Source organism: Phyllostomus hastatus, unplaced genomic scaffold (genome assembly GCF_019186645.2).
Source record: "Phyllostomus hastatus isolate PE091 unplaced genomic scaffold, TTU_PhHast_1.1 phas_scaffold_193, whole genome shotgun sequence".
Taxonomy (NCBI): domain Eukaryota; kingdom Metazoa; phylum Chordata; class Mammalia; order Chiroptera; family Phyllostomidae; genus Phyllostomus; species Phyllostomus hastatus.
The window spans coordinates 4,571,509-4,643,597 of record NW_025334015.1 but is presented as its reverse complement, the minus strand read 5'-3'; the positions used below and the strand labels follow the sequence as shown (position 1 = coordinate 4,643,597).

Sequence of the window (72,089 nt, the reverse complement as noted above, 5' to 3'; positions counted from 1 at the left end):
CATTGTATACGTCTCCATCCAGTGACTCTCTCATTTCTCCTCCCCACAGTTCTCCAGAATTCATCCTGTAAGAGCTTCTGAGATGCAAAGGAGACTTTAAACTGACTTCATGATACTCCTAAGCCCTTTGAATTTAGTCTTGGCCCATATTCTTGGCAGAAAACCAAGTCTGTGTTTGCCATGCACAGAGAGGGAAAGGGGCATTGGGCAGCTGGCTGCTCTGAGTACCGTTGGAGGCTTTCTCCAGTCACATGCACGAGGAGGGTAGGAAGTATCTTATTTCACAGTTTGTATTGATTTCCTGGTGGTACCTGATACCAGCCTGTGGATAGACTTAATGGCTACAAAGAAGTGAGGCTTGTTCAGTGAGCAGAAGTTGAAAAAAATATTTTAAAAATACCTGCTTTGTGCGGGTACAAACAAACAAACATGAGCTTTTAGGCTGCAGTTTGCTCCAGCCCAGCCAGCCTGGGCCCTGGGGAGAATTTAAATCATGATCACGTGTCGTGAGGCCCAGAAATGAAATTCAATTACTGCTGCTCCTTGATGTGGGCCAAAGGTGAAGGGACCCTCCCCACAGCTGCGTCGACACCCTGCCCTCCTGGGGGAGCCCCTCTTGACCTCCCTTTAATGCTGGGATTCTGGGCTTGGCACGAGCGATGATGAGCAGGAACTGTTTGAACTTTGTCCAGATTGCGTTCTTCTCTCTGACCCTAATGCTCAGCCTTCGCAGCCTCGTGCCCGTGGGTCATCACTTGTCTGCATTGCCTTGTGTTTCTTTTTCTGTAATCTATCTGCCAATGAGATTGCAAGGTCTTTGCGCTCGAGAACCAGGTCTCTTGTTCTCTGTGCCTCTGGGAATGTCCCCATTGTGTCCTATGCAAGAGCAGCACGAGGTATGATCTGCATAAGACAGCAGTAAAGGACAGAGGAGGCGGTCACTGACATGGCTCTAGAAGGCTCCTAGGAAGGGGGAAGGGACTGAGAGGGATACTGAGGTGAAGTTGCAAGGAGCAAGTACTATCTGATGTGAAGACCATGGCACATGGTTAGCAGGAGAGCACACATGGTGGGGAGATATTCAGTAAAGCACTTCCTATCAGGAAGGTCCAATGGGAATAATGGGTGTGTTTTCCTGGACAGAGAGAACACAGTGATGGAGAAGCTAGGAGAAAGACACATTTGAGGGCTGAAGCAGACCAAGGCAGAATCAGGGCATTTCTCATTAGGTAGCAGAAGCCTAGCCACTGCATAGGTGTCAAGGACAGGGTGCCAGCCCCAGAGGCCTGATGATGGGTTGACAAGAGCACAGCAGAGCCTAGATTCAGAGGGCTGAGCTGTAGAGAGTGTGTGTGTCAGGTGGATGTGTGAGCTCAGAATTCAGTTCTGTAGGTTATTACACCATCACTGGCTGTATTAACTTTGAACATTTACTAATCTTCTGGGGTCTCAGTTTCTTTGTTTGACAAGTGGGAATCATAACGGCACAGATCTCATAGTTCACAGGAATCAAACTGCATGATCCATGAGAACCAAGAAGGAGGGCCCCTGGTGTATGGAGACATTAAGTAAATATTGGGTGCTATTGGTTTTATTATTACTGCTACTATTATAAGATTGCACCATGTGAAATGGCTGATACTAAACTATTTTTGAACTGTAAAAATGGATTATTTCTGTTAGTGAACCTAAAGCTAGTCAGGTTACAGACAGATAACCAGGCCTAAGGGTTAGAATACTATCTACCATTTATTATATGATGCAATTTGGTTAATCCTTTTAGTAGTACCAGTCCTATGGGATTGCCTCCATCTGGCAGAGGAGGAGTGTAAGGCACAGAGTTAACCACGTCTGGTTCCTCCCCATTTGGGAGCTTCTCCCTATGTCACAGTGGCCAGTAGACAAAAGAGAGCTCAGCAGGAAGAGGTTTACATTAGGCAGGGCACTCAAGTACACTCAGCCATGGACAGAATTATGGGGAGTGGACAGAGTCCCACGATCAGTTCCTCTTCAAAACAGGAGAGGTCAGTCTTCCTAGTAGCAGCAGCAAGACAACATTCACGGAGGGTTTACTTTGCTCCAGACATTTATGCAAGTGCTTTACCTGTACTGACTCACAGTTTCACAGTAACCCCATCTCACAGGTGAGGAAACCAAGGCATGGGGGGTGACACTGCTAGTTAGGAGCAACTGAAGATAAGCACCCTGGTTCAGAATGAGTCCTGTATCCAAAGGGCTCAGCTGAAGAGATGGTATTTTATAAAATGTTTGAAGGAGAAGGACCAGAGGTGAAAAGGCTAGAGAGGCAACCACATGTGTGTGGTCTTTGACCTCAGGGAGTGGCTGTCCTGCCACTGTCTTTACTTGATGAAAACTGACAATGTGGCATCACTAACAGTTTAAGTAAGGGCTTCAGGGGACAGGGAAGAAATCGGAAGCCCTGCAAAGGCCTGGCTGTGGGTGCCTCAGTGGCCACACAGGTGCAGAGTCCTCAGGCTGACCTTGCAGGTGGCTCATGTGTCACCTCCAGGAAGTGCTCTCCTCAACAGGCAATGGCCATCTGGCTGAAGTGGTCTGCTGGGAGGCAGCAGGGAGCAGGAAGTTTGGGGGTTGCAGGCCGTAATGGGTACAAGGAGGAAAATTCAAGAATGGGCCAGGGGACAGACATCTGATTTTATGGATAAGGGAACAGAGTTCTAATGGGTGACTTTCCCAAGAATATCCAGCTAGCAGCAAACACTGGGAATTGAAACTGAAGCTCACCTCTGAACTTTTGCTTTGTTTGTTAACAAGTTAAATTGAGTTCCTATTTGATGTGGGATTTCTCCCGGGGGGGGGGGGGCGGGTGGTGCTGGTGGAGCAGTGTCTGAGGTGGAGAGAAGGCCTGTTCTGGGAGCAGTGTTGGGGGTGCCCCACAGGGCCCCCAGCTGGGTTCTGGGCAGCAAGCACAGCATGGCTGTGCTCTTTCAATGCTGCCCAAGGTGGGCATCGGGTGAAGCTCTTTTTGCTAAGAACTTACAGAGAATCCCAATATGTAATGTTTATTTAAAACAAATAAACAAACAGACACACATATATCACCCTGGCTGGTGTGCTCAGTGGAGTGAGCAACGTCCTAACAGCTGAAAGGCCACTGGGTTAGGGTAATTCCTGGTCAGGGCACATGCCTGGGTTGTTGTGGGCCAGGTCCCCAGTAGGGGGCATGCAAGAGGCAGCCAGTTGATGGTTCTGTCCTCTTTCTCCCTTCCTTCTCTCTCTCAAAAAATAAGTAAATAAAGTTAATAAATAAATAAACAAACAAATAAATAAAATAGCATTTTCGTGCCACAGCCCTTTCTGTGAGACAGAAACAGTCTGTCACTTGCTTGACTCTCCGAGGTCGGCTCTGCCACGGGGTCAGCTCTGCCTCAGCCTGGGGAGGCTGGTTGGAGCTAGCATCCTGCTCGGGCAGGTGAGCACAGTCTCCTGGGAGGGAGCACAGCTGCGATTAGTAGAGTTTGTGGTCAGGAGAGTGGAAGGAGGTCCCCTGTAAGAGTTTATCTTCTGTACCGCAGCCGCCCCCCCCCCCGCCCCGCCCCTTCACCAGTCTTTAAATCACTCTCCTATTCTTTCGGAAAAGACATAGCACACTCCTGTTCTGTCAGGCGTTGGCCATCTGGCGATGAGCACCATCAGGCACACCACACTCCCTGCGCTCAGAAAGCCCGTGTTTCACTGCAGAGACGGAAAGTAGTCAAGTAGACCAGTGAGTACATAGTACAGTGCCAGGAAGTGGCACGTGTCCTTAAAACGTAAAGTGTGATGAGGGGCTGGAGAGTGACAGGATGCTATTATGTAGGGTGTCCAGAGCGTTCTCCCCGAGGCAGTAACAACTGGACAGAGACAGGAAGGCACTAAGGGATTAGTGGGCATTCAGGGTGGTCTAAGAGAGGCTGCAGAGAGCGCGGCCTGGGGACAGGAATGGGAATGGCACAGCTGAAGAACAGAGGAAGCCCATGTGCTTGGTGTGCAGAATCAGGGCAGAAACAACAAGAAATGACATTGGAGAGGCATCACAGACCATGGTAAAAACTTTGGATTTTGTTTTAAATATGATGGGAAGCTAGCGGAACGTTCTGAGAAGGGACCTATGTGGTGAGATCTGTGTTTAAATGATCTTCATGGTTCTGTAGATTGTAAGAAGCAACACGGGATGGCAGCTTAGAACAGGTGATAGTGGTCAAGGTGGACGGAAGTAGATTCCCAATTTTTTTATAAGAAAGAATTAATAACATTTGCTGACTGGCTGTAGGATATGTGAGAAAGAGAAGTCATATTGACCCCTAACTTTTGGGATGTGGGGAACACTGGGGAAGGAGCAGGTTTGCAGAGGGGAGTGCAATAAAGAGTTCTTTGCACCTGTGAGGATTGAGACCCAGTTCAGCATGCAGATGGACATGTGAAGTAGGTTGTTCCATGACAAAGGTTTAGAGGAGAGGCTGGGATGGAGATGTGAGTCTGGGAATTATCAGTGTGTTGGTGGTTCTAAAACCACCGCGGGAGCTGGATCACATTACTTAGGGAATAAGAATAGATAAAGAAGGAAAGGTGCCAAAGGACTGAGCCACGGGCTCTCTGGTACACAGAGGTTGTAGGAGGATGATGACCCAGGAAGGAAGGCTGAGAGGAAGTAGCTGGCAGAGTAGGAGGAAACGCAGGAGGGGGTGACTTCCAGGAGGAAGTGCCGGCCTGTGTCAGATGCTGCCAGGGTAGGGTAAGAACTGAGAAATGATGCAGGGTTTGGCAGCCTAGACAAGGGTATTTTCAGGAGAAGCATGAGAAAAGAACTCAGACTGAAGAAGATCTAAGAGAGGGTTTCTCCTTGATAATGGTGGTGTTTCTAGTGGATTGTTAGAGAGGTTTTCTATTTTTTAAAATCTGTCTTTCTGTAGTTTCAGGGCTTGAAAACTAGTAGGCTGAATAATGGTCACTCAAGGAGATCAAGTCTTAATCCCTGGAAGTTGTAAATATTACCTCATTTGGAGAAAGAGTGAATACTGTCTTATAAGGTAGCAAAGGTTGATTAAATCAGATTATCAGGGGTCAGTGGGTGGGTCTTTGTATGGGTGGCCTAGGGAGGCAATGCACACACAGGCCTTAACAGACAGAGACAGAGGTTGTGGAGATGCAGCCACAAACTGGGAATGTCCTGTAGCAGCTACAGAAAGCCGGGAGAGACGAGGAACAGACTCTGTCCTGGATACCCCAAAGGAAGTGCAGGTGCTGTGACAAGTTGGTTTTGGCCCAGTGGTACTGGGTTTGGACTTCTGGTCTTCAGAACTCTAAGGGAATAAATTGCTGCTGTTTTAAGCCACCATGTTTGTGGTCATTCGTTACAGCTGTGATTGCAAACTCATGCAATCCAGGAAAGAGCCAATAAGGCCAACTGTACTCCATCAAAGACCAGCAGCACATTAAATCATCAGTACAGAAAATGAAATTAGGGACATGGGCAAGGATTGCAGAGGTCACAGAAAAAAACAGGAAGAACTTCTGTTGGGGAAGGGGTAGGAAGATGGAAAGAGCAGAGGGAGAGAGGGAGGCAGGGGTAAGCTGTTGACTCTAGGCTGTGGCAACTTGCCAGAGTAACACCTTACTCTAGAGAGAAGACAGGCCTACCAATTTGATCCAAATTTTAAAACAATTCTCACTGAGGCTATGCTGTTGATTTTAGAGAAAGAGGAAGAGAGAGGCAGACACAGAGAGAGAGAGACAGAGAGACATCAATCAGTTGCCTCTTGTACGCACCCTGACCAGGGATTGAACCTGCAATCTATGGGTATGTGTCCTGAACAGGAATTGAACCCACAACCTTTTGGTGTAGGGGACAATGGCCCAGCAGACTGAGCCACCTGACCAGGGCTAAATTGAATTATTTTAATGCTTTAATTATATTTTGCTGAAACTGGGCTTATCTTTGTCCGGGTCTAAATTCAGGTCTTGAAACCCTTGGTTTAAACTAGGTGGTTTCCTAATGCTGCTGTTCTTCTGCTCAAAGTTGACTTTGGTTGGCCAGCAGTTCCCAAATATCTGACCTTTTTTTTTCTTTTTTTTGCATTTGGGTTTGGCCTGATTTGACATGGCAAAAATGCCAGTCTCCCTGTCTGCCTCCCCAGCTCCAGTTGGCTGTGAGCACTGCAACCTTTCCTCATGTATTGACTTTTTTGTGTATTTTAGGGAGGCAGGCTAGGGCAGTGGACAGAGCACAGGGTGTGGGTTTAGGATCCTGTGTAGCACAGTGGTTAAGAGAACAGAACAGATTCCGTAGTCACACTGACTGGATTCAGATATTGGCTCCATCACTTCACTTCTGGGTGGCCATGGGCAGTTATTCAACCTCTCTGGTGAAGCTCATCTACTTTCCAGTTGACCTGTTTGATATCAGGTCTATGTGTTATTCATTTATGAATTCTTAATGCCTGGCATAAGCCTTCCACTATATATTGGGTTGGCCAAAAAATTGTTTGTTTTTTTCTGTATGATGGCTCTGGTAGTGGTGAGTTGTCTTTAACTTCATTTGAAACAATTTTGTTACATTGTATTGTGACAGCTGTCATGTCAGCATGCATTTAAAAATGTTATTAAAATTGGTGGATTTTTGTGTAGCTATTTTAATATTAAAGATAGAAGAAAATACTTAATATTTTTAGCATACAATACTTTATTATTTCAAGAAAGGTAAAAACGCAACTGAGATACAAAAAAGATTTGTGCAGTGTACAGAGAAGAGCATGTACTCTGAAATGTATTCAAAGAGACTTGAGTAGCCAGGCAAGTAAGGGGTAAACTTAAAAAATCAGAGTGAGGTATTGTGTTAAATTCATGAAAATAGTTTTTTGTTTGTTCATTCAGTCAACAAATACTTATTGAGCACATACTAGGTACCAATCACTGTTACAGATACTAACAACACAAAGCTGTCTGCTGTAAAACCTGACTGCTCTAAGAAACCTATACTGACTCTGCAAGTTCTAAGTTTTTGACCAGTGCCACACAGAAGACAATCTAATTGCTGCTGGCCCATTCAGTTCCTCAGTGGAAACCCATGAGATTCTGATGCCTAGGTCTATAAGAAGGTGTAAGAAAGCTATATTTTAAACATGTACCTCAAAAGTTGCTGTAATTATTAATTTCCTGCTAATCATGTTGGAGAAATAAAACTGCAACAAATTTGAGCTTCATTTACCTAGACCCCTGGTCATCTCAGAGGCTGTGTCTACTTAAGAATCCCTGATCACAACCCTGAGACTTCTGTTGAGTAGCATCAGACCCAACACTGGTACCACATTTGAATCTGCATAACCTAATGTGAACCACTCCTTTTTCCTTGTGACTGACTTCGATCCTGCTTCAGGAAACTCATGTACTACCTGAAACTCTTTCAGTAGCTGAGACTAACAAGCAGCTGGCAGATGGCAGTGAATCTCGAGGTACCTTGGGCATTTTTCTGACCTGTACCAGGACTGGCACTGGTGGCAGTCAGTCTTGGTACACATCTTGGCCCCTACCATGCACAACCAGGCCCAGCACAGGTAGCTAACAATTGTGGATCATCTTGTAGTGCCTAATAGCTAGACCCGGACTGGTCAGAGGCAGCACCTGACATCCCTCTCAGAAGGCCCCAGAACCAACACACCTGGTGGCTAGCCTGGAACCACATCAGAACAAGACCTGATTAGCTCCACAAGTGGCGCACCAAAGGGAGGTGTTGACAGGCACCAGACCCTGCTAGGTAAATTCCACTCTATGGGGTCAGCACCCACACAGCAGCTTGTACACCGTGGTCTGGTCAGTTCTTGCACTCAACCATGCCCATCAACAGTCCAGATTCAACCAAAACAGGAGGGCTCACATAATCCACACAAGAGACACTCCTGAAGTTCCCAACTCAGGTCATAAGAGTGACTGCACCACAGCCCCACAGGACACCCAGTACAGAAGGCCACCCTACCAGAGCTGAGAAACAAAGCAGATCAATCTAATACACAGAAATAAAAACAGAGGAGCAGCCACAATGAGCAAACAAAGAAACATGCCCTAAATGAAGAAACAGGAGAAACCTCCAGGAAAAGAACTAAATAAAATGGAGGGAACCAATCTACCAAATACAGAGTTCAAATCAATGGTTAGAAGAATGCTCAGAGAACTTAAAAGAATTGATGACCTTGATGAGAATTTCAACAAAGAGATAGTAAGCATAGAAAAAGACACAGGGAACATAAAAAAGAACGAATCAGAAATGAAAAATACAGTATCTAAAATAAAGAATACAGTAGAAGAAAATAAACAGCAGATTATATGACACATAGGACGAAATCAGCAATTTGGGAAGCAGGGTGGCAAAAAAAAAACAACACCCAATAAGAGCAGCAAAAAGGAAAAAACTTTGAAAAATGAAGATAGGCTAAGGGACCTCTGGGACAACCTGAAACATAACATCTGCATCATAGCAGTAGCAGAAGGAGAAGATAGAGAACAAGGAATTGAAGACCTATTTGAAGAAATAATGGCATAAAACATCCCTAACCTGGTGAAGTAAAAAGACACACATGTTCAGGAAGCTCAGAGAGTTCCAAACAAGATGAGCCCTAAAAGGCCAACACTGTAACATACTGTGATTAAAATGCCAAAGGTTAAAGACAAAGAAAGAATTTTAAAAGTAGTAAGAAAAAGATAGCTAGTTACCTACAAGAGAGCTCCCAGAAGACTGTCAACTGATTTCTCAACAAAAACATTTCAGGTCAGAAGGGATTGGCACAAAATATTCAAAATGATGAAAAGCAAGGATCTACAACCAAGACTACTTTGCACAGCAGGGCTATCATTTAATATTGAAGGAGAAATGAAGATTTTTCCAGACAAGAAAAAAGCTAAAGGAGTTTGTTACCACCAAATCATTATTACCACCAAATCATTATTACAAGAAATGTTGGTGGATTTTCTTAAAAAAAAAAAAAAACAGAAAAACAGAGGAACATAGTTAAAGAATAAAATGGCAATAATTATTTACCTATTAGTAATCACTTTAAATGTAGACCCATATATATGCTGTCTACAAGAAACCCACTTCAGAATGAAACTTATACAAATTGGACTTTAAAACAAAAAGTTTAGAAGTAGACAGAAAAGTACATAGCATAATAATTAAGGGCTCATTATGACATGGGGATGTAATTCTTGTAAATATTTATGCACCCAACATATGAGCTCCTAAACATATAAAGCGAATGTTGGTGGATGTGAAGGGAGAGAGTGACAGTAATGCAGTCATAATAGGGAATTTTAACATCCCATTGACATCAATGGATAGCTTTTCCAGACAGAAAATCAACAAGGAAACCACAGAATTCAATGATACATTAGGCCAGGTGGATTTAATTGATATTTTCAGAGCATTTCACCCCAAAGCAGCAGAATGCATATTTTTTCAAGTGCACATGGAATGTTTTCTATGATAGATCACATGTCAGAATACAAAACAAGTGTCATTAAATTTTAGATAGAAACCACATTAAGCATTTTTTCAGCAACAATGGCATGACGCTAGAAATCAATTACAAGAAAAACACACAAACATGGAGGTTAAATAACATGTTACTAAACAGTGAAAGGGTTATAATGAAATCAAGCAAAAAATCAAGTTACCTTGAGTCAAGCCGGGGTGGTGCTCTGCAGCATTCTGGACCTGTGCTCTCAGATTGAATATTTTTTTTTTTAGATAATAACAGAGCATAAAAAGGAATTATGGAGAGTGACATTGAAGGAATGTCAGCATGAGAGATCTGCTTGGTTTCTACCCTTGAAGTTTTAACAGTTTGAGCAGCTACAATTCAACAAAGGATTCTGTGCTCAATGCACAAACACATCTGAGAGATTTGAGCCTTTAAACATCTAAAGATGGGCAGGTGAGAAGGGGGAAATGCTGAGATGAGCCACAAATGCAGCCCCACAGCTGAGAGCTCCCAGTTGGGCTCAGCCTCGAGAGGGGAGGATTCAGGTGTTGTTGGGACTGTTCAGCCAAAAGGAGAAAAGAGATTTGGTTGGGCATTTTTCCAGGAGTGGGCAGTATGAGCTGCACCTGAGCCAAGTGATTTGGGTAGGAACACAGCACACAGGTGCTGTGTCAGCATCCCAGACAGAGAAACAAAGCCATGGAGCCTGCCAAGCCTCACCCTCCCAGAGTTGCCTCCCTGCACCATTGGTGTCTGGTCACAGAGCACATTATCTGCAAACCTGAGAACTGGTGCTAGAAAATCCCCTTTTTCCTGAGCAAAGGGCACACTCTGTGACTGGCCCTGGAATCTGGGGCACAGGTGGGACTCTACAGAGGTCCGAGGTTGCCATTACCTGGAGGGCAAAGCAACTTAAAAGGAAGCCAGGTCACCCCAGCCAACCCCACGCATCATGGCTACACTGACAGCAGCTTCTGGTTGTGGGGACAGTATTGGGAGTTCATGGATTTGGAGCCCCATTGCCCACAACTCCCACTACAGGATTGGGAACTGTGGTGACCAGATAATAGGAGAGTTGCCCACCTTCCAGTTTCCCATCACCCCACAAAGATCTGAAAAGCCAGAGATGTGCAAGAAAGCTAAAAACTTGTGATTCAGTGCCACCTACTGTAAAATAATAGAAATATTTGTATCAACCTATTGTATTAGAAAAGTGCCTCTCATACATATGAAGGGGACCAGAAAAAAAGGAATTTATTTATAAAAATTGCTTATTCTTACATGTTCAAACTTCAGTCACCTTCAGAGTACTCTCCATTTGGTGCAAATCACCTATCAGGACATTTTTTCCACCACTCAAGACAGTTTCTGAAGTCATCAATTTTGGTGCCTTTTAGTGCTTCCACCGTTTTTTGTTTCACCTCTTCCACATCAGGAGAAGTTTCCCTTTGAGGATTTTTTTCCATCCAGGGGAAAAAAAAAACAAATGTCACTTGGGGTGAGATGGGGAAAGCAGGGAGGGTGGGGCACAGGGGTCATGCCATTTTTGGTCAAAAACTGCTAAACACCCAGAACAGTGTGGGCAGGTGCACTTGTAAATTATCTATCATCAAATGTGCAAATGTGCAAATGTGTTGAAAGTTTAAAAAAACAATAACTGAAGTTGAATGCAGCCTCTCACAAAAACACCAGCTGGTCCACTGATACAGATGGGTTCTTAGAACACTCCCCTAACAGGGGAAGCCTGTACTACAAGAGGTCCACCTTCCAGAAGATAATTCTGTTTTGGGGTGGGGGTTACCACCTCATAGATGCCTAGACAGTAGGGATCCATCAAATATCATGAACAGCCAAAGTAGCACGGCAGCTCAGAAAGAAAATTTTTAAATCTCCAGATAACAAACTTAAAGACTTGAAAATACGTTACTTGAATGACAGAGGATTCAAAACTGCAGTTTTGAAAAATTTCAATGAGATGCAGGAAAATACAGATGGGCAGTTTAATGAACCTAGAAAATAAATTAACAAACAAAATGAGTACTTTAGGAAAGAAATTGAAATTTTTAAAAAAGAAACAAATTTTGGAGATGAAGTACTAAATAAAAGAGAACAAGAATGAACTAGTGAGCACAGGCAAAAGCAAACCAAGTGGAGGAATGGATCAGTGATATCAAAGATAAAAATCTAGAAATGATGCAGAGGGAAGAAGAGAGAGACTTGAGCATTTAAAATAATTAAAGAACTCTATGAGAACTATCTGACTTCATCAGAAAGAGCAATATAATCATAGATACATCTGAAGAAGAAGAAGAGAGGGAGAAGGGAATGGAGAGCCTATTCAAATAACTACTTGGTAACTTCCCAAACCTGTGGAAAGAGCTAGATCCTCAAATCGAAGAAGCAGACAGAACACGAAAAAGGCTTTTCCCAAGGCACATTGAATTAAAAGTGTCAAAAATTAATGACTAAGAACTCTCAAAGAAGCCAGGGAAAAGAAGATAGTAACTTATGAGGTCTGTCCAAGAAAATCCAGCCATGGGTAATATAACAAGAATGGTTTGCATTATATCGATGTAACCTGGCAGCCAGGGAGAGTGGACTGGAATGTGCATGTGTGAACAATGATGGCTTCACTGTACTTGTCAAGTAGGAGTGGTAGACACTGTTGAGTGAGCATGTGTACTGTGTGGCCATTGCATTCAAAATGACTGAGCAAGTAGAGCAACAAGTAGGCATCAAATTTTGTGTGAAGCTTGAACATTCCTCCATGGAAACTATTTGGGTGGTTCAGAAGGCCACAGCTGTGGGCAACTGGTGACTGGCAGTTTCATAAGGATATTGTGTCCACTCATGCATCACATCTCATGCAATTTTTTTGTGAAACATCAGATTACTCAGGTGACTTAGCTCCCTTACAGCCCAGATTTGGTGCCCTGCAACTTCTGGCTTTTCTCAAAACTGAAATCATTTTTGAAAGGGAAGAGATTTCAGACCATTGATGAGATTCAGGAAAATACTGTGGGGACAGCTGATGGTGATTAGGAGAACTGTGTGAGGTCCCAAAGTGCCTACTTTGAAGGGCCTGAGGCATCATTGTCCTACATACAATGTTTCTTTTATCTTGTGTTTTCTTCAGTAAATGTCTCTGCTTTTCATAGTACATGGCTGGACACTTTCTGGAGAGACCCAATTAAAAAATGGACAGAAGACACTTTTCCCAAGAAGACATACGAATGGCCAACAGATACATGAAAAGATGCTCAACTTCACTAGCTATTACAAAAATACAAATCAAAACTACAATGAGATTCCACCTCACACCTGTCAGAATGGCTGTTATCAACAAGATAGGTATGAAAATAATAAGCATTGAAGAGGCTGTGGAGAAAAATGAATCATCATTCACTACTGGTAGGAATGTAAACAGGCACAACCACTATGGAAAACAGCATGGCAGTCCCTCAAAAAATTAAGAATAGAGGTGCCACATGACACAGCAATCACTATCTTGGGTATCTATCTGAAAAACTTGAAAACATTTATTTGCAAAAGATATATGCACCCCTATGTTCATTGCAGCATTTTTCACGGTGGCCAAGACATGGAGACAACCAAAGTATCCTTCGATAGATGATGGATAAAGAACATGTAGTGTGTGCACACTATGAAATACTACTCAGCCATAAGAAAAGACAAAATATTGCCATTTTTTGACATTTTGGATGGACCTTGAGAATATTATGCTAAGCAAAACAAGGCAGTCAGAAAAAGTTAAGAACCATGTGATTTCACTTATGTGGGATATAAAACTGAAGTCATGGACACAGACGACAATATGATGGTTATCAGAGGGAAGGAGGGTGGGGGGATACTAAAGGGTAAAGGGAGACAAATATATGGTAAAGGAAGATGATTTGACTGTGGGTGGTGGGCACACAATGCAATGTACAGATCATGTATCATATAGAAATGTACACTTGAAACCTATAAAATCTTATTAACCAATGTCAGCCCAATAATTTTTTTATCTTCACCCAAGGAATTTTTCATTTTTAAAAAAAGATTTTATTTATTTATTTTTAGATAGAGGGGAAGGGAGGGAGAAAGAGAGGCAGAGAAACATCACTATGTGGTTGCCTCTCACATGCCCTACACCGGGGAACCTGGCCTGCAACCCAGGCATGTGCCCTGCCTGGGAATTGTACCAGTGGCCCTTTGTTTTGCAGGCGGGCGCTCAATCTACTGAGCCACACCAGTCAGGGCTCATTGTTTTTTTAGAGAGGGAAGAAAGAAAGTAGGGCGGGAAGGGGAGAGGTACAGAGAGAGAAAGAGAGAGAGAAAGAGGGAGTGAGAAATACCAATGTGAGAGAAAAATATCAATGGGTTGCCTTTTGTATGTGCCGAGACTGGGGATAGAACCCGCAACTCAAGCATGTGCCCTGACCAGGAATGAAACCAGCAACTTTTTGGTGTATGTGCTGGCTCTCCAATCAACTGAGCCACACCAGCCAGAGCCAAAATAAATTTAATAAATAGTTATTTTGAGACAAATGAAAATGAATGCACAACAATAGAAATTGTATGAGACACAGCGAAAGCAATACCTAAGAGGGACATTTATAGCAATACAAGCCTATCTCACAAAGTAAGAAAAATTTTAAGTAGATAATCTAAACTTACACCTAAAGAAACTAGAAGAACAATGTACAAAGCTTAAAGTGAGTACAAGAAAGAGTATAATGAAGATCAGAGCTGAAAGAAGATACATAAGGTCAATGAAATCGAAAGCTGGTTCTTTGAAAAAATAAACACAACTGATAAACATTTAATCAGCCTCACCAACAAACAAAAACAAAGGACCCAAATAAATAAAATCAGAAATGAAAGAGAAGAACTGACATCACAGAAATACAAAGGATTTTAAGAAAATACTACAATCAATTATATACCAACAAATTAGACCATCTGGAAGAAATGGATAAATTTCTAGAAACATACAGTCTTCTAAGACGAAATAAAAATGAAACAGAAAATCTGAATAGACTGTTTACAAGTAACAAAATTTAATCAGTAATTCAAAAAACTTCCAACAAACCAATGTCCCAGACCAGTGGCTTTACAGGTGAATTTTACCAAATATTCAAAGGCCAACACATACCTATCTTTCTAGAACTATTATAAAAATTTTAAGAGAAGACCCCCCAACTTCATTTTATGAGGAAAGCATTATTTTGATTTCAAAACCAGATAAAGACACTATAAAGAGAAAAATTATAGGCCAATATTCCTGATGGATATAGGTAGATACAAAAACCCTCAACAAAATATTACCAAACCAAATTCAATGAAACATGAAAACAGTCATACACCATGATTAAGTGGGATTTATTCCTGGGATGCAAGGATGGTATAATATTTGTAAATGAATTAACACAATAAACAAAATGAGAAGTAAAAAACTATATGATCATATTAATAGATGCAGAAAAAGTATTTACAAAATCCAGCACCCATTCATGATAAAACTCTCAGCAAAGTGGAAATAGAGGGAACCCACCTTAACATTAAAAAACGCCATGTTGGAAAAATCCACAGCTCACATCACACTCAGTGGGAAAATTCTAAAATTGTTACCTGTAAGGTCAGAAACAAGACAGGGATATCTACTTTCATTGCTCTTTAGAACATAGTGCTGGAATTCCTAGACACAGCAATCAGACAAGAAGAAGGACTACAAGTCATCCAAAGTGGAAAGGAAGTGTAAAATTGTCATTATTTGTAGATGATATGATACTATATAGAGAGCACCCTAAGAGTACACCAAAACAACAACAACAACAACAACAAACTAGAACTGATAAATGAAGTCAAAATAAATAAATCATTTGAATTTTTAAAAAAATATTTTTAAGATTTTATTTCATTTCATTTTTTAGAGAGGGAAGGAAGGAGAAAGAGAGAGAGAGAGAGAGAGACATCAATGTGGGGTTGCTGGGGGTCATGGCCTGCAACTCAGGCATGTACCTTGACTGGGAATTGAACCTACGACACTTTGGTTTGCAGCCCACGCTCAATCCACTGAGCTATGCCAGGCAGGGTGAAATCATTTGCATTTTATACACCTATAATGAACTACCTGAAAGAGGAAATAAAAACAATTTCATTTAAAATTATATGTAAATAATATCTAGAAATAAATTTAAGGAGGTAAAAGATCTGTACTAGGGAAAATATAAGACATTAAAGAAATTAAAGAAGAAACAAATAAATGGAAGCACATACCTTTTTCATGGATAGGGAAGAATTAACATCATTAAATGTGCATACCACCCAAAGCAATTTATAGATACAACACAGTTCCTGTCAAAATACCCATGATATTTTTCACAGAACTAGAACAAATAATATTAAAAGGTATATGGAATCACAAAAGACCTCAAAGAGCCACAGCAATATTGAGGAAGAAAAATAAAGTTAAAGGTATCATGATACCTGATAACAAACTAAACTACAAGGGTATAGTAATCAAAATGGCATTGTACTGGCATAAAACCAGACATATGTGTAGAAAAGAATAGTGATCCCAGGAATTAACCCTGGCCTATAAGGTGAATTAACATAAGACAAAGAAGGCAAGAACATACAATAGGGAAAAGTCAGTTTATTTAATAAATAGGCTTGGGAAAATTGGACAGATACATGCAAAAGATGAATCTGGACCACCTTCTCACACCATATACAAGAAGAAACTCAAAATGGATTCAAGAATTATATGTAAGACTTGAAACCATAAACTCTTAGGCCGTCAAATATAGCAAATGAAACTACATCAAACCAAAAAGCTTTTTGCACAGCAAAAGAAACCATCAAGAAAACGAAAAAACAACTCACTAAATGTAAGAACATGTTCACCAATGATACCTCTAATAAGGGTTTAATATCCAAAATTTATAAAGAACTTCTACAACTCAACACAAAATAACCAATCCAAGTAAAGAGTGGGCAGAGGACCTAAATAGACACTTCTCCAAAGAAGACATACATATGGCTAATAGACATAAGATGCTCAACCTCACTCATTTTCAGAGAAATGCAAATTAAAACCACAGTAAGATATTAACCTCACACCTGTCATAATTACCACCATTGATAAATCTACAAAAAGCAAGTGCTTGGGAGGATGTGTAGAAAAGGGGAGCTTTGTGTACTGTTGGTGGGAACGCAGGTTGGTGCAGCCACTGTGAAACATTGTATATAGTATCTGCCCCTCACCCCTAAATTTAAAAATGGAACTGCCTTATGACCCATTGATTCTTCTTTTCTGAATATAACAGAAGAAACCTGATACACTAATTTGAAAGTACATGTGTGCCCCTGTGTTCATTGCAACATTATTCACAATAGCCAAGACTTGGAAGCAACATAAGTGCACATCAAGACACGGGTAAATAAAAAAATTGTGAGATATTAGTCATAAAAGTGAATGAAACTTTATCACTTGAGACAGCATGGATGGACTTGAGAGTTTTATGTTAAGTAAAATAGGGCAGAAAAAGACATATACCATGTGATTTCATTTAAATGTAGGATCTAAAGAACAAAATTAATGAACAAGCAAAATAGAGGCAGATTCATAGCTACAGAGAACAGACTGATGGTCTCCAGAGGAAAGGGGGGCTTGAAGGATGGTTGAATCAGGTGAACAGATTAAAGAATACAAATTGGTTGTTACAAAATAACCCTGAGATGGAAAATACAGCTTAGGAAATATAATCAATATTATTGTAATAATGTATGTATAATTCCAGGTGGGTAGTTAAAATATCAGGCAAAGCACTTTGTAAAGTATGTGACTGTCTAACCACTATGCTGTATACCTTAAACTAATACAAAAAATATTCAGTGTAGACTGTGATTAAAAAATAAAAAGAAAACCTATAGTAAAATGCATACCATTTTTCAAGGAAGCTGGATTTGGGTGTGTATGTTTGACTATAAGTCTCTGCAAACAGTGAACCCTGTGAACCTCTAGCCTCTATTAGGGTTGCACATAGAACAAGATGGTACTAGGTAAATACTTTTTCATGAAGCAAACTGAAGTAGAAGTGTGGTGGCCAAGCTTACTGCTTTTCTCAATTCTTTTTTCCCTCTAACCACTACTCCTCAGTCAGTGTACTGCTAGGAAAAAATGTTGCAATGGTGGATAATGTTTAGAAACCTGGTAGGGCCCCTTCACCTGTGGATACAGTCTCTGTGCAGCTTAAGGCCTGAGAGCTGACAGGCTGTGTCCCCTCAGACTCTGCCACCGTGTCGGAGAGCATGGGCCTGGGAGGCAGTGCCCTTCTGGGCAAGGGCAGTGGGAGGTGCCTTAGACTCACCATGTTCTGAGCACTGGGACATACAGTCTCTCATACCTTTTCTCTTGTACTCCTTGTGAGACTGATTCTGGAATTTCTTCCTGTTGGAGTGATAGGATCTGAGACTCAGATTTGTGTTTGGGGGTGAAGGTAGGACATGAGGTTCAGCCAGTTTCACTAACGTTCTGTAGTAGAGTTTGGGGCTAAAGCCTCTGCTAATTACTTTCTTTTCTGCTGACATCTCCCTTAAGGAGCTTGTGGTATGCAGTAATTGCTCAAAGGAAGTGTTCTCTGGTCCTTTCCCCCAAATAACATCTTCTTAAATTGGTGAGTCAGGGACTCTATCTTTTTATCTTTCGTTATGAGTACATCAGTCAATTTTTACACATTCTCCAAACATTTTCAGGCACTAAATTATTCTTCAATAAACATTTATGTTCTCAGTAAATATTTCAATCCTAAAGCTAAATGTTGAAATAACGAAGTAGCGAATTGCTGAGATACAAAAAGTAAAGGAAAGAATTGATTTTCTACTGTGTACCAGGAATTGCGCTGCATGTTGGGCAAACAAAACCAAGAGGAAAGTTAACAGGTGATTACAACACAGTGTGTAAAGGGTCATGTGGAAAATGTATGGAGGGGAAAGGAGAGCACACTCTTGGAGGATATGAACTATAATTTGAGTTTTTGAAATAAGAAGAGCCCTGTTTAGTATGGCTGAGTTAGTTGGGCATTGTCCCACAAAGCAAAGGGCAACCATTTCGATTTCTGGTCAGGGCACACGCCGGGGTTATGGGTTCAGTCCCCAGAAGGGGAGCATATAAGAGGAGGCAATCAGTTGATGTGTCTCTCTCACATCAAGGTTTCTCTCCCTCTCTCTCTGTCTCCTTCTCCTCTCTCTAAAAATAAACAAATAAAATCTTAGAAAAATAAGAAGGAATTGCCTTGTCTGGGTGGCTCAGTTAGTTGGGTGTTGTGTTGCAAATCAAAAAGGTCACTGGTTCAGTTCCTGCTCGGGGCACACGACTAGGTTGCAGGTTTGGTCCCAGTCGGGATGTGTATGAGAGACAACAGACCAATGTTTCTCTCTCACATTGATATTCTGTCTCTGCCCCCTCCCCCCCCTAAAAATAAATACAGAAGACCTTTAAAAATAAGGAGTTAGCAGATAAGAGTCAGTAGGATTGGGGCATAGACAGAGTGAGGGATGGGCAGAAGCAGCTGCATGCCAAGATAAGGTGTTTGTATTCCATCTTGAACATGCTGGGGAGCTGTCAGGCATTTTATGATTACAAGTAATAGGATGTGATTTAACATTTAAGTTTTTGCTGGCAATCACGAGAGGATGAATTATGGGGGATCACACTGTTGGAAGGTCATTGCCCCAGCTCACCTGATGAGGTATGAACCTTTGCAGGGGGTGGGAGGAGGAAGAGGGGAAATGAGAGGGGAAATGTGGATCATTAAGGATAATTTAGAATGCGGAGAGAAAGGGACAGGAAACAATATAGGACAAATCACAGGACTTTGAATTGGCTCAGTGGTGGCCAGTCACTTTCAGGAAGAATAGTGTATTTGGGGGTATTGGCTTTAGTGAGGACACAGTGCCCTCCCCTGTCTTTACCTCATATTCTTTCCATTTTAGGAGGATGACTAATAGAGGTTTGATGCAATAAAAACAAAGGCTCATGGGCATTGTACTTTTTTTTTTTTTGTATTGCATTGCATTCAGTGCTCTGATCATTTGTCTGTTTAGATTACGCAGGTCAGAGTCCCAGTTTGACTGCACAGGAGGGTTTGAGGTCCAAAGTTCTAACTGGGCATGAGCAGCCCAGTTTTCCACACACATATCTCTTGAAGATTTGATGCAGCCATAGGGAGCTTTCAAAAAATTGGGATCCCAGATATTTCCCTATTTCTTCCCACTTAACACCTTGTTTTGCAGACCTCGAGTCTCTGTGGAGGGAACAAGCCTCCACCATTGGGAGTCGACCTCTAGTGGTAGTTCCTTAAACTTCAAGTGGAAACACAGGTCTGCAGAAGAGCTGAACCTGACTTTGGATTCATTTGCTAGGCCCAAGGTGGCTCAGAGGTGAGGCTTTGGTTTGGTGGTGTCAGGCACAGCACACACTACCCTCAGGTTCCCTTTTTTTGTTTTGCAGGTGGTCAATAAAAATTACTAGAACTTTGAAAAAAATAAATGTTTTAAGGAAGTTTGTGGTAATTATTAGGGCATCCCTAGAAAATGAACACAGAAGGGTTCTTATAAAGAGTAAATTAGTGAACACAGGTGAAGCACTTAGGAAATTGACACAGAGTGTTTTCTAAGTGTGTGCTTTCAGTGACCCCGAGTCACATGACTGGTAAATAATGGGGCCAGTTAAACTCAGACTGTCATGCAATACCAACTTTGCAAAATGGGAAATATCTGTATCTCAATAAAAGTGGGGAAAAAAAAACCCTTTGAAAATAGTAAGAGTAATGAATTTTGGAGTGATCCAAGATGGTGGAGGGGTGACTGGAAGTTACATTGACCTACTCCCAGGACCAATCTGGAATTGCAACTAAATTGCGCGGAAATCACTTGGAATAAACAACTGAACAGTAGTGAGAGAGAAGCCTTATAAACATGGACAGACAGAAGAAACAGCTTCACCACAACATGACTGTTACGGAGTGTGGAGGGGACTCAAGAAGGCTGGCTGGACTCCCACCGGCGACAGCTAAAGTGCTGGAGGGATATCTCAGTGGCTGGAAGGATCCCCCTGAGAAGTGTGAAGTCTACACCTCAATCTGGGCTCCCCAGCCTACAGCACCAGAACATGAAAAGTACAGATAACATCCAGCTGTGAAAAAGAGGCAGGGTTTCTCTCTGCCAGAGTGGCATCAGGCTGATGAGTGGCATCAGCTTGAGGGAAAGCAGTAGATGCTTCCCTCAGGAGATGCTTTGCCCCACCTGTGGTGCTTAAGCCTGACTGCTGAGTGCAGAGTAACTAGGTTAACAACTGGAGTCAGTCAGAGACAGTAGATCCCTGGTAGTCTTGAACAGGCTGCCTGAGGCCAGACTGGGACACCATCTGACCACCAGGGGCAGATCCAGAAAGAAAAAGCAGTGGTAAATACGAGCTGCTACCAAGATGAAATCCACTGTGGTCTTCTCCGTGATTTGTGATATTTTCTTTTCTGTATAGTTTTTTAACATTCATTTTTTGTCTGTCAAGTTTGTGCATATTAAGTCACTAGGTTTTATATTTATAGTTTATTTCAATTCTCATATTTTGCTCCTCCCTTCTCTTACCCCATTTGACCTTATTATTTTCATTTTAAATTTTGTTTTCTCTCTCGATACAACTTGTTTCCATTCCTCACTCTTACTATTTCTGCCCTGTACAGCCTCCCAAAACCAATTTTCTTGTCAATGGTCACCTCACATTCTTTTTCCCACTCTTAAAATACCCACTCCTCTCTGCCTTTAGCAGTGTTTGCTTGCTGGTTGTGGTTAGGATAGTTGTTGCATTTTTTCAGTATTTTCTCTAGATCTTCACTATTCTTGTATTTCAAATTTCGAGTTTTACCATACACATCTCCTACTCCATTCTGCCTTCATCCTGCCTCTTCTTTTTCATCTCAAATTTTAACTTTTCTGTGTCTGAGACTGTTTTTCTTTCATCCTGTCCTTTCTTTTTTTTATCTCAAATTTAAATTTTGCTCTTTCTTAGGTCTGGTTTTAATTCCTCACTTTTAGTATTTCCTCTCCTTCTATCATCTCAAAATCACATCCCTCTCCTATAGACATCTCTTAAGCTTTTCTTTTTTAACCCTTATTTCCATCACACCTATATTAATCTTAACTCATTTGTTGTTCATAGTGATGAGGTGAATCATTTTCTCCAGCTTCTTTCCTATCTTTTTATTATTTAGTTTTTTTCCTTTTTATTTCTCTCACTTTTTAATTTTTTCTTAATTTTAAAAAAATTTTACTTATTTATTTTTAGAGAGGGAAGGGAGGGAGATAGAGAGAGAAACATCAATGTGCGGTTGCTGGGGGTCATGGCCTGCAACCCAGGTATGTACCCTGACTGGGAATCGAACCTGTGACACTTTGGTTCACAGCCCACGCTCAATCCACTGAGCTACTCCAGCCAGGGCTTTTCTTAATTTTTTAAAACTTTGTTTAAACATAATAGTATACACTTCCCTTCTTACTCCATTCCACCTTCTTCATTCCCTTTTTTATGATGCAAATTTTATTCTCTTCACATTGCTCCGATTCCCTACTCTTATTAGTGTTCCTCCCTTTACCCTCTCCAAATCAATTCTTTCAGTTAGTCATGTCATATCTGATTCTCTTTTTTTTTATGTCTTAATCTCTTTACACCCTTATTAATACGGGTTCACTCACTGTTGATAGTGGGATTGTGAGTGGGAGTTATTTTTGCGGGTCTGGGTTTGTTTCCTGGGCTGTTTTTGTTCTGGCAGAACTTGCACAACAGCATACAAGATGTGGTGCGTGGAGAGACCCTCAGTCAGCCAGCTGGAGGGAAGGACCCACAAAGAATGACCCAACAACAGTCAAAACCCAATTATATCCAGGGAGCCAGCATAAATGGCATAAAGGGCATCCCAAGAGCATCAAGTTCAGGAGATCAAGGAGACTGCACTGCTGAATCCCACAGGTCTCCTACCACAGAAGGTCACACCACAAAGACAGGGAGTCAAAGCAGATCAATCTAACACATAGGAACAAACAAGAAGAATCTCCCCTAAAATGGAGAGGCAAAGAAACAACCCCCAATCCTTCCAAAAGGTAAGGAAGAGTCCCCAGAAAGACTGATAAATGAAATAGAGGCAAGTAAACTATCAGACATTGAATTCAAAACAATGGTTATAAGGAAGCTCAGTGGGCTCAGTGAGAATTACAAAAAACTACAGGGAAGCTGCAAGGAACTTACTGCAAACATCTGCATGAAAAAGGACATAGAAACTATCAATAAGAGCCAGGAGGAAATGAAAAATATAATTTCGCAATTGAATAATAGAGTAGAAGGTATTAAAACCAGGCTAGATGAAGCAGAGGATTGAATCAGCAAGCTGGAGGACAAGGTAGACAAAAATTCCCAGAAAGAGCAAGAAAAGGAAAAAAGACTTAAAAAGAACAAAGAGAGGTTAAGGGAACTGCAGGGCATCCTAAAAGGTAATAATATCCGTATAATAGGGATAACAGAAGGAGAAGACGAGCAGTGGACAGAAAACTTGTTTGAAAAAGTAATGATGGAAAACTTCCCTACTTTGATGAGAGAAAAAGACACAGAACTCCAGGAACCACCGAGAGTCCCAATCAAGATGAACCAAAAGAGGCCCATTCCAAGACACATAATTAAAATGGCAAAATTCAAAGACAGAGAGGGAATATTAAAGGCAGCAAGGGAGAAACAAGAAATGACACACAAGGGAGTCCTAATAAGGCTAGTAGCTGACTTCTCAACAGAAACACCACTACAAGCCAGGAGGGAATGGCAAGAAATATTCCAAGTAATGAAAAGCAAAGGCCAGCAACCAAGACTACTCTACCCAGCAAGGCTCTCAATTAAAATGGACGGCCAAATAAGGAGTTGCCCAGACAAAAGAAAGCTAAAAGAATATACCTCCACCGAACCAGCATTGCAAGATATGGCAAAGGAACTGGTTTAAGATGAAGAAAAAGAGAGAACACAGGTACAAAGGGGAAAATGGCAACTTGAAAGTATCTATCAGTAGTAACCTTAAATGTATATGGATCACATGCTCCAATCAAAAGATATAGAGTAGCTGAATGGATAAGGAGAAATGACCCACATATATGCTGCCTAGAAAAGACCTACCTGAGAACAAAAGACCTACACAGGCTAAAAGTGAAGGGTTGGAATGAAATATTGCAAGAAAATGGACAGGAAAAAAAAAAGCCAGGGTTGCAATACTTATATCAGATAAAGTAGATTTCAAAACAAAAGGCCATAAAAGGAGATACAGAAGAACACTTCAGAATACTCAAGGGAAGAATCCATAAAGAAAACATAACCCTTGTAAATATATATGCTCCCAACATAGGAACACCCAAATATATAAGGAAAATCTTTGAGGACTTCAAGAAATATATAGATAGCAACACACTTAACCGTAGGGGTATTTTAACACCCTATTGTCAACAATGGGTAGATCTTCCAAAGGAATCAACAAGGACATTGTGGCATTGAATGACACACTAGATAAAATGGACTTAACTGATTTATACAGAATGTTTCACCCCAAAGAAGCAGAATACACATTCATTTCAAATGCACATGGAACATTTTCAAAGATAGACCACATGATAGGACACAAAACAAGTCTCAATAAATTCAAGAAAATTGAAATCATATCAAGCATTTTCTTGGACCACCAGTACTTGAAAGTAGAAACTGACCTCAAGGAAAAAAACTCAAAAACAGTCAAATTCATAGAGATTGCATAACATGTTATTAAACAATGGATGGCTTAACAATGAGATCAAGGAAGAAATAAAAATGTTTCTGGAAATGAAATAAATGAAAATGAACACAGAACATCCCCAAACCAATGGGACACAGTGAGGGCAGCCCTGAGAGGGGAGTTCATAGCAATACAGGTCTAACTAAAAAGGATAGAAACATTTCAAATAAACAACCTAACCCTACATCTACAAGAACTGCAAGAATAACAACAAATAAAGCCCAGAGTGAGTAGAAGGAAGGAAATAATATATTCACAATATTCACAAATAAACATACTTCACATAAACAAAAGGAAAGACAAAAATCACATGATCGTATCAATAGATGCTGAAAAAGCATTTGATAAGGTACAGCATCCATTTATGATAAAAACACTCAGCAAAGTGAGAGTAGAGGGAGCATTCCTCAACATAATAAAGACCATATATGGGAATCCTACAGCCAACATCATACTGAACGGGCAGAAAAACTAAAAGCTTTCTCCCTAAGGTCAGAAACAAGACAAGGGTGTCCCCCTTCTTGGCTATATCCATTTTCCACCAACAATTCATTTTAAAGCATGCTTATGTTCAGCCTTTCTGTGTTCCATTTGGGCTGTCTGTTCGACCATTTGTTTCCTCATTCCACTTGCCAGGGAATTTCCCTAGTTTCTTACTAAACTGTCTCAGAGGTAACTGTTACACCAAACAATTTAAAATATTGATGTGGAAGCGTGCCAAATTATATGCACAGTGTATCATCATTTATAAGTTCTTAGCCCAGCTTTAGGTTTACAAAACCACCACAGGGCACAATTAATGCTTGGGAGTTGCCGTCCTTCCTGTGAATCTGGTGAATCAAAATGGCTTTTTTGGAGGGGGGGTGGGGGATAACTTCACTTTCCTTGTGGAAAGGGGTAATCTACAGGCTGCTGTCCTTGATGTCAGGTGGCACTGGGAAGGCCAATAAAGGCCTCAACCCAATTCTGGGGTCCAGGTTCTTGTCATGACCTGATAGGATTGGAGAATATGACAGATTTAGCAAAAGCACAGTAAGGACTCAGGGAGTAGGGTGATCTTGGTGAAGGAGATGCCCCAGTGGGCTCTAGGAAGAAAAAAATTTAAGATTAAGAAAAAATTTAATTTGAGAGAGGGAGAGATATTGATTTGCTGTTTCACTTGTACATGCATTTATTGGTTGCCTCCTGTATATGTCCTGACCAGGAACTGAACCCACAACCTTGGTATATCAGGATGATGCTCTAGTCTAAGTAATGGAGCTACCCTGCCATGGCTGGTTTTGATTAAACATGGGTGGCAGAGGTGAGGGGGTAGAGGAGGGTTAGGGTGGTCCTTGCCTTCTGGTGCTGGTGGGGTGACTGCCCACGTGGCTTGTCCTTGATCCTCCTCTCCAGATAGCAAGTTGGTTCTCTCAATTACAGGAAATTGGGGAGGGGAGAAGCAGGGAACAGATGGTTAGTGATGGTCATGTCTGCACTGTTCCAGCCAAAACTGAAAAGGTGGGTGGGGATGAGAGCTTGAGGCCCTATTTTCCTGCCTCATCCTGACCTGAGAGGACTGAAGCAAACCGTCTCTGCCAACTTTGCGGAACTCAGTAAGGCATATTCTTGTTCACTCTTCTGCTTCATGCAGAGAAGGCATCTTCTATTAGACTCCATTTGAATGGGGCTTTGTTTCTGGTATTTTGATAATACAATAAATGAAATCCCCATAGTTCATTAGAACTGACTAGATTCTGCTGTAGTTTGAAGCCCAAGTTCTGGATGAATAAAACAACACAACACATACTTTGCCTTTACCTTTTTCTATTTATTTCTCTCAGGACTTTGGGATGGAGAAAAGGCTAAATATTCTTTGGTTATTACTAAGCTAGTGCCCAAATATTTGAATGTTGTTGTGACTTTGTGACTTTATTTGCTTATCGTTCCATCATTTCCAGCAATCTAATAATTCTAGGTTTAGACCACTTTATAATTTCCTCCCAGTATCTTCAAAATCCTGTGTTTTTTCTTCCTCAGAAACTACTATAGTATTCAAGAACATCAGGATTCAATGCATAACACAATTCTACAGGGAACCCCTTACCAATGACAAGAACATGTGCTCCACAATCTCCTGTTCAGCTGTTTTGCTACTTGCTTACTCCAGGTTTTTTCAACTTGTGCTGGCCCTGCTGCTGCACACAGGGCCCACTTGCATTCAAATTTAGGAGAAATTGTGTCCCTCCAGCACCCTCAGAAAATGCAGTAATTCATAAATGATCAGAGATTTAGTGTTAGCACATATGAAATTTTGAAGGTCGTCAGCAATACAATATTCTGTCTCAACCAACTGGGTCAGTCTCTCCACTTTCCCTTATGTGGAATTCTCTTGACAGATGTTCATTTATTGCACTTAATGCAGATAAATAAGCGAAATTAAAAGGCAGCTTGTTCCTTTACTTGTGCCAATTTACTAAATTCTTGTGCCAGAATTTAGTCAACTTATTAGCTAGGAGAAATTACCTTTTGAGGGTGCGATATTCTACCTAGAAAGGATTGTGTAGACCTGTGGTTCAGCAGTGTCTGCATGCTAGGATTCTCCTCTGCAAACTCCAGGCCCAGGCCTTACCTGTGCACCAGTATTCCACCTGTGCCGTTGCTAACCATACCAAGCTTCTCTATCCTCGTGGAAAACTACTCTGCACTCCCTGATCTCTTTGAGAGTATAAATTATGTTTAGAAGAATCAGCAACCAGCAGCCCTGGAAAGTGAATAGGTAAAATGGAAAGTTTCAGAAACCAAAGAACTTGGCTGCCAGTGTTATTTTTACTTCATGTGTATATTTCTAAAGGACAATGGTTGACTGGTATTAAAACCAAACCAATTAAAATATCACCACTGACCAAAAAGAGAATTTCCTTGTTGGGCTGTTAAGATTGGGGTCTTATTACCCTGCCCGTATTCCTCTGGTGTACCCTGGTACACATGCATTGGAAAACAGCAAAAGAAACCAGACACAGACATCTCCCTTCTCATGCTTTAATCCCATACCCTGTGCTCCATTCATGGAGGACAGTCTCCCAGTCCTTGCCACTCCCAGTCCTTGCATCCCACAATCAAAGCAGTGATGGTCATACTTATTCAGCCTCATTTCCATGGTACCTTTATCAGGCAACAGATCCTTGGGCCATGATACTACTATTTAGTTCTTACTTACATGGAAATGAAATAACATAAGAAAAAGCAAACAAGGCAAACACATGAAAGCCATTTACTCCTGGTAAATTCTTCAGGGTCCCAGGTGCTGGGATGCACTTTCCCTGATATCAGGGACCAGGGTCAGGATGATGAGGGTTTGGTGTCAGATAGTCTTGATGGCCTTGGCCAGCAGCAGTAGCTTTTTCTTAGTTTTTCCATCTGATCTCAGATCTGCGTTTCATTTAAGTGAGGTGACCCAGTCAGTCATGATTCTGTAATTAATAGTGCCCTTATAAACTGACACTCTTCAAAATTCCCTCACACCCCTGTGAAGAAGGTGGTGTGAGTGGGTTGGTACATATGTGGGAATGTAAATGCTTTCATTATGACTTAATTATGCTTTACTAAATCCCTCAGCACCCAAATGCTACATCTCACTTGTGGTAGGAAAAGTGCTAGGGACAAAACTGAGACTGGTAGAATAGTAGGAAGGCTAACAGCATGAGTGTTCTAACAAAACCCCCCCCCCCCCCCCACACACAAGGAAAGAGGCTTCAGACTAGGTCCTCCTTTCTAGCAGTGTCTGGCACTTGGTGTGACTTTGACCATGGGGAAGGGAGCACCCTGACAAGGTCCACATGAAGCAGCTTTGAGGTTTTCACCCATCAAACACTTCTCCCAACTCTCCCCAGTATCAAGGAAAGTGCATGGTGAGGAAGTGAGTCAGTGAGATGTGTAGTTATCCTGTGATGTGTGGCAAAGCCATCAGGATGCAAATATCTGGCCTTGAGTTCAGGGCTGTGTGCTTTAAGATCTGAGCCCAGGAAGGACAGAGTCCTACAGGCTGGTCCCTTACAAAAATCTAAATGGTTGTTCTGGGCAACTTTAAACTTCAGGCTGTTGAGTAGTCTTTAGAATAGCTAACAGCCAATTGGGAAAAACAGAATAGCCATAACTCTTAAGTCTTCTAATTCCCCTACTTCATACCCATGACATAGAGGCAAGAGCACTCTAGTCAAGGAATGAGCCTCAACTCAAGTTATAATTTTGGGCAAAATAGCTTCTCAAGGAGAAGTTGAGAGGTTCTGCCTGGGGTGGGGATTGGAGGTTATGTCGATCTGGGCAAGTCAGGGAGAATCCCTGGAAAAGGCCTCCCCAGGATAGCCAGAGGGCTTCTCCAAGCCCGTGCCTGGGTCAGAGCTGAGCGCAGATATCCTAAGTTGGGCTTCTAGCTAAGAGGTCTTTTCTGAGTGGGTCCTCTGATGCCTGATTAAGTGATAGCCTCTGCTGAAGCTCTTCCCACACGTCGGGCAAGTGAATGGCTTCTCACCAGTGTGTGTTCTTTGGTGCCTGACAAGGTGGTCCCTCCGACTAAAGCTTTTCCCACACTCATCGCAGCGGCAAGACCTCACTGAGGCATGTCCTCTCAGGTGCTTGGCGAACGCAGCACTATGGGTGAAGCACCGCCCACACTCACTACAGAGATAGAGCTCGTCGGCAGTGTGCGTCTTCTGGTGTGCCAGGTATCGCCTGTGGTCACTGAAGTCCTCTCCACACTCTCCACACAAGTAGGGTTTGCCTCCAAGGTGGATTCTTTGGTGTGTTGTTAGCACAGATTTCTGGCTGAAGCTTTTGCCACAAATAGTACAGAAGAAGGGTTTTTCCCCTGTATGTGTTCTGTGATGCCTCACAAGGTCTGAAGTCCAACGGAAGTGTTTGCCACAATCATCACATCTATAGGGCTTCTCAACAGGTGGAGTTCTCGCAGCCGGGACCAGAGGGGATGTCTCATTCATATTCTTCCGGTTTAGGGGAAATTTATAAGGTGTGCCCAGTTTGTGAACCTTTTGGTGCCTGGCAAGATGAGAGCTCCGTGTGTAACTCTTTCCACACTCCATACATTTATAGGGTTTCTCTCCTGTGTGAGTTCTCAGGTGTCTAACAAGATGGGAGTTACATGTAAAAGTTTTTCCACATACAGAACAACCATGATGTCTCCCTAACAGTGGGTGGATAGGCGTGGTTTCCTGAAGATTTGTTAAACTATTAACTTGAGAAATATTTCCATCAAATCTTCTTTCATTAAGTCTATCTGGATCATCCTCAAAGACGATTTCCCAATCTGGAGTCTGGTGGATTTCTGGATCTCCTAAAACAGACATGTGTAGGTCCTCCAAACTCAGATCTTGCTCAAGAAACTCTTCCTCGTCTTCACTTCTATCTCCTGAAGATAGGACAGGAGGAGAAAAGGGAAAATTACATAGGTAATGACACCTTCTACACAATGAGGGAGATTCTAAAACAGTCCTGGAAGGGCCAGACCAAATAGCAAAACTTTATTTTGTAACTGTGGGGGTTGGGGAAGAAGGAAATAATCAGTCATCTGAATGCCTGTGATAGCCTAGGCACTTGTCTTATGTGACCTCAAGCTGTTAGAAAGCCTTAATGTGGACAAATACCCTCATTTCACAAATGTGGAGATTGAGGGTATAGAGTTTAAATGAACTGCTTAGTAAATGATACAGCCACAATTCCAGATGTCCTGTTTTTTTTTTTCTCCCTCCTTTCACATATACCTCAAACGAATGATGGGCAGGGTAAGAGGAGGAAAAGGATGAAGAATGTGGCATATGGAGGAAGACAGTAGTGATGCCGGACAGATTATAAGAACCGAGAGGGGTACCCCAGAGGGTGGGAGCAGCAGTGACTAAAGGCACTGCCAGCTCAGGGGAGGAAGGTTGCCTTTGTCTTTTCTTACCTGTGTAGGTAAAACTCAGGATTTCTGGCTCTTGAGGCTCTAGAGTATCTGGAACCAAAGGTTCTTCTCTAACATGGGAAATCTCATCTAGTCTGGGGATTGGAAATGCTGTTCAAGAGAGGGAAACAGGACATTAAGACTGGTTAGACAACTCCGTGTTAAAAGATCAGCCAGGTTGGTCAATCAAATGTTTGGTTTCTGTATCTTCAGCACCTCCAACCAAGCACTGCACGCCTTTTTTGCCTTTCACCTACAGCTCAATAATTATCTCCAACTTTTATTGTTTCAAAAACTCATGCTTACCTCAACTATCCTGAAGCTGTGATATTACAACTTTATTTTCTTATTAGAAGTTTCACTTTCTGAGCATTTCCTCTTCCCTTTAAATTAGAAGCGTATCACCTTTCTCAGCTAATCCTTCAGTATCTTTGGTAAAATAGGCATAAGTGTAGTACATGCAGTCTCAGCTCTAAGACTACCATAACTACCAAAAAGAGAAAGATCTCTGTGCTTAGAATATCCCAGAAACATCTGAAATTTCTTACACAAGGAGACTACAATTCCACAGTCTTCTTCCAAGACATATTCTCCATAGAACTCTTTCTGTGTTGGATCCAGATCATTCCACTGGTCCTCGGAGAAGCATACAGCCACGTCCTTGAAAGTTACCAAGCCCTGAAACGACAGTGGGACCCCATTACAATGTGATGCCTCAGAGAGCCTCCTACCTCGTTCCTGGAGTGAAGGTCTCTGGTATAGGCAGGAGACGACACAACTCAAAGGGGAGACCTGGCTCCCTTCCAGGAAATTTGTGTCTCACCCTCTGCCACTGCTTCCAGACTTTCTCCTTTCACAAATGCCCTGCTACTGCTCTCCAGCCTCACTTTCTCTAATAACTTTGATGTTCTTCGAGGGTACTGCTACAAAAACAGTCTTAAAAGCCATTGTTCAACTCCTTTTTTGATGCTTTAATGTTTTTCACATTTCTGTACAAAGTCATCTTTTCTAGGAAGCTTTCCCTAACTGACCTTCTCTAATTGCCCTTATCACTTATAAAGTCTATATGGTATAAACAGGACTTTTTCATTCAGGGAGACTGCAGTCTAAAAACTCGAAGTCTTACTCTTTCTTCCTCCAGTCACACAGCTTAGCTTCCGGCTCTGCCTATGGTCAGCCTTCATCCATGCCACAGCCTGACTGACTGCAATCCCCGGGAGAGCACAGCATACAGTTTCAGAAACTGTTTCTGCAGCAGTCAGTCCTCCTCACAAATAACTTACCAAGTTAATTCCTAAAAACCAAACAACTGCAAAGTTGTACTGGAGTGTGTACTACAATATAATCTCATTCAGCAAGTCCTTTCTGGTCAGTGGCAAATAAAGACTCTCTGGAGCCTGCAGATCTGAGACTATTACAGTTTATCTCATTAGATGCAACTGCCCCAACCCCTCAGACAAAGGGAGAACTGAGAATTTAAACAGACAAAAGGAGAGTGGGTCTGAACCACTGAGTGTCCAGCTAACAAACCCTCTGTGGACAGAGGAGATGAGGGCACACCTGTGACAGGGCAGTCAGAAGGGCCGCCATCTCTGGGTTTCCTGTGCTCCTCTCTTCAGGAAGGCTTGGCTCCTGGGGCACTGGAACCTCTACAAAGGAAAGAAGGCAGAGATCAGCAACATGCAGTGCACCCCCATGACTGGCCAAGAGCTGAGCATCCCCATCATCTTTGGTGGGAATGTGGGAATCAACAAAGTGGCCTAAGGGCAGCTGAAGTTATCCCAACACCACTATGTATAACACTATCAGATGCCAAGAGAATAACCAAGAATACTGCTCTCAAGCTCAGACTTAATCATGGGGGACTCGAGTGAGTACTGCCTTCTCTGGACACCCTGGATTCTATGAACTCCTCTTGCTACAACCTGCCCAGGCTTGCTGACACAAGAGAAGCACCCCCGCCCCCACTCTTCCTGCTGAGGCTTCACCGCTCTCCTGCAGAGGCTGGAGCTCCAGGTCACGGCACAGGCTCTGCTCTGCTGTGGCCCCCAGGGCTGGGCTCTGAGTGGTCTCCTCACAGGATTCCTCGGGGCTCAGGGTCTGCGCAGGATCCTGCAGCTCACTAGGTGACTCAGGCTCTGCTCCTGGATGCTCTGTTTCCTCTGACAGGACTTCCTGGCCATGAACATGGACAGTCACCTGGGAATAATTCCAACTTCCAGTCACCATGAAGTCAGGAGGAAAGTCTTGGTTGTCACCAGGGCTTATTTTAGGCGAAGCTGCCAACAGAAAAAACTCCCAGAGGGACCCGGATGAAGAGGGGAACTCCAGTTCCACTGGGGCATGCGAGTTGTTGTTGAAGGTTGTCCGCACAGAACAAAGCAGGGATGATCAGATACTGCACTGCTTCCTCATGTCCCTCCACCACGTCCCTGTCAGCCTTCCCATTTCCACCTATCCCACCTGCTCCACCTATCCCACCTGAGCAGCGATCCTCGTGGTTTGCTTCCCTGTCTTGTTGTCCTGAGCGGGGACTCAGTGACTGAGGGGTTATGAGACCCTTTGAGGAAGTGACAAAAATCTCCCTCACACAGAACTGGAGATTCAATATTCAAAGAGAATACCAACCCATGTGACCCTGGGGTGATGAAGGCACTTAAGATAGGCCCTAGGCAGGTGTTAACCAGAAAGTCACACTCACACACACACAGACACCACCTCTGCCCATGGGGCTTATGGATCTAAGTGCAACCCAATGGCAGAGCTAATCAGATTTAAAGGGTGGTTTATGGGGCCCTGTAAGCCCACCTACTCCCAAATCCATCCTTCCAGCAAGTAGTCCCCCTCCACATCACACAGATCAGGACTCCCCCTCCTCACCCACCGCCTTGGTCTCCTGGGCTGTTTCTGCAAACCCTCCACCAGCGTCACAGCCTCCTCGCCACTTTCTGGCCGCTGGCCCCGCACCCAGCTCTGCAGCTCTCCGGGCAGGACAGTGAGGAACTGCTCCAGCACGAGCAGCTCCAGGATCTGCTCCTTCGTCCGTCTCTCTGGCCTCAGCCACTGGTGACAAAGTTCTCGGAGTCGAATGAGAGCTTCGCGAGGGCTTGCTGCTTCCTGGTAGCGAAAGCGTCGAAAGTTCTGGTGTGAGGTCTCAAGCACAGGGTCATCCCTCTGTAAGACAGACTCTGGCCTACAGGTGAAATCATCTTCCAATTTCACCGTTAGAATCCCTTCTTCTTCCCAAAGATCCTGGTCCTCTGGTTCCAAGGCTGCAGCCATTGTCTGGCTTTGGGCTGGTCTCACACCATCTAGAGCTCACACTGCCATCACCCCCCAGTCTCAGCCTGGGCACCTCGAGGAGTTTCTCCCAAGGGACCTGGGTAGAGAAGTAGAGACAAACAGTGTAAGCATGAAATTCTACACAGGAACAGCAGTTCTGAACCTAATCGTAATCTTGTATATACAACACTTCTTCAAACTATTAAGCCCCCTTTCCCCTCATCTCCATAACCACATGTTGTAAACAGATCTGGTTGGAACAGGATGACCTATGCCTGGAGGGATGTTCCCCACCCCATTTCCTAGGCAAGGCTCACACCACCTAGACAAATAGGCATTTCCATTTTTCACTGAGACTTGTAATGATGAAAACAGCAAGTGGTAAGGACATTCATAACCACTTGCTGAAAACTGTGGCACTAAGGTCCGTTGTATACAAACACATATACATATATTCTCTGAAGAGCCTCACTCAGCAACGTGGCTGAAATAGGGAAGGCCTTATCAAAGTTCATTCCGAACTGAGTCATATCCAGCATAAATTTCTTCTGTGAAATGGGAGCACTGAAGAGATGCAAGGTGAGGATTTTATGGATTAATAGTGAGGAAAGCCACTTACAGTGGCTGGCACATAGGCACCCCAAAAAGCAACTTTCCTCTTGTTAAGACATCTTTAGTTGGAAGACCTACAGGCACTCCAACCCCAGTGTTCAAAACTGAACGCATTATTCTTACTCACAAACCCTCTCCTCTTTGTGGAATCCAGCCTTGTCCGGATCATCACTTGTTAAGACTCAACTTTGTAATCCTTGAGTTCAACTTGGATTCTTCCCCAGTGCTTACAGCTAGCTCATTAAACCAATTCTAACTCTTAGGCCTCCTCTTCTTTCCCACAGACTGCTTTAGTTTGGGTCCTCATTTCTCACCTGGACCACTGATGAACCTTCCTAATTGGATCCTGGCAGTACTCAACCGTGGGCCAAGTGCAAGAGTTTCACCTGGGGAGCTTTTGCAAAACACAGTATCAGACATCATTCTTCTGGATATTCTGATTCAGTCAGTCTAGGCAATGGTATCTTTAGAAATGCCATGTGTGTCCCTATGTGCACCTTGGTGGAGAAACACCTGGGTATGTAAGGTTAAGAGGGAGAGTCCTGGAGCCAGGATGCTAGGGTTTGAATCCTGGCTCTACTACTCTTCACTTGGCGGAAGGCCATAGGCAAGTTCATATTCTCACATCTGTTCCCCTATTTATAGGATGGAAGTAATAGGTATTTATCTAGTAGTTACTATGAGGATTAAATGTATTATTATCTGTGAAGTGCTCAGAAGAATGATGGCACCCCAATGTTAACTTTTTAAAAATTTCTAAATTATAGATCCAACTGCATCACTCAACATTTAACAGTAAGATCAGTTCCAATATCCTTAGCATGGCACATGAAACTGTTCACAACCAGCCCTCAAGTTATGTTTTATGCTTCATATCCCACCCTCTTCTATTACCTGGCTATAACAAACTCATTGCCAGTCTCCCTACAACAGTGTTTTTCCAGGCCTCCGTACCTGTATGAAGGCTGTTCCTTCTGCATGGAATACTCACACCCAACCCTCAATGCTGCATGGTTTGTCTCTATTTTTTCACAGGTGCCCTCTTCTTCATCCCCATGATTTGCAGGTTAGGTCCTTATCACTTCTCATCTGTATTATTGAAAGTACCTCCAAATGTCAGCTCTCTGCCTCCAAAGTTGTTACTCTCAAGTTACCAGTCACAAGAGTGAGCGCTTTTGGCAAATCTGGTCCCTATTTAAGACTTTCGCTCACTCCTCCCTGTCTTATGAGTGAAATGCAAACTTTTAGGTAGCATATATTAGGCTGAATTTCATCTTATTCCCTTTACCCTTCTCTCCAATCTTTTCAAACACATACACACCTGAGTGCATGCGAAGCACACAAAAGCCTGATACTGTTTAGCTTTTGAATGTGCTGTTCCTTCTGACTTTACTGTTCATTTGGTTAGACTTCACTTATCTTTCAAAATACATAGCTTAGGCATCAGGTCCTCTGAAAGGTTTTCTTTGGCCATTGCATTCAAAATGACTGAGTATAGCAATGAATCTGCAACAAATTTTGCACTAAGCCTGACTGTTCCTCCATGGAAACTATTCACATTCAGAAGGCTGCAGTTATGGGCAACTGGTGATTGGCAACTTCATCAGGACAATGAGCTTGCTCATGCATCACATCTCATGCAGTGTTTTTTTGTTTGTTTGTTTTTTTTTGGCAAAACACAATCACCCAGGGGATGCAGCCCTTAGATTTGGCACCCTGTGACTTCTGGCTTTTTGCAAAACTAAAATCACCTTTGAAAGGGAAGAGATTTCAGACAATTGAGATTTAGGAAAATACGACGGGGACAGTTGTTGGTGATAGGGAGAAATTTGTGAGGTCCCAAGGTGCCTACTTTGAAAGGAACTGAGGCATCATTGTTCTGTGTACATTGTTTCTTTTATCTTGTGTCTTCTTCAATAAATGTCTCTCTTTCATATTACATGGATAGATACTTTCTGGACAGCTGCAATGCATTTAAATAAATAAACCTCCAGTTTGAGGTTTTCTTCCTACTTTAACAGGAAGAATCAGTCTTTTCCCCCATTATGTTCTACTTGGTTAGTCCCCCAATCTTGTGAATTCTACTTTCTAAATGTCTTTCAAATTCATCCATCTCATCTCCACTGCCAGTCCCCTGGTCGAGCCATTGACCCACTAAAAGGCATTACTGTAATGGAATCCTTTAAAACAATGATATTCCCAGCTCCTACACTTCACTGACACAAAACAGGTGCTCAAGTGTTTAAGGAATGATTGGTTCAAGTTTTACCACTGGTATTCCCAGGTCCTGCCTCCTCCAGACCAAGATGTAGTCTTCACACTTAACTTGAGGAATTCTTCATTTTCCAATTTCTGCACTTCAATAGAACTGCTTCAGATTCACCTTCAAGATTATTAGTCCACTCTTAACAGCTGTGTATAATGTGCTGTTGCCCATCAAATGAGTCGAGTTTAATTTCAATGACCCTATTATTCACTTTTATTATCTATATCACATTGCTCATGCCCATTTTCCCATTATCCTAAAATATTTACTATACACTTTCATAGTATCTCTAGATATTCATATGCTAGTTTCCTGCTTATTGAGTCTGCTGTCTCTATCTCATGGAAATTTGTTTTCGCAGGTGGTTTGAAATTTTTAAAATTTCATGCCCATCTTCAATGAGATTGTTTTTACTTTGGGAGTTCTGAGAGCCCTAGGTTATAAAGAGAGCTTTTTAATATAATTTCATGTGCTTTTACCTAAAAACTAATGGTTCCAAAGCTCTTGGGTCAGTTTTTATGTTAACTTCTCAAGAGTATTCCTGAATTATGCTGGTGTATTTGTGCCTTTGCCTGTGTGTGATTTCTGTCCTACCCAAGGTTATACAGGCCTCCTTCCTTATCCTTTCCATTTATCACTAGACAGATTTCCACGGAGGGGGCAGCCGGTCAAGGCTCCAGGCTGTCAGATGGTTGAAGTCCACGTACCTCCCCTATCTCCACCAGCTGACCAGTTCACGTCTCCTGGCTGGTGCACATGCATTAGAACCCTGAACTCTGGGAGACTTTATTGTGATTTGAAATCTCCTTGGGCTGTGGTGGAGTTAGCTTGTACTTATTCCTCTAGTTTTTAAATTTCTGGAACCTATACATTTTAGGCTTTTTTTTTTTGTGGGGTGGGGCAAGTGGGTACAGAAATTTAATAATGGGCAGGAGCCCCCTCAACATTAGTTGCACCTAAAATATTGAGGGAAGGTCTGACGTGAACTTTCTAATACACAAAATCAGCCAAAGGCTTCACATTGTTTACAGAATAAATTTCAACTTACGATTTGATTTTCAAAGTCGTTCAAGGCCCTTCCCTACCTCTTTTCTCCTGTGATTGCCACTCCCACTGAATGTCACTGCTTAAAAGTACCATTCTGTCTCTTTTTTTCTACGCCCTCACTGGGACTTCAAGATGCCATTCACTCTGGCTGAAAAACCCTTTTCTATCCCCTTTACTTGGTTAACTACTCATCCTTCAGGTTTTAGCTTTCCCAGGATGCCTTCCCTGACCCTTCAAGATGGTTTCCGTGGGAGCTGCGCCACCCCACATCCCAGCACACACATACCTATTTTTTCTGTGGTAAAATTGTTCATCTTGCTATTTAACTCACCACACTGTAAAGCCAAGGCCAAGGGTCATAAAGCACCCGGCTCAATGCCTATCACAAAACAGGTGCTCACACATAACATGCTTCTTAAGTTTTTAAAAGTCTTTCTGTGGAAGAATAGATATCATGTCTTATTCTTACTCATTTGTTTATCCAACAAACCATGTGCTGCACAAAAGAATAAGTAAAAACCATTGATTACTTGGGTTGTAATACTCCTAGTGGTTCCTAATGTGATGAAACCACAGCATCACAAGGAATCTTCCAGTTGCCCTGGGATAACCCAAATCAAGTCACAAAGTTATACATTCGGGGGAAAAAAAAATTCTTTTCCTTTGAGGATTTAAATCAACTTTAATAAGCACAAAACCAGACATCCAGTAATTTAATGAGCTACAATAATGACGATTTATCCAGACAAAGCTTCCAATCCCGTCCCCCTGCAAATCTTACAAGGCAGGGAGAGAAGGTGGAATTCATACATAGGGTCTCTTGGCTTAAGGGACCTCTGCTATCTTAAAAGTCTGAGAACCCACATCCAGTGAGGTGGACTAGGAACCCCCACTGTTTTCATGCTGCACTAGCTACAAGAGATTCCCTACTGTAGATTCTACAGATCATGCATTGACTGAAGGGTTCTATTCTCACAGGGCTTTGTTTTCCAAACGGGGGAAAAATATAACAGCACCACATTAAAACCACCATTTTTAAATACCCTCCAGAATCATGAAGTGAGATTTCCAATGCTTTTGTGTATTTACTTTGGCAGTCCAGGAGAATGAGGTAAAAGCAAACAGATCAAGAGCAGCAGAACAAAGGAAGAGGAGTCCTTGGTGGGGCAAGACATGGGAAGGAATGGGAGGCAGGTGGTGCTGTGGAAAGGGCACTGGATTATGTATCAAAGATGAATGGTCCAGCCCCAGATCCTCCAGAAACTGGAGCTGCTCTAGGGCTTTATGAAATAGCACACATGAGCACTTATATAGGGTAAAGCCCTCTGCAGGTAACCAATCTCCTAACTCAAACAGTGAACTGAGATCTGTTCAGTTTATGAACTAAAGTGGTTACAAATGTCAGGTATCTATATTAGAGACAGAAAACGGACACTTTTACTCTGTAATTCATGGGGTGTACTTACACTGCAAGTCTGTCTTGCAGATTTGTTGTCCTGACTCTTCTAATACCTTTCCATTCAATGTCTGTCCTTGGAAGTGTTCCGCATTGACAGATAAAAACTGAACAGGATAATAGGGAATGTGAAGCCAGGCCAGGAAGAGTGAGACCTGATCCCAGAAGGCACTAAAATAATGTGTACAGAGGTGTTTCACAAGCCCGGGCCTCATTTCCTAGTCTTCTGAGTGTGTATTTCTAGTGAGTACAGGGCAGAACTGAGGGAAAGATGTGAAAAAGATGTGAATCGTTCTCCAATCTAAGGTCCAGTTGTCCCTGCCTCTTATCTGAATGTGTCAGAGGGCTGTGAAGATCCTAACTCAACTCCACTCCACTTATCTGCTTCTCCACCTTAAAATGTTACTACTTGTGGTGGTCTTTCTGGAGCCTAAATGACAAGGTTTGTAGTCACATATTATCTATCTAAAGGAGAGATGGTGACCTATTTAGTAGCAAAAAATCAATTTTCAGAAGAAAATGGTGATCAAAAAGGTTCCAAGATTACATTTAACAGACTTCTACATCCCTCCCACTCTCTGTTCTTGTCTTTTACACTAATGCAGGCCCAGAACCTACAAATTTGAATGACTTCAAATGGGTCATTTGAAGAGCTCTTGTCATTCTGGACTAGAAGTCAACTAATAAAAATTGTTAACTGCACTTTCCCAATGCTATATTGTTCTTTAAAACCAAAGATTATTCTGGTATGTTCCCTCCACTGGAAAGATTCTTTTGTTACGTTAATTGTCCTATACACAAATGGTCACCCATGCTTTCCACATAATGGTTAGGGGCTTTAGAGCCCTGGGTTGGATCCATCTCCTCCCTTATTAGCCATGTGACACTCTCTAAGTCTCAGTCTCATCCTCAGAATGTGGCTCATACTACTTCACATGGTCATTCTAATGAGGAAATGAAGTAACAGAGAATCTCTCAGCACAGAGCCTGGCATAGGGCAGATGATTAATATATTCAGTTCTTTTTCAACTTGCTTTAAATCCTTTTGGGAAGAAGGCAAGATTTAAATGTTAAACAAGCAAATAGACCGTCATTTCATTGTAACTATAAAAAAGATTAAAAATATGTACAGGAAAAATTGCAGTCTGTTTACTGTTATATCCAAAGTAAAGTGTGAAGCCAGAAGAAGAGTCCTTGCTCTAAAGGCCCCTATTAAGCTAGGATTGGATAAGACCCTTTTCCAAGGGTGGGAATTTAAAAACAGGATTTAAATAAACTTTAGTAAGCACGGTTACACTAAATCTTGCTAACCATATTAGCAATGTTTCTACTTACCAATATCATAGTCCCCACTCCTTCCTGTAACCGGGAGGAGGCAATTTGGGGTAAGCACAGTTAGTATACCCAAGAAGTCCCTTGAAAAATTAACTCAAAAGGCAAAAGCAATAAAGGGAATGAATTTACTGACTTTTGGCTTTCAAACATCATGATCAGTATACATCAAACTGTATTTAAAAAACTATTTTTAAAAAGCATCTTCAGACTTCCAGCCAAGATGGTGGTATAGGTAAACATGGCTTGCCTCCTCTCACAACCACATCAATATAACAATTAAAATACAGAACCACCATCACTCAGAACCATCAGAAATCGAGTTGAATGTAAGTCCAACAACTATGGAATTAAAGAAACCACATCCATCCAGACTGGTAGAAGGGCCGAGATGTGGGACAGGCTGGTCCCACATCCACAGGGGTGGATAAAAATTACAGAGGGATAAGTGAGGCATCACAGCCCTACACCAGGCCCCCCCCCCCACCCAGGGTTCCAGGAAGTTAAGTCCCATTAATTTCAGGCCACAAAAACCAGTAGGGATTGAGTCAGTGGAAGAAACTTGTGAAGTCCCAAGCAGTTCTTCTTAAAGAACTGACACACATGGACCTACTCAGACTAATTCCTTCTGAGCTCCAGCACTGGGGTAGCAGCTTGAAAGGTACTAGTTGGCATACAGGGAAGAACTGAAGTGTGTGAAATCAAGGCAAGAGCTGGAGGACTCCTTTTACCCTGACAGAAAGGCAGGCAGATGCCATTGTTCCTTTTCTGAGCTGCACCCTTTCCTGGGTGCCCCCCCTCCCCCGCCCTGCCCAGAGCCACAGATTCAGCAGTTGGCTGCCATATCAAAGACTTCATCAACTTGGATAACACTGTTTGCCCCACCCAGAGATCTCCTGAGATTCCATCCCACCCAACTGATAGGCCCACCCAAGCTGTTAAATGTGACTTTTCCATATGAATGACTGGTCTTTACTCATGCCTCAGAACTTCCTAAACCCTCTCAAACAAGCAACTGCTGACCTCATTGAGCTCCCAGAACTCATACCTCTTACTAAGTGGCCCCAGGCCCAGCACTAACAGCAACCAGCCTAGATTCACAGCTTGGTTTTGTGTGGGAATCTCTAAGCCCAGCACAAGTAGCAGCCATTTCAGATTGCTTTGTAGTTTATGTAGGATGGCCCCACGCAGAACATAGGCGGGGGCTGACTTTGGCCTGCACCACCCAGGAAAACCCAGAGCCTATGCACTCAGTGTACAGCTGCAGACCATGTTAGAGCACCACCACGCTGCCCATGCACAGCTGACCCTCCACAGAAGGTGGAGGTTGGTGGTCAGTGGTCACAGCCAGTCCTTACAGCTGACTGGCCTGGGTAAATCCCTCCCATTGATCTCCCAACAGCAACCAAGGCTCAACTACAAGAGAGTATACTCAGCCCACACAAAGGGAGGACCTGAAGTACACAGCTTGGGTGATAGGGGAGGCTGTACTGCTGGACCCTATAGGACAACTACTACATTAGGCCACTATACAAAGACAGGGAGTCATGGCAGCTCTATGTAATGCATAGAAACAAACACGGAGGCTGCCAAAATGAGGAGACAAAGAAACATGGCCCTAATGAAAGAATAGATAAAAACTCCAGAAAAAGAACTAAACAAAATGGAGACAAACAATCTATTAGATGCAGAGTTCAAAGCACTGGTTATAAGGATGCTCATGGAACTTAGTGAGGACCTCAACAGCATAAAAAAGATTTAGTCAGAAACAAAAGATACATAAATTGAAATAAAGAACAATTTATAGGTAAACAACAGTAGAGTGGACAAAGCCAAGAACCAAATCAATGATTTGGAACATAAGGAAGCAAAAAATATCCAATCAAAAGAACAAGGGGAAAAAAAAACGAGGAGCCTCTGGGACAACTTCAAACATTTCACCATTTGCATTATAGGGGTGCCAGAAGGAAAAGAGAGAACAAGATATTTGGAAATCTATTTGAAAAAATGAAAGAAAACTTCCTTAATTTGGTGAAGGAAATAGACATTCAAGCCCAGGAAGCACAGAGTCCCAAACAAGAAGGGCCCAAAGAGGACCATGCCAAGATACATCATAGTTAAAATGCTAAATGTTAAACAGACAGTCTAAAAAACAGCAAGAGAAAAGCAGCTAGTTACCTACAGAGGAGTTCCCAGAAGCCTGTCAGCTGATTTCTCAAAAGAAACTTCGCAGGCTACAAGAGGTTGGTAAGAAATACTCAAAGTCATGACAAGCAGAGACCTATAGCCAAGATAGCTCTACCCACCAAAACTATCATTTAGAATTGAAGGGCAGTTTAAGAGCTTCTTTCTCAGAGAAGAAAAAACTGAAGTTCATCATCACCAAACCATTATTATATGAAATGTGATAGGGACTTACCTAAGAAAAGGAAGATCAAAACTAGGAACAATAAAATGGCAAAAAATACAAATCTAACAACAACTAAAAAACAAAGCAAACAAGAACAGAGAACAGAATCATGTATATGGGGAGTGTTTTGATGGTTACGAGATGAGAGGGGGGTATGGGGAAATGGGTGAAGAAGTGATGGGTTTAAGTACAAATAGGTAGGTAGAGAATAGCCACGGGGATGTAGAGTACAGCATAGGAAATGGAGTAGTTGAAGAAATTATATGCATGACCCATGGACATGAACAATGGTGTGGGGATTGCCTGAGGGAGTGGGGAGTGCTCAGTGGAGGGGGGCAAAGGGGGGAAAATTGGGACAACAGTAATAGCATAATAAATAAAATATAATTTTAAAAAAGTATTTTTTCCCCTTAAAGGTTTCTCTCCTTCATTAGATTCAACATAAAATATTTGAATGGCATGGGAAGAAGTGGCTCGAAGCTTATTATAACAGGTTTCAAAGAAACAAAATGAAGTATAGAGAAGGGGAAGACAGGAAGGATAAAGAGGCCAGGTAAGTAGTGATGGCACAGTGAAGCCAGTGGAGGCAAAGCTATAAGTATCTTTCACCCTTAAATTCTGTGGTTAGGGTCAAAGTATAAAACGAGTATAAAAATGTCATTGAGTGTAAATGTGAACATGAAAAATAAAGCTATTAAGTTCTTAACAGTTCACTTTATTTTTTTACTTAAAATGTTTTCTGTAGGAGTGTACCAAAGGTTCAGAGGTTGAACAGTTGATAGTCTTGCCTTTGGAGGCAGATGACCCATCTTCTTCCTTCCTAAAGATGTGTCATCTTGGACAAGTCACATCACCTCATCCTGAAAACAGAGATTATTCTCTCCTTAAAGGCAGAGAGCTGGATCAGCTTTTGAGAACCCATCCAGCTTTATGAGGTGATAAAAGAGGTGTGTTGAGAGAAACAAGTATATATGGCTTCCTTACTGAGTACTTGCTTGGGCCGTGACATATTAGCCTAGGATGGTGAGAAGGATTCATTTTGGAGTTAAGGCAGGTTAGAGGCCAAATACAGATTTTTAAGAGTCCAGAATTAAATATGTGGCCATCGTGATCATATTGGTTGATCTCCAACATGAGGCTAGACTTTTTAACCTTATATGGATTATTACCCAGAGGTAGTTAATGATCTACATAAAGCAGGCATCTATATGCCCTGGGTTAAAAGAGAACCCAACCTAATCTGAAGTAGGAAAGGGCAGTCATCAAACCTGACCCCCATCCTGATGGCAGCTGCTTTCACCTAGCAGCCCGAGTTCAAGTGGCTGTATAAATGAATTCCTACCATGAACGTGGTCAGTGCCAATCACACAAAAACAATTGCTTGATTGAAAAAAATAACAGAATATTATAAATGCAGCCTGACCTAAGGTATAAATATGGAAGATTCAGAACACTCTATTCAAAAGTCATTCACTCGATTTTTAGTTTTGTAATGGTGGCTTCCTCTGGTTTTGCCTGAGGCTCCGGCACACAGGTGATAAAGGATGGAACCCATGAGGGCTGGGCCAGAGGAATCCGAGAAGTATCAGGTTTCCACTGCAGAGTAAACTGTTGTCCAAAGCAGAAGTCCCAGGATGCCATTCTTGCTTTGGACACTGTTTAGCATCTTAATCTCCCACTGTGATCTCTGCCCCTGAGGGCAAGGATCTCCTTCATTTTTGTTTCCAGGAGAAAAGGCACCCAATAAAAGTATGTTGAATTTAACTAAACTATTTCTCTTCCAACTTGGACACAGAAACTGAAATTCAGAATCACTGAATGCCAGGGACAGTTATGAGCATTTGACATTAGGGTTTATTCCAATCTCCTGGGGTGATCAGGTGGCATAGCCATGTACTGGTTTACTACGTTGCATAGGATTAGTGGAGAAAAGCTTGTTCAAGGGGCAGGAAGGCAGGGGATGGAGTTTATTCATTCCAAATATCTACTGAGCATCAATTTTGAGTCCCACACAATTCATGGTGCTAGGCAGAGAAAGATGAAAACAGCACAGGCTCTTACCTTACAAAATTTAATATATAGTTAAGAAATAGCAGAAATTTTACATACTAGGGATTCCCAGCAAAACCTAGTATATAGGTTATAGGATCAAAACAAAAACTACCGAGAGAAAATTAAGGGGAAAACTTATCAATATTTCACCTTCAATTTAGCATAAGATGATACAGCATTTGCAGGTTTTTTGAAGTACACTTTCTTAATTCTACAAACAAAAGAATTCAGACCTCAGTGGTTACATTACCCACACAAGATCATATTGCTAGTTTCCAGTACACAAGTACTCACCCACAAGTAAACCGCTGCACGGTTTATGTGAAGAAGTCTGGACCAAGGCCTTGGCTCTCAGCGTGAGAAATCCAGACCAGCAGCACCAGCAGCTAAGAACTTGTGAGAACTGCAAATTATCAAGACCCAGCCCGGACCTATTATCAGAAACTCTGGGGATGGCCTCAGCAGTGTTTAACAAGCTCTTCGGGTGCTTAAGATGTATAAGTTTGAGAACCAGTACCTAAAGCAAGGGAATGCTTGAACAAGTAAATCTGAGGTTCAAGAAGAAAAGATCCAACTTTTCCAGTGTCGGACAAATTCAAAGGAGGATTTGCGAAAGTGAAGAGTCTGGGACTGTTCTGTTTTATGCCTGTGCCAAATTAAATGGGCAAAGCATGCTGTAGATCTGTAACCGACCTCACCTGTATAATTTGCAATGCCCAAGAGTCTCTCACACCGTAGTAAACCTTGCTGTACCTTTGCAATGACTGCTGCAATACAGTATACAGAAAAAGAGCAAAAGGAGTATAGCTGGAGGAGAAAGGGGTGAAGATTATGAATCTCAGGTATTTGGTCCTGGAGGAAAATTCCCTTACTCCCTCCAAACCTGGCACCGTCTTGTGCGACCTAGTAAGAGCAGAAAGTTGCTAGGGACAGGTGGCCACAAACCCTAGCAGCTATGCCGTCACATTCCGCAACAACAGGCCTCCCACGGCTACCTACAGCCTTCTGAAGCGGCTTTCTGGACCAAGGCGCACACAAAGGGTGGCTTGGAAGAGAGGTGGGGAGGAGTTATGATGGTCTCCATTAGTATTCCTTGCAGCTTCTGAGTGAGGCTGCCCTGGGTGTCACCTGCAGTGTGGACAGAAAAAGAGCAACAGGTCGAAGCCTAGCCTCCCAGCGGGAGCCTGGGTGTGGCACTGCTCCCGGGACCAAGGCGGTGGAAGAACGAACGATAGGCTAAGAGCACCTCTGGGAACGTCGGTACAGCAACCGAGGCAGACAGGGTCATCACAGCGCCTGAGGGCACGAACATCCACGGCCAGAAAAATGAAAACTGCGCCGAGACCTCTGTGAGAGAACACAACATATCCACGGCACGCAAACCAACCAACTTTTAGTCAAATCAGACAGAAGGCAGGGGTGCGCGCACTCCTGCGGAGGCTAACGGTGGTGATGGGAAGAAGTGCCAACACCGGCGGTGAGGCGTCGGGGCAGGAGGGCTGCAAGAGACAGCAGCCGCTGGCTCGAACAGAGGCTCGGGTCTGTCCGAGAGACAGCGAAAAGTCACAAGCCAGACCGTCTCCAAGGCCTCCAAGACCACAGGTGAGTAGTTCTGCGTGTGCCAGACGAGGGGTTAGCGGTGGAGACGGGGTTTGTCCGGATAATCTGAGAGGGGGGATGAGAAAGCGCTGGGAGAAGTGGGCCTAGATCACTCCTCCCTCGAATCCGAGGGGCCAGCTGGCGCAGAAGAACGGAGAGGTACGAACGAACTGCTTTTCTGCAGGCCTCTGGAGAGGCGGAGGGCGGTGGCTGGAAAGAAAGCCGCTGGGTACGCCACCAGCGTCCGCCGAGCTCCCAGCTCCGGCCTCCAGCACTAGTGAGGGCCCAACGCCTCGCGCCCCTCACCACACTGCCGCCGCCCTTTCCCCAGAACAGCGCGATCTCCCCAAAGCTCCGGGGGGCGGGGTCTCCGACCTCTTCCCCTCTCCCCTGCCCTGTGCGGCCCAACTCTGCCCGATCCGGCCCGGCCCAGCCCGCCAGCACTCACGGCTCCGGCTCCGACAGCTCCTGCAGCTGCTACACAGCCCGCTTCTCCCCCACCCACTCTCAGCGGGAGCAGCGCCACCGAACCCGAGCCGCGCTGGGCCTGGCGGGTCGGAACACGTGGGGCCTTTGCACCCGGAACCGGAAGCTGCCTTCCGCCCCCGCCTCCTTGCTATGCTGAAGCCTTTCTAGGCACTGGGAGATTTGGTTCTCTCTATGTTCCCAGCGTGAGTTGAGTCTCTGAGCCCCACCAGACCTGGTGCAAAAAGGCTCAGGCCAGACCGCATCCGTCCGCACCTCCGCACTTCTCTTGCTTCCTTTTTGTCTTTCTGTTTTTGATCTTTTGTTTGTTTTGATTAGGATGCCTGTATCTCTACTTGTTTTTCTTGATCTTTTTCCCCCCCTCTGAATTGTCAGCGAAGCGGGGGGGAAGAGAGCGGTTTGGGGTTTGACACTGGCCCTTGCATTTACCCTCAGCTGCAGGCCGGCTCTCAACCTCAGCGCCCGTTCTCTGAAACGGGCGTACCAATACCGTTGCTCTGATGACTAAATGCCAGTGCTTGTAAACTGGGAGCTTAGTAAGAGAAGCCTTATGGTAGCATTGTTCTCTGTTTTCCTTTGGGCATTTGCTCATTTTTGTCTGGGTCAGTGGCATTTCTGCCTGTACCTGCCATTTTCTCTCTTACCCACTTTCTCTGTCCCTAAGTCACCATGCTCCAGGTGGCATCTGTTCTAGCATCTAAACTGTCTCACTACTAATATGTAACAAGTGATTTTTACTTATATAAAACATACATGTGTGGACAAAAATCAGCTTTTAAAATATATCTATAAGTCAAGAATTTTCTTTCAGAATATTAGAGCATGGATTAACTTCTTATGAACCCACCAACTGGGCTTATGTAGTATGTACCGTTAATAGACACTGTTTATTTTAAATGATCTTATGGATTCTTGACAGCTAAACCATCACATTACAAGGATAATTCTCATTGCTGTAACAAATGTGAAAAAGTAGTTTTCTATTCATAAAGTGTACTTAGTACTTTTAAGTCCATTAAAAACCAGCACAAGAACGAGCCAAATCACTGGTCAGGGGGCAGTGCTTGCTTCATGCACATGTGTGTGAAGGAGGCAGAGTGTCCTGGAGGACTTTAAATAGAATAATCAGAATCTTTTTTCTTTCCTTTTTTTTTTTGGTCGGGGGTAGGGAGGAGAGGTTTAAACTGCATTTGAGTGTGGGATTCTAAGGTGCTACTTTCTTGCCTGATTTTCTAGACTATCCAGGAACATGAGAAATGGCAGAGCAATTACAAGGTTCATTCTGCTAGGTAGGCTTCCCTGGTGTCCAAGGACTACCAATCCCTCTCTTCCCAGTGACCTTTCTCATCTACGTGTTAAACATTGCAGGCAGTGGGCTCGCTATTGCCCTTTTCTGGGCTCAGCCCAGGCTACAAATTCCAGTGGACTTTTCCCTTTGCAACTTGTCCTTCCCTAGAGATCCGGTTCTCCACCACAGTCACCCCTGAACCGCTAGACAACTTGATGGTGGCAAGAGCAGCAAGCTGCACCCCCTGTGCTTTCTGCAGGCCTTCTTCCACTTCTTCTCACACCACTGAGTTCTTTTATCATGTCTTTTGCCCGTTACCTGACAATCTGCAAGCCTCTTTGCTACCCTGCCACATTGACCAGCAACATCTGCCCACAGCTGGCCTTGGCTCCTGGGCGTTAGGCTTCACCCTTGTTTTTTGGCAGATGATACAGCTCATCTAGTTGCTATTCTGTGGCAAAAATGTCATCCAGTGATATTGGTCCCATCTTGAAAGCTGCTTGGGAAGACACAAGAATGTTGGAGCTTCTGGGTCTCTTATCCACTGTCTTGGTAATCCCAGGGCCACTGCTTTGCTCTGTGATTTCCTAGGCCTCTATTCCTCTGCCACCCTACAGATTCCCTAAGCTGCTGGCTGCCAGAAGGTGTTCTCCACCAGTGCCTCTCACCTGAGAGTTGCCTCCCTGGCTATGGAGCAGTTTTGTTCATGTACCTGAAACTCACAGTACACTGCTCCTTTAATAAGGTGGTATCTGTGCTAAATATCATCCTCACACCTTCTGATTCCTTTTATTTATACAATTAGAAACAAGGAGGTGAAAAAGCCCTAAGGAAAGCAATGGCTTTTCCAAAGACTTGTCATGCAGAGTAAACCACACAACACATCAAATTACATTTCAGGTAGATACAAAATTAAATGTGAGAGAGGACTGGGCAGAAGATAAAGATGTGAAAGCAAACTGTGATGATTAGGGTCCCCTATAAGAATTAGTTTCATATAAAAAAAGTTAGTTTCATATAAATGAACCAGAAATCCTCCTTGAAGAAGAGATGTGACCTAATTCTTTAACAAGGAAACAAGGAAATTTCAGAATTCCCTCCCATTCATGAGATAGAACTGAGAACTTCAATTATAAGTTGAAAGTAGGAGGCCACTGTAATAAAAACAGCCTGGTACTGGCATAAAAATAGGCACATAGATCAATGAAACAGATTAGAGAGCCCAGAAATAAACCCAAGTCTCTACGGTTAATTAATATTTGACAAAGGAGGAAGAAGCATAAAATGGAGTAAAAATAGCCTCTTCAACAAATGGTGTTGGGAGATATGCAAAAAAAAAATGAAACTTGATCACCAACTTACACCATACACAAAAATAAATGCAAGGTGGATAAAAGACTTAAATATAAGTCGTAACCCCATAGAAGTCCTAGAGGAAAATACTGGCAGGAAAATCTCAGACATTCCACACAGCAACATCTTCACTGATATGTCTCCTAAAGCAAGGGACATAAAGGAAAGAATAAACAAACGGGACCTCATCAAATTAAAAAGCTTCTGCATGGCCAAAGAAAACAACATTAAAATGAAAAGAGAACCAGCTATATGGGAAATCATTTGCCAGTGATACCTCAGACAAGGGTTTGATCTCCAAAATATATAAAGAACTCACACGACTCCACTCCAGGAAGACACAAAAAAAAAAAAATTAAAAAATGGACAAAAGACTTGGACAGACACTTCTCCAAAGAGGACATACAGAGGGCCCAGAGACATATGAAAATATGCTCAGCATCACTAGCCATTAGAGAGATGCAAATGAAAACCACAATGAGTTACCATCTCACACCAGTCAGAATGGCCATCATAAACAAATCAACAAACAAGTGTTGGAGAGGATGTGGAGAAAAGGGAACCCTAGTGCACTGTTGGTGGGAATGCAGACTAGTGCAGCCACTGTGGAAAACAGTATGGAATTTCCTCAGAAAACTAAAAATGGAACTGCCTTTTGACTCAGCAATTCCACTGCTGGGATTATATTCTAAGAACCCTGAAACTCCAATTCAAAAGAACCTATGCACCCCAAAGTTCATTGCAGCACAATTTACAATAGCCAAGAGCTGGAAGCAACCTAAGTGCCCATCAGTAAATGAATGGGTCAAAAACTATGGTACATTTACACAATGGAATTCTATGCAGCAGAAAGAAAGAAGGAGCTCCTGCCCTTTGTGACAGCATGGATGGAACTGGACAGCATTATGCTAAGTGAAATAAGTCAGGTGGTGAGGGACAAATACCATATGATCTCGCCTATAAGTGGAACCTAATCAACAAAACAAACAAGCAAGCAAAATTGAACCAGAGACACTGAAATTAAGAACGAACTGACAATAGCCAGAGGGGAGGGTGGAGGTGACAGTGGGGGGAAGTGTTTTCAGGATATACTATAAAAGACAAATGGACAAAACAAGGAGGAGGGTGGAAGCAAGGGAGGGAGGTAGGTTTGACTGGGGTAGGGGAGAGTGGTGGGGAGAAAATGCAGACAACTGTAATTGAACAATAAAGTAATTAAAAAAGAATACATTAAAAGGAATCAACATCAGATTAGAAGAAGCACTGGATCACATCTACTACCTTGAAAAACAAGGTAGTAGAAAGCACCCAATCCAAAAGAAAAAATAAAAACATAAGGAGAGTTTAAGGGACCTCTGAGACGACATCAAACACCATAGGGGTACCAAAAGGAGAAGCAAACAATGTATTAAAAGTTTTTTTGAAAAAATAATGTCTGGAACACTAACTGTCCTAAATTAGAAAATAGACATAAGTCAAGGATGCACAGAGAGCCCCAAACAAGGTGTATCCAAAGAGGCTTACATCAACATATATTATAATTAAAATGGCAAAGGTGAAAAACAAAAAAGGATCTTAAAAGTAATAAGAGACAAGAAATTAGATATGTACCAGGGAGCTTCCATAAGAGAGAAGCTGATTTCTCAACAGAAACTCTGCAAACCAGAAGGTATTGGCACAATATTCAATGTAATGAAAAGCAAATACCTACAATTAAGATTATACTACTCAGCAAGGCTATCATTTAGAACTGAAGCAGAGATAGTTTCCTAGGTAAGAAAAAGCTAAAGAAATTCATCTCACTAAATCAGTATTATAAAAACGTTAGAAGGATCTAAAAAGAAAAAAGAGAAAGAAAAAGTAAGAACCATTGAAGTCAGGCACAACTGTCAGTAACTTTAAAAAACAAAAGTACGAAATTCAGTCTCGCTCTTTGTTTATGATAACTCCCTCTGTGTCGTCTCCTTGTCAAAGGTGTAAGGTGTCCCAGACATTTCATTTTCTTACACTCAAGTAGGGAAATGGACTAAACTTTAAGTCAAAATTCCAAGGCAAGCTGAATCAGGATCTAATATATTGAAGCATCTAATAAATTTATATTGGCTAAAGATCTGTAGACACCAACCTAAAAAATTGAAAAAGCTACCAAATGCTAAGGATAACACACTGGAAATCCTTGAATGTATATTCCTATCAAAATCTTCCTTTGTGACTAAATGTCTTTCTGTGCCATTTTTTCCTGTTTGTATGTGCAAACTTACAGGCTGAGACCTTTCTCTCTGTTGCATTAAAATTCACTAGAAAATTAGTAAAACTACTTCCTCTCTTATTAAGAATATTCTTCCATATGGTTCTTCTTTGCAATGGGCAAAATAAATTACTACAAGACAAATTGTACAAGTTTTAAAATATGTAAGGAACAGCATGGAAGAGGCAACTCACAGTATTGATATGTTGCATAATTTTTTTATAAAGTCCATGAGTTGATTTTATTAGCAAGAAAGGTATTCCACAAGTCTTATAAAAAGCATAATCTGTTCATTTACTAACAAATTAGGAGGGATGAAATTTCCTGTCTTCTTAGTTGTTGAGGGTATGCATATGGTCTTTTTAAAAATTAAAAAAATTTTTTTTACTGTTCTATTACAGTTGTCTCAGTTTTTTGCCCATTGCTCTTCCCACCCCCACCCCTTATCCCCTGCTCCCACAGTCAATCCCTACCCTGTTATCCATGTGTATGGGTCATCAATACTTGTTCCTTGACTAGGCCCTTCCCCTTCTTTCCCCACTTCTCCACCTCCCCACTCCCCTCTGGTCACTGTCAGTCTGTTCCTTATTTCCATGCCTGTGGTTCTCTTTTGCTTATTTGTTTATTTTGTTCATTAGGTTTCTCTTGCAGATGAGATCATATGGTATTTGTCTTTTGCCTCCTGGCTTATTCACTTAGCATAATACTCTCCAGTTCCATCCATGCTATCGTGCAAGGCAGGAGTTCCTCCTTTCTTTCTGCTGCATAGAATTCCTTTGTGTAAATGTTCCACACTTTTTTGATCCACTCATTTACTGATGGGCACTTAGGCTGTTTCCAGCATTTGGCTATTGTAAGTAACACTGCTATGAACATAGGGGTGCATAGATTCTATTGAACTGGTATTTCAGGATTCTTAGAGTATAATCCCAGCAGTGGAATTGCTGGGTCAAAAGGCAGTTCCATTTTTAGTTTTCTGAGGAAATTTCATACTGTTTTCCACAGTGGCTGCACCAGTCTGCATTCCCACCAATGGTGCACTAAGGTTCCCTTTTCTCCACATCCTTGCCAGCACTTGTTTGTTGATTTGTTTATGATGGCCATTCTGACTGGTGTGAGGTGGTATCTTGTTGTGGTTTTGATTTGCATCTCTCTGATGGCTAGTGGTGTTGAACATCCTTTCCTATGTCCCTGGGCCCTCTGTATGTCCTCCTTAGAGAAGTGGCTGTTCAGGTCCTTTGGGAAGGGAAGGAGAAACAGACATCAATGTGTGGTTGCCTCTTGTGTGCCCCTCTACTGGGGACCTGGCCTGCAATTCAGTGTCCTGGGCTGGGGATTAAACTAGCAACTCTTTGGTTCACAGGCTGGTGCTCAATCCACTGAGCCACACCTGCCAGGGCTGATGTAGTCCCATTTGTTTGTTCTTTCCTTTATTTTCCTTGACCTAGGAGATATATCAGTGAAGATATTGCTGCATGGAATATCTGAAATTTTCCTGCCTGTGTTCTCCTCTAGGACTTTTATGGTGTTGTGATTTATATTTAAGTCTTTTATCCATCTTGAGTTTATTTTTGTGTATGGTATAAGTTGGTGGTCTAGTTTCAGTTTTTTTGTATGTAGCTGTCCAGATCACCCAACACCATTTGTTGAAGAGGCTATTTTTACTCCATTTTATGTTCCTGCCCCCTTTGTTGAATATTAATTGACCATAGAGACCTGGTTTATTTCTTAGTTCTCTACTCTGTTCCATTGATCTATATGTCTGTTCTTAGCCGGTACCAGACTGTTTTGATTACAGTGGACTTGTAATATAGTTTGATATCAGGTATTGTGAATCCTCCTACTTTATTGTAGGTCTACTTTATCTCAAGATTGCTGGGGCTATTCAGTATCATCTTTAGTTCCATATAAATTTTTGAAATATTTGTTCTAAATATGTGAAGTATGTTATTGGTATTTTAATAGGGATTGCATTGAATCTATAGATTGCTTTGGGTAGTATGGACATTTTAATGATAATTTTTCCTACCCATGAACATGGTATATGCTTCCATTTATTTGTATCTTCCTCCATTTTTTTTTTTCAGTGTTCAGTAGTTTTCCAAATACAGGTCTTTCACCTCAGCTAAGTTTATTCCTAGGTACTTTTTTTCTTATTGCTGTTATGTTGCTTAATTCTATCCCTATGTGAGAGAACACTAATTCTCTGAGAACTTAGAGTAGAAAATACTTCCATTCCCTCATACTCTTTTCTAGACCAGGGAGGAATTATTCTTTTTTCATAATATGTGAGCTCCAGTTCTTTTCCATGAAACCCTAAGAGACAGAAGAAATGTGAGTTGGCACTAACAGGAATGCTCCGTGAGCCCAGTCACCGTATGTAGGGATGTATCTTCACTCTCTATGCTGAGGAACGTGGCAGTCTCATCTGGCCAATAAAGATTTCTAAAGGCTAAACACAGTTTATAATTCATAATTAGACCTATTTTTTCTATAGGGATTTGCTGAGAATTAACTATGTCCCAAGTCCTGCTAGGCAATTAGGAGCTTATAATTTAGATAGGGAGATAAATGATATACAATAATTACAACATAACTCAGGGAGTGGAAGTATAGAGTTGTGCACAGATTGTTTTGGAAAGACCTCAAAGGGTCCCCTCACCAGCCTGGGGAGGGGTTAAAGAAGGTTTCCCAAAAAGAAAGTACCTAAGCTGGGTCCTGGAAGAGTTCAACAGGAGAGGGGAGGGGGGGAAGTGCATTTCAGACAAGGCTTCTAGGTTTGTGAAGTTGAACGAGGGCAGGGAATCCAGCTGAAGCTGGGAGTTCAGGCACTTCTGATCATCTCTCAGGTCTCCTGTGAGTTAGTTTTTGTGATGGATTCATGAGGCTTTTGGAGGGGAGAATCTTGAGTCAGGGAGTTTGCTAACATGGTGTGTGTGTGTGTGTGTGTGTGTGTGTGTGTGATAAGTATAGTGTCAGCCTTCTTCTATAACACATGTACACATTTGTCTAAGCTTTATGGAGGAATGGGCTGCAGGTGATGACTGAGTGAACTCTTTTGAGATGCTGGTCACAGACAGTGCTGCTGTAGTGTCCCACTAACAAAGTGGGGGATGTACATGGAGATGCAGATTCTTTCTACTTTTGTAAGTAACATGGCTTGGCTTGGGCACTACAAGGAACTGGAGGAGTGGCAATGGTGCAAGTAGAAGCAGCTGAGCCTGGTCAGAGCAGTGGTTCCAGCAGAAGTGGCAGTAGTGCCCAGCAGAGGGGATGCAGAGCAGAGCAGTGGCAAGAATTGGGCAGCCACCATCTGGACAGCTGACTGCCTTGGGTTGTGAGGATGTGTGAAGTTTTGTAAGATTTGGAGGGAGATCGGATATCTCAAGTTAGCAGGTAAAAACAATATTCAGAGAAACACAGGGAAGTAATGTTAGAAAACTAAGATTATAGAGTTAAAATACTGGAATAAATACTTAAATCTATATTCTTATTAAAATTTAATAGTACTTTTTATTTCTTTTAGAAAAGTCACAGCATACAGAGTCATACAGTGTTCCTTTTCATTTCCCCATATCACTCAGTTATATTCTCCTGTCAGTTGCCTCATTATTCTCCAGTCTCTTCCTCTCTTTCCATCTCTTCTAGGCTACTTCAGTTCATGCCAGCATCTTTCATGAGGATCAAAATACACACTTCTCAATGGATTCCCTATCCTCGGACCTCCATACTCTTCCTATCCATATTTCTAGCTGTAGCAAGGGTGGTCATCCTAAAACACAATACTGACCACATCACTCCTCAGAACCTTGATGGTAATGTGCAAACTCCATGGCATGCCATTCAAGGTCCTTGATTATCTGATCTTGACCTATCCAATCTCCCAGCCCAATCTTCGGCCATTTTTCCTTCTTCCTTCCCCATTCTATGCTCCATACTTTCTGAATTCCCAGGTTCGGAGGTCGGCAAACCATGACCCTGTTTTTGTAAATAAACTTTTACTAGAACACAACCACACTAATTTGTTTGTATTGTCTGTGGCTGCTTTTATGTAAAGCCTCAGAGGTGAGTAGTTCAAACAGAGACCACATGGCCTCAGATGCCAAATATTTACTATTCCTTTGCCTAGATACCTTCCTTACTCTCTCCATTATTTGGCTATGTCTGATCTGACTTCTAGATCTCAGGTGAGCACCCAACTCATGGGAAGCCCCCCCAACTTCTCATCTCCAGTGCAGTTAAGGTGCTATTCCTACATGCTTCCAAAAACACTATGTGCATATTTACATGTGAACACTTAGAAAATTGTATTTACTCTGCTTGGCTTCTTCTGTAAACTCTAAGGCCCTTGAGAGCAGCATAGCTGCTGTAGGGTGTCAACACAGGGCTAGGCACAAAGCAAGTCCTCAAAAGATATTTTCTGAATGATTATGTAAGTGGCTGGTTTGTTTACATTGTGTCCCTTGTTACCTACAACTTTAAGTAGACAGATACGTGCATATGTTTACAAAATCCTACTATCCATTATATTCAAATGCTGGAGACATGATGTAATAGGAAATATTTGCTGAATAATTTGTCTCCAAGTCTGCTGCTGCTGCTTCCAGCTTTTCTCTCTGCAAAGCTTTCTTCTTCGTCTCTGCTTCCTGCCTGTCTTTCCCAAATCAAGGAGATGTGTTTCTGACCGGAGGGGAGAGAAGAGGGAATTTAAGGGGACAGTGGGAAGGGTTCACAGGAACAAACTTAAAGGACACATGGTCATAGACTAAGGGGAGGGTGGTAATGGGAGGGAAGGGGGGAGGGTGGGAGGGGGAACTGGATTGGGAGTAAAAAGGAGAAAACTGTATATGAACAATGATTAATAAAAAAAAAAAAGGAGATGTGTTTCTTACTGTGTCCTGGTTATTCTCCCCATTCTCCAGACTGCCTTGAGTACAGAGAGCTTCTTAACTCATTTAGTGCTTAATGGTTTGAGATGGAGTTACATCATTTTTTTCTGACCTATGTTGATGCAATCAAGCATCCTTCATTTCTCTTAAACTTTTCATACTCTCAAATAAAGAAGAAAAGTAGATAAGCATTAACACATTTCTTTTATGAATTTGGGCTAAGAGTGATATGTTTCAAGTCTTGGTTTTGTTTGTTTGCATATTCATTTTGTGTATGGTGGCCAATTTCAATTTCTAAGACTTTCATCATGTAGTAAATTTGAAGATGCCCAATAGTGTTCAGCCTTAAAGCAGGGGCACCCAAGAATATATATATATCTACAACCTCCGCAAAGGAAAGTGCATCAAGAGCCATTACTTGAGGGACTGTCCTAAACTAAAATGTGAATAAAGACTGCCAGTTTGAAATGCATCTCAAGGATTGGTAGTTCTGGATAAGATTCACTGAATTAAGACATCTTTATTTTATTTATTTATTTATAATTTTTAAAATTGTTATTTAAGCCCAGTTGTTTCCATTTTCTAGCCACCACTTTCCCCTGACCTCCCTCCCCCCCTACCTCGCACCCTCAGTCCTAGCCTCCTTTGGCTTTGTCCATGGGTCCTTTATACATGTTCTTTGACAACCTTTCCCCTTCTTTCCTCTTTGTACCACTCACTCCCTCTGGTTACTGTCAGTTTGTTCTTTATTTTCATGTCTCTGGTTATATTTTGCTTGCTTGTTTTTTTTTGTTGATTAGTTTCTACTTATAGGTGAGATCATATGGTGTTTGTCTTTTACTGCCTGGCTTACTTCACTTAGCATAATGCTCTCCAGTTCCATCCAAATGGCTTTCTTTTAGGAAGACCCAAGTTCAAGTTATTTTTATGACTTTTCTACATGAGGCTGAGATTCCTTTACTTGACTTCATTTCAAAGCATCGAGGTTAGCTGCATCTATTTATTCTAGAGAAGGGAAAAACTTAGCCCCAAATAGTGCTGTCACTCTCTTGTTGGCAGAGTAACACAGCACTTACGGTTCCCAGGGAAACACTTCCAGTCCCGAGGTATGTCCTTGTCAATGAACGGGCTGAAAGAAGGAACTGGCTAAAGGCTATCTAACTGAAATGGAAACACTTCCTTTTCCTTTTTGTGCTAGAAAAATGAAACTCTTTCTAGAATTTAAGGCAAGGGCCATTACACATTGCTGAATTTCACTCATGAAGTTTTCGAGAAGTGGGTGCTGAAAGTGATTAATAGCCAGTTCACACTAGGTTACAATTTCTTTTCTTAAAACAACGATTTGTTGGCAGGACTTTCACAGTTTCCTCTGGAGCCTCATTCCCCACGGAGGTGCACCAGGGCCCCCCAAGGAGAAGGAGAAGCTCTCACTAAGAGTTCATTTTTAAGTCCAACTGAGGAATTGGCAGTTCTTTAAATTCTAATTGGTATTAATCATGTTTGCACTCCTGAGATAATTATCAAAATCAGAGAAGCCACAATTTTGTGGGTTTTAAATCTTGAATTTCTCAATATCTCCAATAAAGGAAATCAGTGGTTGCAATAATTAAATGGATCCTCTAATAAATGGAATTGAATCAAGGGTAGGAAATCTGACTAATACAATGAAAAATGACCAGATACATGGGAATGCGAGAGTGAACAGAACAGAGCGGTGCTTGATTTTCTTGTGGCAATGAACAAAGAGGCAGAGGTCTACAGTGCCGAGGGTCCCACAGAGGGCTGATGGCTATAGTGTGCATGATTAATTTTGGAAACAATTTTCTGCAAAAAATAAAGTTGGAATTGCATTTTTAAAAGAATAAACTTAAATGAGGTTTAATTTTCACAGAATAAAATGCAGTCATTTAAAGTACAAAGTTCAATTAGTTCTGACAGATATATACACCTGTGACACTACCACTTTAAGAGTTAGAATGTTCTCAGCACCCCAAAACTTCCTTTTGGCCCATTTTCAATTACCTACCTCAACATCCTCTCTCCCACCCCAGCCACCACTGATCTGATTTCTATGTCTGTAGATGACTCTTGATTATGATATGCTTTTATATAAAGATTCATCCACATTGTTGAGTATGAAAAAGTTCCTTTCTTTTAATTGCTGAGTAGTATTCCACTGCATGAATTTACACCTTATTTATTCATTTACTAGGTGGTGAGCTTTTGGGTTATTTCATTTTAATTGTTATACATAAATAAAGCTTTGATGAACACTCATGTAGGAATCTTTTTGTGAGCATGTTTTTCATTATTTTGGGTAAATGACTAACAGGAAATCTCCTGAGAATAAGGTAAGTGTATGATGAAGTTTTAAGAAGAGTCAAATTGTTCTCCAAATGAGGTTGAACCATTTTACAGTACCGTCAACGAATGTATGAGAGGTCTAGTTGATCCACATTTCACCAACACTTGTTATTGTCAATAAAAAAAGATATAGGGGTGGAATTTTCTCCTTATTCATTTAATCAGCATTTCTGCGGTGACTAGTAGTACTGAGCAAATTTTCAAGTACTTATTGCCTGTTCACATATCATTTATGATGAATTGGTTTAAATCTTTTATCCATTTAAAAAATTAGATCTATTTTCTTTATTGTCATAAAAGTATTTTTAAATTGTGTTTCTTAATTACACTTTACATTCAACATCATTTTATTAGTTTCAAATGTACAGCACAGTGACAATCACGTACTTTACAGAGTATCCCCTGATATTTCAAGCACCCACCTGGCAACATACACAATCATTACAATGTTATTGACTGTATTTTCAATGCTGTACTTTAAATCCTTGTGAATACTTAACTGTACTTCTCAATCTGTACTTCTCAATCCCTTCACCATTTTCACTCAGTCACCAACCCCCTTACCCTCTGGCAGCCATCAGTCTGATCTCTGTATGTATGAGACTGTTTCAATTTTGCTTGTTTCTTTAGTTCTTTAAATTCCACATATAAGTGAAACCACATGGTATTTGTCTTTGTCTGACCGAATTATTTCACTTAGCATAAGTGAAATAAATTCTAGGCCCATCCATGCTTTCACAAATGGTAGAATTTCATTCTTTTTGTGGCTGAGTAATATTTCAGTGTGTATATGTACCAGCACTTTTTTATCCACTCCTCTGTTGATGGGAGCTTGGGTTGCTTCCCTGTCTTGGCTATTGTAAATAATGCTGCAGTAAACATAGGGTGTGTATTTCTTTTGAATTAGTGTTTTGGTTTTTTTAGAATATATACTTGGAAGTGGAATCACTGGGGCATAAGGCAGTTTCATTTTAAGTTTTTGAGGAACCTCCACACTGTTTTCCACTGTGGTTACACCAATCTGCATTTCTTCTAGCAGTGCACAAGAGTTCTCTTTTCTCCAAATCCTTGCCATCACTTCTCGTTTGTAGATTTATTGATGATAGCCATTCTGACAGGTGTGAGGTAACATATCATTGTGGATTCAATTAGCTTTTTTCTGATGATCAATGATGTTGAGCATCTTTTCTTATGTCCATTGGCATAAGATATGTCCATTATGTCCATTATGTCCATTATGTCCGTGTGTCCTCTTCAGGGAGATTTGTCTTTTCAGGTCCTCTGCCCACTTTTTAATCGAATTGTTTGTCTTTTTTTGCTGTTGAGTTAGCTCAGTTCTTTATGAATTCCTTGTTAGATATATCATTGGCAAATATCTTCTCCCATTCAGTGAGTTGCCTTTTTGCTTTGTTGAAGATTTCCTTTGCTGTGAAAAACTTTCTAGTTTGATGTAGTTCCATTTGTTTATGTTTCTTTTGTTTCCCTTGCTTGAGGAGATATATCAGAAAAAAATGCTGCTAAGAGCAATGTCAAAGATTTTACTGCCTATATTTTCTTCTAGGATTTTTATGGTTTCAAGGCTTTCATTTTTAGGTCTTTAATACACCTTGAGTGTTTTTTGGTATATGGAGTAAGAAGGTGGTCTCGTTGCATTTTTTTTTTTGCATGTATCTGTCCAAATTTTCCCAACATCATCTCTTAAATAGATTGTCTTTACCCCATTGTATGTTCTTTCTTTTTTTGTCAAATAATAATTGACATATAGGTGTGGTCTTATTTCTGGGATCTATATTTTATTCCATTGACCTATATGTCTGTATTTATGCCAGTACCACACTGTTTTGATTACTGTGGCCTTGTAGTATAGATGATATCAGGTAGTGTGATACCTCCAACTTTGTTTTCTTTTTTTTTTTTTCAAGATTGTTGTGGCTATTTGGATTCTTTTGTGAATTTGTATTTTTTAATGACTCTGTTTTTGTAAAAAAATCATTGGTATTTTGATTAGAATTGCATTGAATCTATAGATTGCTTTGGGTAATATAGACATTTTAATGATGTTAATTCTTCCAATCCATGAACACAGTAAATATTTCTATTTATTTGTATCTTCTTCAAGTGTATTATAGTTTTTTGAGTACAGATCTTTTATCTCTTTTGTTAGATTTATTTCTAGGTATTTTATTGCTTTGATGCAATTGTATGTGGGATTGTTTTCTTAATTTCTCTTTTTGATAGTTCACTACTAGTGTGTGAAATGCAACTGATTTCTGAATGTTTATCTGAGGGGGACCTTGTCCCACAGCGTCTCTTGGAGTCACAGATGGAATGAGAATAAGACTACCAAAACGTGATCTGCTGGGAGAGAAAAGGCAGCTAATCTCTCAGAGGAGAAGAGCCCCAAGCATCTTTTCCCTGGGGCTTTTTGAGTTTAGCTTGCATAGGGATCCATATCAAAGAAAGGAGATATGGTTTACAGATAACATTTCAGGGGTCATGAGGGTCCTTTTGAGTCAGAGTCTGGTAGACCAAGTGATGCCAATTGGCCATAAAGCCTGGGGAAACAAACTCATTTTGTGCTTGGACCCTGAACATTTAGTATGTATCACTTGAGGGCATTTTTAAAAAGGGTTTTTAGAGAGAGAGGGAGAGAAACATCACTCTATGGTTGCCTCTCACATGGTCACCACTGGGGACCTGGACTGCAACCCAGTCATGTGCCATGATTAGGAATCAAACTAGTGACCCTATGGTTTACAGCCTGTGCTCAATCCACTGAGCTACACCAGCCAGGGTGAGGGCATTCTTAACAAAGCAGGTTTGACAGGATTTAATGCATTCTTTCTCAGGCCTGATTGCCCCTGGAAACCACCTGTTCTATCTAGCACAAGACTGCACCTGCCTCCGGCATTGTTTCAGGCCTGAGTCAAGCAGGGAAAGCAAGGAAGCCAAGAGATTAGGAGACTTTTTACAGATAGGATGAGGACTCAAGCTATGACAAAGCCGAGGGGTGAGGGCCTTTTGCCCCTTCTCTCTAGTCCCCTAAGCCCTTCCCGGATAGCCCCTTCGTGACTGTGTCTATCTTAGGTTGTTCCTACCTTGAGGAATCTCACCCATCATTGGCTAACCAGTCATCCTCCAGGGGCCAAGCAGGGTGAAGTGAAGGGGGCAGAGGCTGCACCCCTGCTTGAGCGGATAAGTTTTGTCTCCTTAGTGACTTATGGTCCCAAGGTCTCTTTACTTAGCCCTAGTCATGAGACCCTTTCTTCTATTTTCGAGGCTATAGTTCCCAAAACCAGGCAGGATGGTTCCCAACATTTATTTTGTATTTTGTTACCTTACTGAATTCATTTACCAGTTTTGTAGTTTTTTGGTTGAATCTTTAAGATTTTCTCTATATAGTATGTCTGAAAAATAGTTGTTATATATTTTTTCTAGCTATTCATAAGTATTTACGGTGGGAGTATTACTCTAGTAGCATTACTTTGCTTTGGTTATTTATTAAATTCTTTCAAAATATTGAAATAGAAATTTGAAAATGCAGTGGTCCCCATAAAATGATTTATTCAGAATTGAAGAGACTTGAGATTGTTTAAAAACAGTCACTGGTGTCACAATAATAGGAGGCTTAATTTCTCTGTTGAAAATAAGAGAAGAAACTTCTCTTTCCTTTTCTTGGACTATTTACTTTAGAAAGTTTCTCATTCTGAGTTATTTCTTTGTCTTTTTGAAGTATGCATGAATATTTTAGAAATTTCATCATTAATATTATTGATATTGTTTTCTTGTCATCTCACAGAGCTTCCTTGATCAAATATTCTGCTTTCTTTGGCAACTGCATTTCCCTTTCCCCAGCCAAGTTGACTCCTTTCCCTCTCCCATAAAAAGACACAACTCTCTATCTTAGAAACAAAACTTTGACCAACTAGCTGTTGAATGTATTGTATTGCAAAATTTCTTACGTAATACGTAATTTCACCTCTAGTTCTTTGTGCATCTTTAGTTTCCTGAGATTTGGTTGTTATTTCATAATTTTATTGAATTTACATACTAATGATCATTCTTAAATTTTATTATTTTTCAAATCAAATGAATTTTCTTAGTGCTCATTTTAAATCATAGAGATCTTCTTAGTGCACATGAATCTGTAGTAGTCAGTGACATTGACTGCCTTCTGTCTAGAAATCTCTTGTTTCCTGCCTTTTATGACAGCACACACTCTTGCCTTCTCTCTTTGTCCCTTCTCCTTGTCTTTTATTCTTGAAGAGAGGTTCTCAGCTTTTCTTAACCTATTCTTTCTTTTGTGTAAAGCTAATCAGTCCCAATAATGACCAAAGTATTTCTAACTGCATATCTTGTTTAAATGAGAATTTTTTAGGTCCATGTATGGGATAAGATAATAACATCCTTTTGGATTTTTCTGTATGTTTTGATTAGACCATCCTTTTGTTATATATTATTCAGCAAACTCCTCATGTATTTCGTAACATTGGATATACATTTAAATCAGATTGCTAGATCATATATGTTGGTGTAACTCAGGTGTGGGAGTTCCAATGGGAAACAATGCTTACTCATAATTGCAATATTTATAAATATATTTAGAGTTTGAGGTGGTTCCTGAATGAAATGAATTACAGGTAAGCATTCTGTAATGTGAGAGAAATTTATAAGATATGGTTGGCTTATCAGCAGGACAATTTTTTAGAGAAGACAGTGATGTTTTGGTACAGGGTAGAGCTATACTTGCTCACTCTCCTGGCCCAGCAATCTTTCCATGCCTTGTGCATGTTTTCCCCTGGAGTGTTAGTGTGCCCAGGTAATGAGAGAGCTGGAGTGAAATGGACAGCATTGTGTTGAGGGAACTAAATACCCTGAGGAATTGTTCCTAGAAATACTCCCCAGGCTGACCACCTGGGCATTATGACCAAAAGGAACAGGACTAGAGCTTTTTCTAGCAATCACTGGAGTATGTGGTGTAAAGACAAATACAAGTACAAAAAGAAGAGGCTTAATTCTTCCTTGTTGAAAATAAGGGAAGAGACTTTTCTCTTTTTCCTTGAGTGTTTACTTTAGAAAACTTCTCTTCTTTAGAAAGCTGTAACTTCTTTGTGTTTTTGAAACATGTATGAACATTTTTTAGAAGCTAAAAGAGCCTTTTGCCAGGTTATGACCCAGGAATATCTCAAGAACCTGTAAATGTCAGCGAGCACTCTACTTCAGTTTCGGTGGGGGTCCATCTTCCCTGGGTGCCTTGCTCCAAGTTGCAAACCCACCTCCTGTCATAAAGATATGAGAAGATTGTTTTTCCTCTGGATAAAGCCAATCAGCTAACAGAGATGGTAACTCCAACTACCAGGTAAATCTAGGATGAACTATGTGTGACAAATGGTGCTGTGAAATCCTCCTGAGGACTAGTTATTGTCTATCTTGAAAACATGCATGTAATGACTTGTGTTTGGTTATAGAAAAGGGTGAGATTTACTTCTGTCTTTGCAAGCTCTTAGTGGATTGCCTGTTATAAGTATCACATTCTGGTTTAATGCTTATTTAATACTAAAAGTATTTTTTGTCTTTACAGCCTTTGTGGAAAGGTTTTCTGCTTTGGGAAATTTTCTTTTAATTGTCTTTTCCCAACGGTAAGTAACAGAGGAGAAACAAAATTTAATATGTTCAGAGCCCAGACTGCTCAAAGTGAGAAATGAGTCTGGGAAAAATTTATCTCCTTGTTGATCATGTGAAACTGTAAGCAGGCAGTTTCGTTGATGCCTATTTGAAGCAGAAGTTCGGCTGCCAAGTGTATACTTGGTAATGCGGTATGTACAATTACAGTGCATTGTAGAGGTTTACCGTAAACTTGACAAAACCATATACATTTGCTTGTTGTGGGCCACCCTGCCTGGTCTCAGGAAGCTGTAACCCCCCATGACTTAGGCTAAGTGAAAGACCTCCAGACCAGGAGCCACTGAAGGAGACAAAACTTATTTCCCTGGCATGATCGGCAGTCAATGATGGGTAACAATTCTCTAAGAAAAAGAATGAACTTAAGACAGGCGCGATCACGTGGGAATGCCCTGAGAGAAGGGACTGTGGAAATGAAGGGGTGATCGACATCAACCCCTGCCCTCTTTGGCTTTGTCAAAGCCTGAGTCTTTGTTCTTGGATGTGAGAAATCCAAGTCTCCTGGCTGCCTCTGTCTCCTGCCTTTCTAAGGCCTGCAGGGGCGAAATAGTCCAGACCAGAAACGGCCGACCCCTGGGGTAATCAGGCCTGGGACATAGAATATGCAAGATCCTGTGAGATCTGTTTGCTGGAGGATGTTATTAACTTGGAATTTAAAAGCACAGGCAGGAAACTTTTGGAACCTGAACCTCTTTCATATGTTAAAGACCACAAACCTTGCCCGGAATCTCAGCAGGAGTTCTGTCCCCACCTTTGTAAGTTGCCTACATCTTTTGATCTTTTCTGCCAGACTGTGAATCCACAAACTAAGTCTGTTTTCTCAATAAAAATCTGCTTGGGTATGGACACAGCGTGCTCCCCACGAGAGGGAGTGGCCATGGCACCCTCTAGGAGAGAGGGTGGCCATAGGCGCTCCCCACATGAGGAGTGGCCCTTCTGTCCCTATTCCCCCACAGGACCTGGTTGTCTCTGTTTATGTTTTTAGCATGTTTCAACGAACATCCGCAGCCGAGATGGATATTGCTGGCCGGTATCCATCACATTCGCTTATTACAAATAATGTGTTATGAAACTAAAATGACTTCTCTAAAACAAGTACATTAAAAATATATTTCAGTTAACTGTGTTAGAGGAAATCTAAATTAACTTTTCACTTTCTGTACAGAAAATGAAATTACAAAATCATTGAATAAACAAAAATGTGCAGCTAAAACACAGGAGCATCAGCTAATAAAATAGTGTGTTCTTTTCTGGATTGTGCGATATATTTAGTATTTTGTTGACTTTTCTATTATTTAATATTTTTTCATTTTTTGATTGCATTGACATATACATCACAAATGTACAACATAGTGATTAGACATTTACATAAATTATGAGTTGATTATTTTCATTAAGTCTAATAACCATTTGATACCATGTAATAGTTATTACAATATTACTGGCTATATTTCCTGTGCTGTATTTTACATTCCCATGACTGTTTTACAAGTATATCTGGTAATTGGTGCACCTTAATCCCTTCCTTTTTTCATCTATCTCCCCAACCACTTTCCCATCTGGCAACCCTCAGTTTGTTGTCTGTATCTATGAGTTTGTTTCTGTTTTCTTTGTTTATTTATTTTGTTTTTTAGATTCCACATAAAGTGAAATTTTATGCTACTTATCTTTCTCTGCTTTAATTATTTCACTTAGCATAAAAACCTCTAGGTCCATCTATGCAGTTGCAAATGGCAAGATTTCATTCTTTTTTATGGCTGAGTATTATTCCATTGTGTGTACTACTTGTTCCTTTTCCAGTAACCTATTGATGGACATTTAGGTTGCTTCCATATATTGGCTATGTAAATGATGCTGCAATGAATATAGGGATGCATATATCTTTTTTTTAATCAGTGTTTTGGATTTCTTTGAATAAATACCCAGAAGTTGAATTGCTGGATCATAACATAGTTCTATTTTTAATTTTTTGAGGAACCTTCATACTGTTTTATATAGTGTCTGCACCAGTTGCATTCCCTCCAAGAGTGCATGAGGGTTCCCTTTTGTCCACATCCTCACCAACACTAGTTGTTAAATTATTGATGATAGCCATTCTGACAGGTGTGAGGTGATATCTCAGTGTGGTTTTAATTTGCATTTCAATGATGTTTAGTGATGTCGAGCATCTTTCATATGTCTACTGGCTGTCTGTATGTCCTCTTTGGACATAGAGAAATGTCTCCTCAGGTCCGTTGCTCATTTTTTAAATGATTTTATTTATTTATTTTTGAGAGAGGGGAATGGAGGGAGAAAGAGAGGGAGAGAAACATCACTGTGTGGTTGCCTCTTATGCACCCCTACCAGAGACCTGGCCTACAACCCAGGCATGTGCCCTAACTGGGAATCAAACAGGTGACCCTTTGGTTCTCAGGCTGATGCTCAATCCACTGAACACACCAGCCAGGGCTGCTCATTTTTAATTGGATTTAAAATCCAAATTGTATTTAAAATGAATTGTATGACTTCTTCATAAATTTGGGATATTAACCCTTTATTGGATATATCCTTGGTGAATATCTTCTCTCATTTGGTAAATTTTCTTTTTATTTTTCTGATGGTTTCCTTTGCTGTGCAAACACCTTTTAATTTGATGTAGTACCATTTGTTTATTTTTTTCTGTTGTTTCCCTTGTCCTAGAAGACATATCCCTCCTCCCCCTAAAAAAACGATAAGAACAATGTCAAAGACTTTATTGCCTATGTTTTATTCTAGCAGTTTTATAGTTGTGAGTCTTACATTTAAGTCTTTAATCCATTTTGAGTTTGTTTATATCGTATAAGAAAGTGGTCTGGGTTCATTTTTTTTTTTTGCATGTATCTGTCCAGTACTTCCAATACCATTTAATGAAGAGATGTTTATTAGCCCATTATATATTTTTGCCTCCTTTGTTACAGATTACCTTACTATATAGGTGTGAGTTTATTTCTGGGCTCTCTATTCTGTTCCATTGATCTATATGTCTTTTTATGTTAATGCCATATGTTTAGATTATATACTTGTAGTATAGTTTGATGTCAGGTAGTGTGATATTTCCAACTGTCTTCTCAAGATTGCTGTGGCTATTCAGGGTCTCATGTGATTCCATATAAATTTTAGAATTGTTTGTTCTAGTTCTGTGAAAAATGCCATTGATAATTTAATGGATTGTACTGAATATATAGATTGCTTTGAGTATTACAGACCTAATAACTATGTTAAATTTTCCTATTCATGAGCAGGGTATATGTTTCCATTTATTTTATATCTTTTTTCAATTTTTTCTTGAATGTCTTATGATTTTATGAATATAGGCATTTTACAGCTTTGATTAAATTTATTCCTAAGTATTTTGTTTTTATCTGATGTAGTTATTAATGAGGTTTTCTTGCTTTTTCTTTGTGGTAGTTTGTTATTGCTGTATGCAAATGCAACCAATTTCTGAATATTAATTTTGTATCCTGCTATTTCACTGAATTTATTTGTTCTATTTTTTGGTAGAATCTTTAGGCTTCTCTCTATATAGAATATGTCTTCTCCAAATAATAACAGTTTTACTTCTCCCTTTCCAATTTGGATGCTTTTTATTTCTTCTTCTTGTCTGATTATTGTGGCTAAAACTTCCAATACTATGTTGAGTAAAAGTGGTGAAAGTGGACATGGTTTCCTGGCTCCTGATCTTCAGAAAAAAGCTTTTAACTTTTTACTGCTGAATGTGATGCTGGCTGTGGGTTTGTCATATATGGCCTTTATTATGTAGAGGTATATTTTCTCTGTTCCACCTGTGCTGAGAGTTTATATCATAAATAGATGCTTAATTTTGTCAAATGCTTTTTTGTATTTATTGATACAATCATGATTTTTTTATCTTTCATTTTGTCTATGTGGTATATCATGGTAATCAATTTACAAATATTGAGTTAACCTTGAATCCCAGTAATACATCTCACCTGATCATTTTACACACACACACACACACACACACACACACACACACACACACACACACGTATATTTTATTGATTATGCTATTACAGTTGTCCCAATTTTTTCCCTTTGCCCCCTCCACTGGGTATCTCCTTCCCTCTAGCAATCCTAGTTCATGTCCATGGGTCATGCATGTAAGTTCCTTGGCTTATCCCTTTCCTGCACTATTTTAATATTCCCCTGTCTATTTTGTTCTTACCAATTATGCTTTTTTTAAAAAATTTTATTTTAATTGTTGTTCAAGTACAATTTTCTACCTTTTACTCCCATCCCAGCCCACCCCACCTCCCTCCCATTTCCACCTGCCCCTAGTTTTTGTCCATATGTCCATTATATTTGTTCCTGTAAACCCTTCCCCTTTTCCCCTGAAATTCCCCTGAAATTCCCTTCCCTTTCTCCTCTGGACACTGTCAGCCTGTTTTCTATTTCAGAGTCTTTGGTTATATTTTGCTTGTTTCCTTGTTTTGGTGTTTAGGTTCCTGTTAAAGGTGAGATGATATGGCATTTGTCTTTCACTGCCTGGCTTATTTCGCTTAGCATAATGCTGTCCAGTTCCATCCATGCTGTCACAAAGGGCAGGAGCTCCTTCTTTCTTTCTGCTGCATAGAATTCCATTGTGTAAATGTACCATAGTTTTTGACCCATTCATTTATTGGTGGGCACCTAGGTTGCTTCCAGCACTTGGCTATTGTAAATTGTGCTGCTATGAATATTGGAGTGCATAGGTTCTTTTGGATTGGTGTTTCAGGGTTCTTAGGATATAATCCTACCAGTGGAATTCCTGGGTCAAAAGGCAGATCCATTTTTAGTTTTCTGAGAAAATTCCATACTGTTTTCCATAGTGGTTGTACCAGTCTGCAGTCCCACCAACAGTGCACTGGGGTCCCTTTTCTCCACAGCCTCTCCAACACTTGTTGTTTGTTACTTTGTTTATGATGGCCATTCTGACTGGTGTGAAGTGGTATCTCATTGTGGTTTTAATTTGCATCTCTCTGATAGCTAGCAATATTGAGCATCTTTTCATGTGTCTCTGGATCTTCTGTATGTCCTCCTTGGAGAAGTGTCTGTTCAAGTCCTTTACCCACTTTTTAATTGGGTTTCTTGTCTTCTTAGAGTGGAGTCATGTAAGTTCTTTATATATTTTGGAGATTAAACTCCTGCTTCTTGATACCTACACCCTTTCCCCCTTTCTTCTTTTTCTCTCTCCTAGCTGATAACCCTGCAAATGATCCCCATACCTATGATTCTGTTCCTGTTCTGGTTGTTTGCTTTGTTTGTTTTTGGCTTTGTTTTTATTTTTTAGATTCAGTTGTTGATAGTTGTGAGTTTGTTGTCTTTTTAAAAATGTTCATAGTTTTGATCTTCTTTTTCTTAAATAAGGCTGTTTAACATTTCCGGTAATAATGGCTTGGTGATGATGAATTCCTTTATCTTACCTTGCTGGGAAGCACTTTATCTGCCTTTCCATTCTAAATGATATCTTTGCTTGATAGAGTAATCTTGGGTGTAAGTCCTTGCCTTTTATCACTTTGAATACTTCTTGACAGCCCCTTCTTGCTTGCTAAGTTTCTTTTGAGAAATTAGCTGATGGTCTTATGGGAACTCCTTTGTAGGTCACTCTCTTGTAAGATTCTGTCTTTATCCTTAACCCTTGGCATTTTAATTATCATATGTCTTGGTGTGGTTCTCTTTGGTTTCAACTTGATTGGGATTCTCTGTGCTTCCTGAACTTGCATGTCTATTTCCTTTGCCAAATTAGGGAAATTTTCTTTCATTATTTTTTCCAACAGATTTCCAATTTCTTGCTCTTTCTCTTCTTCTGGAACCCCTATGATGTGAATGTTGGACCTCTTGAAGTTGTCCCAGAGACTGCTTCTACTACCCTCATTTTTTTGGATTCTTTTTTCTTCTTGTTGTTCTGCATGGCTTTTTTTTTGCTTTCTTATTTTCCAAATCATTGATTTGATTCTTGGCTTAATCCACTCTATTGTTGTTTCCTTGTAAATGGTTCTTTATTTTAATTAGTGAATCCTTTGTTTCTGACTGGATCATTTTTATGCTGCTGAGGTCCTCACTAAGTTCCTTGAATATCTTTATAACTAGGGTTTTGAACTCTGCATCTGATAGATTTCTTATCCTCATTTTGTTTAGCTCTTTTTCTGAAGTTTTTATCTGTTCTTTCATTAGGGCCATGTATGTCTCTTCACTTTGGCAGCATCCCTGTGTTTGTTTCTCTGTATTAGGTAGAGCTACTGTAGTTTCATGTCTTAGTAGTGTAGCCTAATGTTGTAGGTGTCCTGTAGTGTCCAGCGGGACAGCCACCCTTATCACCCAAGCAGGGTATGCAAGGTGCACCCTTCATGTGGGCTGAGTGCGTACACCCACCTCTTGTAATTGAGACTTGGTTGCTGTTAACAGACCATTGGGAAGGATTTACCCAGGCCAGTCAGCTGTAAGGATTAGCTGTGACCACTTACCACCAACCTCTGCCCTCCATGGGATCAGCTGTTCAGGGGCAGGTTGATGGTGCTCCGATGTGGTCTATAGCTGTCCACTGGGTACACTGTCCCTGGGGTTTCCTGGGTGGTGCAGGCCAAGGTCACTCCCCAACCTGTATTTTTTCCTGTGGCCACCTTGCATGTGCTATAAAGCAGTCTGAGAAACCTGCTACTTGTGCTGGGCTTGGAGATTCCTAGGTGAAGCCAAGCTGTGAAACTAATCTGGCTGTTGTTAGTGCCTGTCCTGGAGCTCACAGAAGCCAGCTATTGCTTGTTCGATAGGATTTAGAAAGTTGTGATACAAGAGCCAAGTGTGTCATTCATATGGAAAAGCAGCTTGGGTAGGTCCATAAGTTGGGTGGGGTGGAGTCTCTGGGGATCTCCAAGGTGGGTCAAACAGTGTTAGTTAGGTTGATGGAGTCTCAAACATGGCACCAGCCTGTTGGCTTCATGACTTTGTAGGGGGAGGGCTCAGCAAAGGGACAATGGCCTTAGCTTGCCCCAATGCCAGAGACTTCAGCCTCTCCCAGTATGCCACTGGTGCCTTTCAAGCTGCCACCCCAGTGCTGGAGTTTGGAGAGAGCGAATCTGAGTAGGTAGTCCATGTGTGCGTTCTTTAAGAGGAAATGCTTGGAGCTCCAGATGTTTCTTCCACTGACTCAGTTCCTGCTGGTTTTTGCAGCCAGAAGGATGGGGACATATGTTCCTGGCATTGGAACCCTGGGCTGGAGGACCTGGTGTGGGGCTGGGACTCCTTGCTCCCAATATATTCCTCCCGAATTTTCATCTGCCACGTGTGGGTGAGAAGCTGGCTTGTTTCCATATATGTGCCCCGGCTCCCTTACTGGTCTTGATGGATGTGGTTTCTTTAATTCTGTACTTGTTAGACTTTCCATTCAACTTGATTTCTGATCATTCTGAGTGATGGTT

The 72,089-nt window shown here is 41.4% G+C and overlaps 1 protein-coding gene across 1 annotated transcript; it reads right to left on the bottom strand.

Annotated features, from left to right (window-relative positions):
* Positions 1 to 27,360: 27,360 nt before the first annotated feature.
* ZNF202 (zinc finger protein 202) lies at positions 27,361 to 46,921 on the bottom strand. Its single transcript, XM_045860346.1, has 7 exons — positions 46,795 to 46,921; positions 33,171 to 33,669; positions 32,279 to 32,489; positions 31,851 to 31,939; positions 30,839 to 30,968; positions 30,294 to 30,401; positions 27,361 to 29,759 (listed from the first exon to the last, which is right to left on the bottom strand). The coding sequence occupies exons 2-7, from the start codon at positions 33,570 to 33,572 to the stop codon at positions 28,768 to 28,770; spliced, it is 1,932 nt and encodes a 643-aa protein (XP_045716302.1). The 5' UTR covers positions 33,573 to 33,669; positions 46,795 to 46,921; the 3' UTR covers positions 27,361 to 28,767.
* Between the last annotated feature and the right edge of the window lie 25,168 nt (positions 46,922 to 72,089).

Excerpts from the sequence above, each read along its gene's own strand:
- ZNF202 (XM_045860346.1), bottom strand. The coding sequence starts at position 33,572 with ATGGCTGCAGCCTTGGAACCAGAGGACCAGGATCTTTGGGAAGAAGAA. Across the intron at positions 30,969-31,850 it reads TTCTGACTGCCCTGTCACAG|GGCTTGGTAACTTTCAAGGA; the intron begins GTGTGCCCTCAT and ends CTGTCGTTTCAG. Across the intron at positions 30,402-30,838 it reads TGGAATTGTAGTCTCCTTGT|CATTTCCAATCCCCAGACTA; the intron begins GTAAGAAATTTC and ends TCTCTTGAACAG.